A 72,089-nucleotide genomic window follows, 5' to 3' on the forward strand; every position below is an offset into this window, starting at 1 on the left:
TAGAGATTGTTTCATATTGCCTGTCTCCCTTTGGGGAGCCCTGCCCCTCCTTATATATGTTGAAGGGGTGGTTTACATGACTAGTCCTAGTTGGATTAGGATTACTCTATTACAAGTGGAGCCCTAGTCTTGCTTCCTTTGTAAGAGAATATTCCTTGTGCTTTCCTCATAAACCGGCCCACCATAACATGATCCGGCCTTCCATAAACCGCCTTCTGGGCCACCGGGTCTTGTCGTTCCTCTGACCCACTTGCCGGGTCACCCATGAGTTGCGAGGCTCGGGTGGGTCACTTAGTGAGTCATCCTGTCAGGGCAGGTCATTAGTGAGTTGCCAAGTCCAGCCGGTTTACACCGCGGGGTATTTCCCCGATAATCGGGCCTGCCCGAAAGATCATTTTATGCTCCCTCGCATCGATCAGATAGTCGACTCGACTGCGGGGTGTGAACATTTGTCTTTTCTTGATGTGTATTCTGGATACCATTAAATCCATCTGTTTGGGCCAGATGAAATATAAATGGCCTTCATCGCCCCATTCAGGTGCTTTTGCTATGTCGCCATGCCTTTCAGTCTCAAGAACGCCGGAGCCACATTCATGCGCATGATCTAGAAGTGCCTGCTCACTTAGATCAGCCGGAATGTGGAGGCGTATATGGATGATATTGTAGTGGAGTCACGCAAGAGTTCCGACCTGCTGACTGATCTCGCTGAAACTTTCGTCAATCTAAGAAGATATGATATCAAGTTGAATCCATCCAAGTGAACATTCGGAGTACTCGGAGGAAAGTTACTTGGTTTCCTCGTTTCCTAACAAGGGATAGATGCTAATACTGAGAAAATTGGTGCAATTCTCCGAATGAAACGCCCTATGCGTGTGCATGATGTTCAGAAGCTTTTAGGTTGTCTTGCTGTGTTGAGTCTATTCATTTCACATCTCAGTGAGAAGGCACTGCCCCTCTACCAACTGTTGAAGAAGTCTGTTATGTTCGAGTGGACTCCCAAAGCTGAAGCAACGTTTGTGGAGCTCAAAGCCGTGCTTTCCACCCAGCTGGTGCTTGCTACCTCGATCAGCAAAGAGCCCTTACTCTTGTATATTGCAGCCACTGGTCAGGTTGTTAGCATAGTGCTCACATTCGAGCAAGAGGAAGAAGTTAAGGCCTATAAAGTTCAACGACCAGTGTATTATATTTCTGAAGTCTTGGCTCCATCCAAGCAGAGGTACCCACATTATCAGAAGCTTGTCTATGAAATTTACTTAACTGCGAAGAAAGTTTCACATTATTCCCAAGACCACTCGGTTTCAGTCATCAGTGATGCTCTGTTGTCTGAGATCATGAACAATCAAGATGCAACTGGTCGAGTGGCTAAGTAGGCAAGGGAACTTCTCCCTCTGGATATCAAGTTTGAAGCGAAGAAGGTGATCATATCTCAACCACTCGCTATTTCTTAGCTGAGTGGATTGAATAGCAACAACCAACTCAAGTTCACTCGAAACACTGGACTATGTTCTTCGATGGGTCCAAGATGTTGAATGGTTCTGGTGTTGGAGCGGTTCTGGTGTCCCCAAGAGGTGATAAACTCAAATATGTCCCCCAGATTCATTTTGATTCCTCCAATAACGAAGCTGAGTACGAAGCACTTACCTATGGGCCGGGTTGTGTATGGGCATCTCCCTCGGCGTCCGTCACCTAATTGTCTACGGCGACTCAGATTTCATGGTCAACCAAGTGATGAAGGAGTGGGATGTCAGAAACCCTGCCTTGACCGGATACTGCAACATAGTGAGGAAGTTGGAGAAAAAGTTTGATGGATTGGAGCTTCACCACATTTCCCGAATCAAGAATCAAGCAGCTGACGACTTGGCAAAAATAGGTTCCAAGTGGGAAACTGATACGTCTCCAACATATCTCTATTTTTTTATTGTTCCATGCTATTATATTATCTGTTTTGGATGTTTAATGGGCTTTAATATGCTATTTTATATTATTTTTTGGGACTAACCTATTAATCGAAGGCCCAGTGCCGGTTTCTGTTTTTTTACCTATTTTAGAGTTTTGCAGAAAAGGAATACCAAATGGAGTCCAAAAGGAATGAAACCTTCGCGGTGATCTTTCTTGGACCGAAAGCAAACCAGAAGACTTGGACATGAAGTCGGAGACGTAATGAGGCATCCACGAGGCAGGAGGGCACGCCCAGGGTGGTAGGCACGCCCCCACCCTCATGGGCCCCTCATAGCTCCACCGGCCTAGTTCTTTCACCTATATATACTCTTATACCCTGAAAACATCAGGGGGAGGCACGAAACCACTTTTCCGCCGCCGCAACCTACTGTACCCATGAGATCCCATCTTGGGGCCTTTTTCGATAATTTGCCGGAGGGGGAAGCGATCATGGAGGGCTTCTACATCAACACCATTACCTCTCCGATGAAGCATGAGTAGTTTACCACAGATCTTCGGGTCCATAGTTTTTAGCTAGATGGTTCTTCTCTCTGTTTGATTCTCAATACAAAGTTCTCCTCGATGTTCTTGCAGATCTATTTGATGTAATACTCTTTTGTGGTGTGTTTGCCGAGATTCGAAGAACTGTGGATTCATGATCAAGATTATCTATGAATATTATTTAGTTCTTCTTTAAATTCTTATATGCATGATTTGATATCTTTTCAAGTCTCTTTGAATTATCGGTTTAGTTTGGCCTACTAGATTGATCTTTCTTGCCATGGGAGCAGTGCTTAGCTTTGGGTTCAATCTTGAGGTGTCCTTTCCCAGTGACAATAGGGGCAGCAACGCACGTATTGTATTGTTGCCATCGAGGTTAAAAAGATGGGGTTTATATCAAATTGCTTGAGTTTATCCCTCTACATCATGTCATCTTGCTTAATGCGTTACTCCGTTCTAACTAAATACTCTAGATGCATGCTGAATAGCGGTCGATGTGTGGAGTAATAGTAGTAGATGCAAGCAGGAGTTGGTCTACTTGAAACGGACGTGATGCCTATGTTCATGATCATTGCCTTAGATGTCGTCATAATTATGAGCTTTTCTATCAATTGCTCGGCAATAATTTGTTCACCCACCGTAATACATGCTATCTCGAGTGAAGCCACTAGTGAAACCTATGGCCCCTGGGTCTCTTTTCCATTATATTAAGTTTCTTTTCCATATTATTGAATCTCGTTTACTATTTTGCAATCTTTACTTTCCAATCTGTACATAAAAAATACCAAAAATATTTACTTTACTATCTCTATTAGATTTCACTTTTGCGAGTGATCGTGAAGGGATTGACAACCCCTTTATCGCGTTGGTTGCAAATTCTTGATTGTTTGTGCAGGTATTTGGTGGCTTGTGCGTCTCCTACTGGATTGATACCTTGGTTCTCAAAACTAAGTGAAATACTTACGCTACTTTGCTGCATCACCCTTTCCTCTTCAAGGGAAAACGAACGCAAGCTCAAGAGGTAGCAGAACCCATCCCCAGTAATGTGTTTCTTGAGCATCTCCATTCCCCATCAGTGCAAGAGAATCCTTTCACTGAAGAACCTCCCCAGGCGATAAGTCCTACCAATCCGACTGAGATCGAAGTACCAACAGTGATTGATTTGGTTATGGAGATCCTGGTGATTACTCCCGACTAGACAATACCATACATTGCATATCTGCTCAAGAAGGAGCTTCCAGAAGATGAACTTGAGGCACGTGAGATGTCCGCATGTCTAAGGCTTTCACAGTTATGGATGGACAACTCTACAGAGAGAGTGTTACTGGCGTAGCCCAATGATGTATTTCTCCTCAAGAAGGTCAGCTGATATTGGCAGAAATCCACTCGGGGACCTGTGGTCACCATGTGTCCTCTCGGACCATCATAGCCAAAGCATATCGAGCAGGATTCTACTAGCCATGGGCCAATGAGGCTGCAAAAGAGATCATGGAAAAGTGTGCAGGTTGCCAGTTCTATGCAAAAATGTCTCACAAGCCAGCATTTGCGCTGAAGACTATTCCACTTGTCTGGCCGTTTTCCGTGTGGGGATTGAACATGATTGGCCCGCTTAGGACCGGCAGAAGTGGTTTCACTCATCTTTTTGTAGCAGTCGACAAGTTCACCAAGTGGATTGAGGCCAAGCCTATCAAAAGTTTAGACTCAAGCACAACCATCGGTTTCATAAGAAAGCTGACATTCCGATTCGAAGTTCCCCACAGCATCATCAAAGACAACGGCTCAAATTTTGACTTGAAAGAATTCAGAGCGTACTGCACCTCCAAAGGGATTCGGGTGGGATGTGCATCCGTTGTGCACCTGCAGTCGAATGGCCATGCTGAAAGGGTAAACGGTCTGATCCTCTAGTGTTTGAAACCTCGGCTCATGCGCGACCTCAAGAACGCAGATGGGGCTTGGGTAACCGAGTTGCCATCACTTCTATGGGGATTGAGGACCACTCCCAATAGATCCACCAACCGAACTCCTTTCTTCATGGTGTATGGAGCCGAAGTTGTACTGTCGAGTGATCTGCTTCACAATGCGTCCCGAGTGGAACATTATTCAGAAGCTGAGGTAGAGAAAGCATGTCAGGATGCAGTAGACCTCCTACAAGAAGAATGGGAGATGGCTTTGATCCGATCGGCTATCTATCAACAAGATCTTTGTCGATTCCATGCAAGGAATGTCAAGGGTCAAGCATTTCAAGAAGGAGACCTTGTGCTTCGAGTGGATCAGCAATGACTGCACAAGCTCGCCCCTACATGGGAATGCCCCTTCATCATTACCAAGGTGCTTCACAATGGAGCGTACCACCTTTACAACCTAGATCAGAAGAAACATGAACCGCGCTCCTAGAACGCAGATCTTCTTCGTGTTTTTATACTTGATAGTCGGATTGTCGAGATGTAATAAAGGTACTTGGTTGACTGTTTATCAAGAAGTGATTCCCGCAGTCTCGTAATGATTTTTTTTCACATAAGCATGTGTTGAAATCCCCCAGTGGGTGACTTAGCCGTGAACCAGCTTCACCTAAGTTAAAAAAACAACTTTGAGTGGAGGGAAATCCTCCCACTCGGGGGCTTAGCCGCAAATCAGCTTTGCCTAAGTTGAAAAACAACTCTGAGTGGAGAGCAATCCTCCCACTCGGGGGCTTTGCCGCTAATCAGCTTCACCTAAGTTAAAAAACAACTCCGAGTGGAGAGCAATCCTCCCACTCGGGGGCTTAGCCGCGAATCAGCTTCGCCTAAGTTAAAAAAAACAACTCCAAGTGGAGAGCAATCCTCCCACTCGGGGGCTTAGCCGCAAATCAGCTTCACCTAAGTTAAAAAACAACTATGAGTGGAGAGCAATCCTCCCACTCGGGGGCTTAGCCGCGAATCAGCTTCGCCTAAGTTAAAAAATGACTCTGAGTGGAGAGCAGTCCTCCCACTCGGGGGCTTAGCAGCGAATTGATGACCCACAAGTATATGTGATCAACTGTAGACTTTTTGATAAGTTAAGGTCGAACCCAACGAGGAGCAGAAGAAAATGACAAGTGGTTTTCAGCAAGGTAATGTATGCAAGTGCTGAAATTGCAAGTAACAGAGTAGTTTGATAGCAAGATAATTTGTAACGAGCAAGTAACGGTAGTAGTAACAAAAGCGCAGCAAGATAGCCCAATCCTTTTGAGGCAAAAAACAGTCCAGAATGGTCTCTTATGATAAGCAAAGTGTTCTTGAGGGTACACGGGAATTTCATCTAGTCACTTTCATCATGTTGGCTCGATTCTTGTTCGCTACTTTGATAATTTGGTATGCGGGTGGACCAGTTCTTAGGTGTTTTTCTTACTTGAACAAGCCTCCTACTTATGATTAACCCCCTCGCAAGCATCCGCAACTACAAGTAAAGTATTAAGAATAAATTCTAACCATAGCATTAGACTTTTGGATCCAATCGGTACCGAATAGCGCATAAACTAGGGTTTAAGCTTTGGTCACTCTCGCAAACCATCATCTAATATCTACTCCACAATGCATTCCCTTAGGCCCAAATATGGTTAAGTGTCATGTAGTCGACGTTCACATGACACCACTAAGGGAATCACAACATACATATCATCAAAGTATTGAACACATATCAAGTTCACATGATTACTTGCAACATGATTTCTCCCGTGACCTCAAGAACAAAAGTTACTACTCATAAATGATAATCATGCTCAAGATCAGAGGGGTATTAAATAGTATAATGGATATAAATATATGATCTTCCACCAAATAAACCATATAGTAATCAACTAAAAGATGTAATCACAACTACTAGTCACCTGCAAGTACCAATCTATAGTTCCGGTACAAAGATTGAACCCAAGAGATGAACTAGGGTTTGAAAGGAGTTGGTATTGTTGAAGATGTTGATGGAGATAGCTCTCCCCAAGATGGGAGAGTTGTTGGTGATGATGATTTCCCCTTCTGGGAGGGAAGTTCCGCCGGCGGAGTCACTCCGCCAGAGGGCAAAAGTGATCCTGCCCAGGTTCCGCCTCGAGATGGCGGCGCTTCATCCCAAAAGTGATAAAGACCAAACCTCGATGGCGAGATCTGATCCGTTGTTGCGGCCCGACCTTTCATGACACTCCACCTTCAGCAGTAGTAGCCTCTCGCCCGCGCATGCAATGTACGTGAAATAGAGGGATTGAACCTTACGGTCTAGCACGAGAAAACCAATCTCGACGATGGTACTCACGCACAGAACAATTTCCACGAAGAGAAATCGCAACAGAGGTTTTCTAAAGCTTCCTCCAAAACTTAGGGATTTTTAGATAGCTTCCCCCAAAACTCGATACGGGTATTTACCCTAAAAACACATCGTGTCTATTTATAAAAATATATCCTCCCTTTACATGACTCACGGGCTAGACTTTATAGTAGTATAGCGAACTCCTTCTAACTTGATCGTCAAGGGAAAAACTAACTCACGTAAAAAAAACTCCTGCTTATTTAAACTACCTTTTACATCTTGGTAGATCCTAAACTTGCAACCGAATAATATTAGAGGTGGACCCCAGCCCGTGTCTTTTAATGACAATAAATCACGTACTAGTCTCTGACTCTTGCAACGTTGTGAAACTTCGTCTTTACGTGGAGGTGGCAAAAACAGAAACAAATCCCTCTCATTTATCTTGTTGACCGAACCAAATAAATGGCATCCCTCATGCCCCCTTCCATCAGCGTAGGTTTCCTCTTCTTTCCAAGTATTAATGCACTTTGAATTTTCCTTGCCAAAACATGCGTGACCAATGTTGCATGCACATGTCACGCCTTGATTTAGCTCTTCAATTTGCACGTAATTATCATCCTTTAATACATGCACGTCCAGGGACTTCTCTTCCCTCTTGTTGGCGCAAAGCTCAAACAAAACAATGTCTTGTTTTATTGTAACAGAAAATAATTCCTCTAACATGCTGACATGCGGTAATATTATGCGATCATCAACGCTAACATCAGTCGCGGACTTATCAAAAAGTCCTCTCCTTATTTTTTCTAGGTCAATATCACTTATGTACTAGAAGAGGGGCACCAGAGGTGGGCCGAGGTGAGGATAACCCACCAGGGGGCGCTTGGGATCCCTGGCGTGAGTTTCAACTCATTTCGAGTTGTGCAGAATAGGTAGCCTGACATAGTTTTTTTAGGTCCAGATTTCCAGCTGCCAGAATTCTCTCCTTTTGTGTGTACCTTGCATATTATGAGACAAAAGGCATTAGAATTACTCCAAAAAGTGTTATTATGCAATAAAACAACATAAATAACAGTAGGTAAACATGATGCAAAATGGACGTATCAACTCCCCCAAGCTTAGACCATGCTTGTCCCCAAGTGAAAACCGAAATCGAAAAACATGTCCACATGCTTAGGGAGAGAGGTGTCGATAAAAACAAAATAAGGACATAGAAGCATCATGTAACTTATTGTAACAACAACAAACTTTAACATAAAACTTTTGTCATAGAACTTTTACCATAGACTTCTCATGAACAAGTAACAATTCATCACAACATCGAGGTATAAAGTATAAACTCTATTGGAGACGAACAAACTATGTTCTCAGTCAACTTTGCAACTACAATTCATCATATTTTTAGGAAGGGTCTGAAAGCACAAGTGCTCCCTGGGTGATTTTGGTAATTAATGTCAACATATCTCTTGTTGGACTAATACTTTTATCTAGTATATTTCAGATAAGTCCAACAGTGGAGTGGCATGGACAAGAGGATGTGGAACCCCTTCAAGATGCTAAGGACAAAGGATTGTCTCAAGCTTCAAAGTTGAAGACTAAATATTTTCTATTTTAGTGATCCGAGATCACTTGAGTCTATTAGAAAGCCAATACTATTAAAAGGGGATGAGGTGTTGCTTAATGGCTTGCTTGCTCAAAGTGCTTAGTGATATGCTCCAAAGCCCTCATCCACTTTCTCATATCCACATATGTCCCAAACCAAAAGTCAAACTCAGCCCCACTGATTTGATCCATCCGGCGCCACCGAGTTTATTTGAAATAGCCACTGCCAGAAACCCTAGTCACTTCGGTCCAACCGATAGGGATCTTGGTCTCACCGAGATGGGATTGCAAACTCTCTGTTTCCCTTCGTAATGTTTCGGTCAAACCGAGATGATCGATCGGTCCCACTGGGACTGCAATGCAAACTCTCTGTTTCCTTTTCGTAACACTTCGGTCCCACCAAGACAAGCGAATCGGTCCCATCGAGTTTGCCTGACCAACTCTCTGGTTAGCTTATTAACAAAGTAGGTCCCACCGAGTTTGTGTAATCGGTCAAACCGAGATTATGTTATACCCTAATCCTAATGATATCGGTCACACCGAGTTGACATGTCGGTCCCACCGAAATGCCTAACGGTCACATTATGAACTAAATCGGTTCGACCGAGTTTTCTGATTCGGTCCCACCGAGTTTGGTGAATTGTGTGTAATGGTTAGATTTTGTGTGGAGGCTATATATACCCCTCCTCCCTCTCCTCATTCATGAGGGAAGCCATCAGAATGTTCCTACACTTCCACTACTCATTTTCTGAGAGAGAGCCACCTACTCATGTGTTGAGACCAAGATATTCCATTCCTACCATATGAATCTTGATCTCTAGCCTTCCCCAAGTTGCTTTCTACTCAAATCATCTTTCCACCAAATCCAATCCTATGAGAGAGAGAGTTGAGTGTAGGGGAGACTATCATTTGAAGCACAAGATCAAGGAGTTCATCATCAACACACCATCTATTACCTTTTGGAGAGTGGTGTCTCCTAGATTGGTTAGGTGTCACATGGGAGCCTCCGACAAGATTGTGGAGTTGAACCAAAAAGTTTGTAAGGGAAAGGAGATCGCCTACTTCATGAAGAACTACCCTAGTGAGGCAAGTCCTTCGTGGGCGATGGCCATGGTGGGATATACAAGGTTGCTTCTTCGTGGACCCTTCGTGGGTGGACCCTCCATGGACTCGCGCAACCGTTACCCTTCGTGGGTTGAAGTCTCCATCAACGTGGATTTACGGTAGAAACACCTATCGGAACCACGCCAAAAATATCCGTGTCTCCAATTGCGTTTGCATACTCCAATCCCATCCCTTTACTTTCTTGCAAGTTGCATGCTTACTTTCCGCTGCTTATATACTCTTTGCATGCATGCTTGAATTGTAATGTGTTTGATTGAAATTGAGCTAATCTATTGCCTCAACTTGAAAAACTTAAAAACTGCAAACTTTGTTTGTTGAGTGTCTAATCACCCCCCTCTATACACCTCTTCTCGATCCTTTCAATTGGTATCAGAGCTTTGGTCTCCATTGCTGTGGTTTAAACACCATTGGAGGAAGATGGATGAGTCTACTTTGGGGAGTCTTAGACATAGAGTGCCTATACTTGATGGAGAGTACTTTCATGAGTGGAAAAATGAGATGCTTGTGATTTTCCATAAATATCATTTGAGCAAGTACATTACTAGCCCTTGTGCACCTCATGTTGATCCTATGCATCCTACCCTTGATGAGTCCATTGAGATGATTCGCAATCTTAGAACTGTTGATCTTATCACTAGAAGTTTGCCTAGAAACTTGATTGGTTGCTTGCCTACTCTTGATTGTGCCTACACTATATGGAGATTTCTCGAGGAATGTTTTCCAAACTATTCCTTGCAAAACTTAGATGAAATCCTTCATAAGTCTATTGCCTTGAATAAGATGAATTCCAATGATCCCATGTTTGGTGATTGTCTATTTGAGCTTACAAATCTTATGCATGCCAAAGGAGATGTAGGAATTATTAGTGATATTATTTCCGAAGCTATTAGAATTCATAAAGAAGATCATTTATCTAATGAGTCACCCTCTCTAGGAATTAATCCACCACATGATGATGTTGAACATGGATACTATGATGAGGATGATGATGACTATGATCTTGATGATGCAATGAGACACTTTGGTCTTATGGCAAATCTTCGGGGATACATGGCAGGAGGAAAGGAATGGGTCCTTGATAGTGGATGTACCGATCACATGACCGGAGATAAATATATGTTTCATGAGCTTGCTGAAAACAACGGCCCTCGAAAGTATGTCACTTTTGGTGATAACTCAAAGGGTAAGGTGGTTGGCCTCGGTAAGGTGGCCATCTCACATGATAGCTCCATACAAAATGTTATGCTCGTTGAATCTCTTGGCTATAATCTGATTTCTACTTCTAGACTAGCTGACTTTGGCTTCAATGTCCTATTTACCAAAGTAGATTGCCAAGTGTTTCATAGAGATAATTATAAATGGTCTTTACCGGTATACGTAAAGGTGATCTATACATTGTGGATTTCACTAAAAAGGCTCAATCTAGAACTTGCTTAATTGCTAACTCTTCTAAAGGCTGGTTGTGGCATAGGCGGTTAGGTCATGTGGGCATGCGAAACCTTGATAAGCTTTTTAAAGGTGATCATATCCTTGGCGTTAAAGATGTCATATTTGATAAGGATAGACTTTGTAGCGCTTGCCAAGCAGGAAAGCAGGTTGGAGGAAGCCACCCCGTGAAGAACATCATGACCACAAGGAGACCGCTCGAGCTACTTCACATGGATCTTTTTGGTCCCAACGCTTACAAAAGTCTCGGTTGAAACTCATTTGGTCTTGTTATAGTTGATGATTTTTCAAGATTTACATGGGTGTTATTTCTTGATGATAAATCACAGGTTCAAAAGATCTTCAAAACTACGCTAGGAAGGCCCAAAATCAATTTGAAGTGAATATCAAGAAGGTTCACAGCGACAATGGAATGGAGTTCAAGAATGCAAATGTGGACACCTTTCTTGATGAAGAAGGGATTTCACATGAGTTCTCGGCTACGTACATACCTCAACAAAATGGAGTTGTTGAGAGAAAGAACCGGACGCTCATCAAAATGGCAAGAACGATGCTTGATGAGTACAAGACACCAAAGCACTTTTGGGCAGAAGCGGTTGATACAGCTTGTCATGCAACAATTCGCTTGTACCTTCAAAAGCTACTCGGCAAGACGGCATATGAGCTCCTCACCAGTAACAAACCCCAAGTTGGATACTTTTGAGTATTCGGCTCAAAGTGCTACATTCTTGATAAGCATCGTCGTTCTAAATTTGCTCCTAAATCCCATGAAGGTTTCCTACTTGGTTACGGATCAAACTCTCACACTTACCGTGTCTACAACAATTTCACCCGAAAGGTTGAAGAGATGGTAGATGCGAAGTTTGATTAATCTAACGTCTCGCAAGTAGAGTAATTGCCAATTGATGTAGGAGATAAAGATCCTTCGGAAGCAATCCAAGACTTGTCTATTGGCAAGGTTCATCCAACGGAGGTCAAGGAGAGTACCTCGTCCGTCCAAGTGGAAGCTTCTACCTCATGACAAGGTGAACCAAGAGTTGATATGGAAGCATCCACAAGCGGGACACACCAAGATGAATAAAACGAGGAAGTGCACCAAGATGAACCGCATCAACCTCCTTCTCCACCACGACGAGAGAATGACAATGTCAACAATGAAGAAGGCCAAGAAGAAGAACGAGATGATGAAGATGATGTTCTACCCCGATCAAAGCAAAAGCTCTCATGAGTTCGAGCAAGAGTTGCTAGAGACCACCCCGTCGAGCAAATCTACAATGATTTCCAAACTAGGAGAATCACTCGTTCTAAATCTCGTTTGGCTAACTTTTGTGAACATTATTCATTCATCTCTAGCATTGAACCTATGAAGGTTGAAGAAGCATTGGAAGATCCGGATTGGATAAACGCCATGCATGAAGAACTATATGACTTTGAGAGAATCCAAGTGTGGACATTGGTTGAGAAGCCCGACAACAACCACAACATCATCGGTACCAAATGGGTGTTTCACAACAAGCAAGATGAAGATGGACAAGTAGTTCGCAACAAAGCACGTCTCGTCGCCCAAGGCTACACTCAAGTCAAATGTATGGACTATCATGAGACATACACCCCCGTTGCTAGACTTGAGTCCATTCGCATCTTACTTGCCTATGCTAATCCCCATGATATCACTTTATACCAAATGAACATTAAAAGTGCTTTTCTAAATGGTGAAATTGAGGAGGAAGTTTATGCTAAACAACCTGCCGGCTTTGTTAATCCTAAGAAACCATGGTTACAAACTTAACAAAGCTCTTTATGGTCTTAAACAAGCTCCTAGAGCATGGTATAAATGCTTGACCAAGTTCCTTATTGAAAAAGGCTTTGAGATTGGAAAAATTGATTCTACTCTTTTCACTAAAAGGGTTAATGGAGAATTATTTGTGTGCCAAATCTATGTTGATGATATTATATTTGGATCTACTAACCTTCATTTTAGTGAGAAGTTTGGGAAGCTTATGTCAGAGAAGTTTGAGATGTCTATGATGAGTGAACTCAAGTTCTTTCTTGGTTTTCAAATCAAGCAAACTAAGGAAGCTATCTTTGTCTCTCAAACGAAGTATACCAAGGACTTGTTCAAGAAGTTCAATATGCAAGAATGCAAAGGTATGAGTACACCAATGCCTACTAGTGGACATCTTGACTTGACCAAAGATGGTGAACCCGTTGTGTCGGTGTCAAAAACGGCGGATCTTGGGTAGGGGGTCCCGAACTGTGCGTCTAAGGCTAATGGTAACAAGAGACTGGGGACACGATGTTTACCCAGGTTCGGGCCCTCTCGATGGAGGTAATACCCTACTTCCTGCTTGATTGATCTTGATGATATGAGTATTACAAGAGTTAATCTACCATGAGATCAAAGAGGCTAAACCCTAGGAGCTAGCCTATGATTATGATTGTTTTTTGTCCTACGGACTAAACCCTCCAGTTTATATAGACACCTGAGGGGGCAAGGGTTACACAGAGTCGGTTACAGAGAAGGAGATCTAACATCTGAATCGCTAAGCTTGCCTTCCACACAAAGGAGAGTCCCATCCGGACATGGGGCGAAGTCTTCAATCTTGTATCTTCATAGTCCAACAGTCCAGCCAAAGTATATAGTCCGGCTGTCTGGATACCCCCTAATCCAGGACTCCCTCAGTAGCCCCTGAACCAGGCTTCAATGACGATGAGTCCGGCGCGCAGATTGTCTTTAGCATTGCAAGGCGGGTTCCATCTCCGAATATTCCAAGATAAATTCTAAACACAAAGAACGTGTCCGGCTCTGCAAGACAAATTTCACATACCACCGTAGAGAGCACAATACTTTACAAATCTAATCTGCTGACAATTTACCATAGCGCGTCCTCATGTCGTGGCCTGGTCTAATATGAACCGTTTTTCTCAGCCTGCCACGACACACGCTGCAAGGCGGTTTTATAGGCACGCCTTGTCGAAGCAGAGACCGTGTCCCCCTTATCGCGAGATTCTCATCAATACGGGTGCGGGTAACCTAACCACGCCCGTTGGCATGACTCCGTGTTTTTAGGAAAGTCCCAAACAGTTATGTTGAGGACGCTTGATATTCACACCCTTTATAGAGGGGTCGAGGCCTACTCCTTTCTTACGACGCTTGTGCCTTTTTTCATCTCGAGTTCCAACACCCAGAGCTCAAGCTTAGGCACTTCAGATCTCCAATCATTTCCGGATCCAACCTTCAAGGTCGGTGGATGGCCTCCTCTATCATAGAGGAGGACATTGCGAAGCTTAGGCAGGCCAGATATCTGACCGCCGATGTCAAGCACAGGCTTCCTGCTCCAGGGCAGGTCATCCCCACTCCCAAACCCAACGAGAGTGTTGTATTCGTTTCTCACTTCCTCCTAGGCTTGGGATTTACCCTAGATCCCTTCGTGAGAGGGCTCATGTTCTATTATGGGCTAGATTTTCATGATCTAGCTCCAGATTCCATCCTTCACATCTCGTCATTTATCGTGGTGTGTGAAGCCTTCCTCCATATCACCCCACACTTCGGCTTATGGCTCAAGACCTTCAATGTGAAGCCGAAGGTGATCGAGGGGAGACACGCGGAGTGCGGAGGCGCTGCAATAAGCAGAAACGCCGATGCCCCATGGCTAGAGGATTCCTTCCCGGAGGTGTCCAATTTGTGGCAACGGAGGTGGTTCTATGTCACAGCTCCCCGAGGCACAAAGTGGGCGGCTACCCCCGCCTTCCGCTCGGGCCCTCCGCCTCAACTGGCATCGTGGGCCAACGTGGGACTAGACTGGGGGACTGCTAATGACGTGCCGACATTGTAGAGCTGCATTCGGGAGCTTCTTGAGAGGGATATCAGTCTTGTCAAAATCATTCAGGTAATGCTAGTTCGAGGGCCATGCCGTGCAAACGTCGACCTCTCCGGATGTGGGAGTTCAATCCAGAAGGTCCACGGACCATTTAGGACTTCTTCGGCATGATGCTTGACGGGATGTATAAGTTGTTCTTCGGACCGCGAGTAAAGTGTCCGGACACCACCGAGGATGCGGGCCTGAGCTGCAACTGCCCAAATACCCAAGTAAATAACCCTGTAACCGAACACTTTGTTTATATTTATCAACATTATTCTGAAAACTGGCTGTGACCAGGATTGGCTCAACAAGGCGGAGAGGATCAGGTGTCCGGCCCCCTCCATCGAGCTGTAAGTTAATCGTGAATAAAAAGATATTGCTTCTTCTTGCGAGAACAATAACCAAGATCTATTTTTTGCAGACCGGCTAGTATCTCTTCTCAACAGAGTTCGTCTTCAGGGGATCTTCTTTCGGAGATGATGGAGAGTGAAACACCACCTGCCTCTCCGCCCCATGGGCGGGCGACCCTGAGGTGTCGTCACGAAGGAGTCCAGATCCGCCGAGGCCGGAAGCTAACACTTCGGCCACCCCGAGCCCGGCATGTTCGGCTCCCACCGAGGGCAATAGGAAGGGTCCGGGACAGTCCGACGCCCGGCCGGACACACTGAAGGGTCTTCTGGAGTGAGCTGCTCTCTCAGAGGATCACCGTACGTTGATGGGTACGGTGTTGGAGAAGATTTCATCCGCCACAAGTGGGTTGAATGAAGCTTTTACAAGCCTGCTCAAAGGCTTTGAGGTACGCACGTAATTTTTTGGTTGTATCGCACGCGCTAGGTGTGCTCCGTATAGATAGTAGCCCCCGAGACTCTGGTTGCTAGCCATAGGCGGCAAACGGAGGATCATACTCCCAGGTAATGATCGGGCTGCACTTGTGCGCAGGTGGACAAGGGTCTGGTGATAGACCGGACCGCTGAATTCGTCGAACTGAGGCAACAGATTGATGCTGTCGATGCCGACATCACGCTTTGTAAATGAGCGGTTTGATGAGTCACAGAGTATGTGCTCTTTTCTCCTCATTTGTTTAGAAGATATTAAGAGGAGTGTAATGTTAATATGATATGCTTTGGCTGCAGGTGGAGCTGCTGCCGTGGAGGCCCTGAGTGCGGAACTTGCCCTAGCCAAGGAACAAGCTCGGGCTAGCAATGCGGCTGCCCTAAAGGCGGCTGAAGAATTGAGAGCCGAACAGGCTGCTCATCACTGAAGCGAAGATAAAATAGCCGAGATTGCTGTGGAGCTGAGGGACGCCACCGGCCGATATGAGCTTCTTGAGAAGGAGAATCAGGCAAAATCGGCTGACCTGAAGAAGGCCCTGGATGCGGCCAAGGAGACGCGCTCTGAGATTAGAGCTGCATGGGAGGAGCTTCGGCAAGTCGGAGATATCGCGGCTGGAAGCCCCTATCTATTGTGGATGAAGTTCGGAGACCCAAAGTACGCTCCCCTGGATCAGCTTTGGAGTGCTGAAGATGCGTATGCGAATCTCGCAAAACATGCGGCTGATGCGGCCAAGTTCTTCAAAGATCAGAAAGATAATGACATAGAAAGGCTGTTCTAGTCGTAATTCAATGCTCCGACTTGCCCGCGGCCATTGAGTGAGAGGATGGCCGCTATGGCCGAGCTCCATAGGTTGTCCGGTCTTGCAATGAGGTCTGTAATAGACCATCTATGGCCAAAGGACCGAGGTCGGGCAGTTATTTTGGTTTAGTGCAACAATTACTTGGAGCCATATCACGAATCGATGCCATGAAGAGATCGGCGTGCATAGAGGGTGCACGGATGGATCTTGCCCGTGTTAAAGCATACTGGGCGGATATGGAGGCTACCAGCATTGCAACCTAGAGTCCGGTAGGAGGCCAGGACCCAGCCGAGCACTATTTTGAGCAGGTCATAGAAGGTGCCCGTATAATAGAGGCTCAGTGCTCGAAGAGTTTCATGTTCGAGTGACAAGTCGTTCAATTGTAAAAACAATTCTATTCTAATTGTAAAGGTTGTGTTTATACTTTCGCCTAAAAGTATTATAGTGCCTCCTCTGCGGCCATTTATGTATGTATATAACGTGAAAGTTAGCAGTCATTGGCTTCAGCCCCCACGCATATAATGCGGGGGTGTTCGAGAAAATGTGTGTGATCACACTTGATCCAACGTCTTGGTCCATTAAAGAGGTGATCGCACATCAAACTAGGCAACCGGACTATATAGCTGTAACACTTTCACTTAGCAATAGGAGTTTGACGGTGGGTCTACTATGTAGCCCCTAGTACCTCGGCGTGCATCCGGATAGGGGCACGTATGTACATGACCGAGAAACGGTCCTTCGTTAATGCGGAGGAATCCTAAAGATTCCAATGAGTCCTCGAGTGGTTGACCAGACTCTCGCTATATCATGACGGTCAGTTTTCGGCTTTCTCTACTGAGGTGCTTATCCAGAATAACCAAGGCACAATCGCAGTAGTTCTCCTTTGGCCGCCTTAGCCGATAGAACGGAACGTAAGGCAGCAAACTCTGGAGCCGGGCAAACCCAACATTTGACCAAAGACATGATTCGGAGCTGATGCATATAAGGCCAAACTCGTGACACCGAACACTCCTGAAGGTATTCGGACTTTATAAAATATACTGAGCTGAGCAACACCCTCGACTATGAACCTTGTATTTCCAGGTACGTGCATTGATCTGTCGTGGCGAGATGCCTATAACGCCAGTATCCCTTGTGGGTGTATTGAATACCAGTGAGATCTCAAGCAACAAGAGACAGTAAAGAAGGTTTACACAGGGGCTTAATCTAAAGAGAAACCTTTGAGCGGGGCCCGGCTGCATGTCTGCGCCTTTGTCTCTGTTGTGCCGTATCCTGGAAGGGCATCACATGAATAGTGTCTGTAAAAATGAGAAACTCCTGCAAAATAGTACGGAGTAAGTCGTGCGAAAAGATCTTTATTCTCAATGAATGTTAGAAATGTAATATATTGGCATATTAATAAGGTCAAGCCGAATTGTGGGCCTTGTTACATAGTTGCAGCCCCTGGTACCATTTATGGGGGTATATGTGTAGCACCCAGCTCAGGTTTATCTGGGCTATTGCCGACGGTGGTGCACCGGACTCGTCCAACCGTGTCCGTGGTCTTAACGACCGATCATGCATTCTAATAGGAGGGCCGCTTATTGTCCGGCTGCTGGAGCCGCCGCATATTTTCTGCATGCAAGGAACACTCTGAGATTCCGCTAATAGTGATGATGCCACATGGACTGGGCATCTTGAGTTTAAGGTAGGCGTAGTTCGGTACTGCATTGAAGCGGGCGAAGGCCGTTCTTCCGAGTAATACATGATAACCGCTGCTGAAGGGAGCGATGTTGAAGAGTAATTCTTCGCTTCTGAAGTTGTCGGGAAAACCGGATGTCACCTCTAATACGAGGGAGCCCCTGCAGCGGGCCTCAATGCCTGATATCACTCCTTTAAAGGTGGTGTTACTTTGGCTGATTCTGGATGGGTCTATCCCCATCTTGCGGATGGTGTCCTGATATATCAGATTAAGACTATTGCCGCCGTCCATGAGGACTCGAGTGAGATGGTATCCATCGATTATTGTGTCAAGCACCAAGGCAGCCGATCCTCCATGCCGGATAGTAGTCGGGTGGTCCCTGTGATCAAAGGTGATCAGACAGGCCGACCAGGGGTTGACTTCAGGGGCAACAGGCTCTACAGCGTATGCGTCTCTGAGCGCGCGTTTGCGCCTTCTCTTTGGTATGTGAGTCGCATAGATCATGTTTAATGTTTTGACTTCTGGTGGGAATTTTTTCTGTCCCCCAGTGTTCGGCTGGCGAGGCTCATCCTTGTCTTCACTTGGTGTTTCCCTTCCCTTGTGTTTGACATTTAACTTGCCGGCCTGCTTGAAGACCCAGCATTCTCTGTGAGTGTGATTCGCAGGTTTTTCGGGGGTGCCATGAATTTGGCACAACCTGTCCAGGACTTTGTTCAGGCCAGATGGTCCCTCTTTGCTGCCTTTAAATGGCTCCTTTCTTTGATCGGGTCTGGAGCCTCTGAATCCGGCGTTGACCGCCGTGTTGTCCGGACTTTCGTTGTTGTTTCGACGCTTGTTCTTATTGCACCGTGGCTTCCCGTTGCCATCCCTGGTTTCGGATGTGCCTTGTCGCTGGTGCCTTTACGGTCCAACCAGTTGTCCTCACCCACGCAAAAGCGGGTCATGAGGTTTATTAAGGCCGCCATTGTCATCGGCTTTTCTTGGCCGAGGTGTCTGGCAAGCCACTCGTCCCGGATACTGTGCTTGAAGGCTGCTAGGGCTTCGGCATCCGGACATTCAACAATTTGATTCTTCTTAGTGAGAAATCTGTTCCAAAGCTTGCGGGCTGACTCTCCGGGCTATTGTATGATGTGACTTAAAACGTCTACATCCGGAGGTCGGATGTAGGTCCCTTAAAATTGGCCCTGAAAGCGTCCTCAAGTTCCTCCCAACTTCCGATTGAATTTTCGGGGAGGCTTTTCAACCAGTGCCGAGCTGGCCCTTTCAACTTGAGGGGAAGGTATGTGATGGCATGGAGGTCATCCCCATGAGCCATGTGGATATGAAGGATAAAGTCCTCAATCCAGACCCTAGGGTCTGTCATTCCGTCGTATGCCTCTATGTTCACAGGTTTGAATCCCTGTGGAAATTCATGATCCAGCACCTCATCGGTGAAGCACGGAGGGTGCATAGCCCCTCTATATCTGGACATGTCGTGGCATGCTATCGACTGTTGTTGTGTCCGGGTTTGATTCTACACTGGTATTCGATCAGCGTGATCATAGTCCTGCGTCAGAGCATGTCCTCTGGATCCATAGATGGACCTGCTAGCACTGGCCTTTTTATCCAGGAGCTCACATAAATCATGTGCGGTGTCAGTGGCTGCTCTATCACGGCCATGAAGTGGTTGGTCTGGCCAATTGGCTGTATTGTTCTTCGGCGGAATGGGCTCTACGGCCTCATCGTCAAATTCGGGCAGCAGTTTGCATTTTGGGTAGCTCTTTGTGTGGCGATCGTCGCCATATTTTCCTTCAGTGTCCAACACCTTATTCCATCGGCGGTTGAGCGTATCCTGCGCGGCTTTAAGCCTTTGCTTCTGCTTCTTTAGGCTCCTCGCAGTGGCCATAAGCCTTCTGCGGAGGTTGTTTTGTTCCAAACGTTTTTCCGGGATGATGAATGCATCGTCGACGGGACTGTCCTCCTCTTCGGACGCAAGTTGATGAGTTCGGCCCTCGGGATCGCTGTGATCGGGTGTCTGCTCTGGGCTGTGTTCAGTGTGGCCTGGCTCATCCTGCTCCATCGTTGGGTCCATATGGTCATTGTTGCTGTTGGAGTCGACCGGAGTGTCAACTTTTCTTGCGCTGTTATCGCTATTTTTACTATGGCTGGACTTGGAGCGGTGCCTGCGCCGTTGTTTTGACTTTTGTCTGGGGGGTTTATCCTTCGTTGTGTCCTTTTTGTCGCCGTTGTCCTCCTTAGGCGTGTCCACCATGTATATGTCATATGATGAGGTGGCAGTCTAGCGCCCCGTGGGCGGTGGTTCCAGTTCCTCCCCTGGATCGACGTCCATACCGTCAATGTCTTCGGAATCGAAGTCAAGCATGTATGTTATATCGTCGACAGTGGCTATGAAGTGGGTGGTGGGCGGGCTGTGATTTTCCTTGTCATCTGTATCCCACTCGAGCCGGACATAGTTCGGCCAAGAGTCTTCTGACAAAGAGAGAGACCTTAAATATTTTAGCATGTCGCCAAAGGGCGAGCACCGAAAGATATCCGCGGCAGTGAATTCCATGATTGGTGCCCAATCGGCTTTGATGGGCACGGATGCGCGCGGTCCAGGGCCCGCGGCCGAAAACTAGTCCGGGGGTCCCGCGACATAGATTGCCTTGGAGGTGGAGTCCGTGTTCGGCCCCAACGCTGATGAGTATGCGGTCTCCGTGGAAGGGTCCATCCACCCGTCCTCGGACGACGCGATATGCCCCGGATTTAGGTCCGGAGCTGCTGTTGGTGCGGTATCCTGAATATTGTCTGACAGCCGATCTAAGTCGCGCTTGTCGTGAGCGTTCGGTGCTCCCGGCGTAGAGATCAAGTCTCCGTGGATGTCGGCCGTGTAATTCATGTTTCTGAACCCGACCTGATGAACGGGGGCGTAGCTGTCGACCTGCTCCAGATGGCCAAGCGAGTTGGCCCGTAGTGCGATGCCGCCGAATATGAAGATCTGTCCGGGGAGAAAGGTCTCACCCTGGAGTGCATCGCTGTTGATGATTGAAGGAGCCATCGAGCCTTATGGTGACGACACAGAGGAACTCTCAGTGAAAGCACCAATGTCGGTGTCAAAACCGGCGAATCTTGGGTAGGGGGTCCCGAACTGTGCGTCTAAGGCTAATGGTAACAGGAGACTGGGGACACGATGTTTACCCAGGTCCGGGCCCTCTCAATGGAGGTAATACCCTACTTCCTGCTTGATTGATCTTGATGATATGAGTATTACAAGAGTTGATCTACCATGAGATCGAAGAGGCTAAACCCTAGGAGCTAGCCTATGATTATGATTGTTTTTTGTCCTACGGACTAAACCCTTCGGTTTATATAGACACCGTAGGGGGCAAGGGTTACACAGAGTCGGTTACAGAGAAGGAGATCTAACATCCAAATCGCCAAGCTTGCCTTCCACGCAAAGGAGAGTCCCATCCGGACACGGGACGAAGTCTTCAATCTTGTATCTTCATAGTCCAATAGTCCGGCCAAAGTATATAGTCCGGCTGTCCAGATACCCCCTAATATAGGACTCCCTCACGTTGATCAAAAGGTTTACCGCTCTATGATTGGTTCATTATTCTATCTATGTGCATCTCGTCCCGATATTATGCTAAGTGTGTGCATGTGTGCACGATATTAAGCGGCCCCTAAAGAATGTCACCTTAAGGCCGTGAAAAGGATAGTGAGATACTTAATACATGCACCAAATTTTGGCATTTGGTATCCAAAGAGGGCCTCTTTTAATCTTGTTGGCTACTCCGACTCGGACTATGCTAATGACAAGGTTGATTGAAAGTCCACTTCGGTTACTTGTCAATTTCTTGGTAGATCTCTATTGTCTTGGTCCTCCAAGAAACAAAACTCGGTATCCTTATCCACCGCCGAAGCGGAATACATTGCCGCCGGTTCATGTTGTGCTCAATTACTTTGGATGACCCAAACTCTTAAATATTATGGGATATATGTGAAACATGTTCCTTTGCTTTGTGACAATGAAAGTGCTATTAAGATTGCTCACAATCCCGTGCAACATTCTCGAACTAAGCACATCGAAGTTTGTCATCATTTCATTCGAGATCATGTTGCTAAGGGTGATATTAACCTTAAGCATGTTCGCACCGACAAGCAATTGGCGGATATATTCACTAAACCATTTGATGAGAAAGTGTTTTGCAGGTTGAGAGGTGAATTGAACATCATTGATGCTTCAAACTTGGAGTAGGAACTCCATTTGGATACATGCAAGATCTGAGCCTATGACTAATCCTTGATATTTCTCTTATGATGATAATCACATATTTCGGATACATTTGCACCCTTGCATGTCATCTAACTCTAGTAGGTACTTGGATGAATCTAAATATATGAGATTGCAAATCTCTCGCATTTTGAGCAATCTCTACATCACCAAGTCTCTACTTATCGGTGGTTGAAGACAAGGAAGCATGAAACCCTTCAAATGTATCCTTTGACAAATTCCTAAGTCAAAATTCATGATTGTCATTTTGGATACACAAGTGCTATTCCTTGCAAGGCTAACTCATGTAGGTAGATGAACTCCAATTACAAGTGGTGCTCCAAATGAACTACATCACCATTGAGCATCCCACAAGTTCAACTACATGATCAAGATCAACACCACCATCCAAGGTATGTTATTCCATCTTAGAGAAGCTTTACCCGAAGTCATGGGTCAAAGTAGCTCAACAAGATGTGAATACATCAAAATGCTTAAATGAAAAATGGCAACCCCTTTTTGAGCTTAAACGATTAGTATGACCTATGATCAAGTGACTTCACTTGACTCCTAAGTCAATATACTCTAACATAGGTGACTTTGTCGCCGACCAATCCTAGATGAAGTTCTCTAGTGTTTCGCCTTGTTTTTTTGCATTTGTCCCATGCATGTTTGTTTAAAAAAAACTTCATCTAGGTTTCTTTTCTTCTTTTATTTATGTTCTGCATTTCCCTGCATTTAATTCATTGCAAATCCTTTAGTTCATTCCTTGCAGATCCTTATGAGATCTTATTTTCTTAGTGAGCTGAGGTGACTAGTGCTTTCTCTCTGTGATGAACTCGGATAAACCTATTTACTTCTTTCGGTCAAACCAAAACTCACTACTAGGGAAAAGCCTAGCAGCAGCGTGAGTTTTAGGCCTACCAGTAGCGCCGGACTGTGCGCTGCTGATAAGGCGCTACAGCTAACGTGTAGCAGTAGCGCCTGCCAGCCCACGCTACTGCTATACAAGGATAGCTGCAGCGTGCTTCTATGGACAGCGCTACTGATATTATCCGCAGAGCTTTTTGAGGGCCAGCGCTACTGGTAAGGAGGCGCTACTGCTAACTTTTGCCCATCGCTACTACTAGTTTTATTAGTTTTTTTCCCTGCATATTTATTTTGTATTTGAATAGGCTTTATACAAATGTAATCATAGCATATACATACAACTAGTCTCATCAAATCATGTCATCATCATAATCATCATCCAACACAAAGTGGTCTCTTGTCATCATCTCGAAAATAGCGATACAAGTCTCGATTACTTGCAAATACATCGTCATCCATCTAAACAATGATATACGCGAGAAGAGCTATCACTTTGAGTGAGAGCGGAACTACGCAGTACATGAGTTCGTATCCCTCTCTCGCATTAGCGTGAACCTAAACTAACTACTGCCTGTTGCTCAGAAACCGGAAACCGGTACACCTGGGCCTAACACTCCGGCCACTCGTCATATATATACTCCTGGAGTAGCACTTCTTCGCCATCGATGATCTATGCACCTGCATCATCACATGAGTCGATGATATGCAACATATATAGTTGAGCAACAGAAAGAGACAGACTTGGAAAAAATAGAAACAACATATCATAAGCATAAATAACAAAGTTCATCGTACCCAAAATGCCCTAACTAGAGTGATCTTCGCTAGTCGAGGAGGAGGACAGTTTAATTACATCACAAATAAAGTTTCACCGCACATAACTCAAAGTTTTGTCATACAAAAAGTATGGACTAAACGGACACATTGTCATATATCGACAATCACTCCGACATGTCATGCCATCCATCCATGTCAGGGAGATAGTCCCCGAGCTTAGTGAAAGGCTTCATGTCGAGACGCTAAGAGGCTAACCATGTTCGGACATCTCCCCACAACATTTGTCCTTCTTCGTAGAACATCCCTGTTTTTCAACGACCTCCTTCATGATGATTTGGGCAAGTTCGCGCTGGATGTGATAGAACTCAGCTCGAAGTCGATGATCCTCGACATCTCCTACTTTCTTTGCCCATTGCAGAATATGGGCATCGCCGGATCTAGGTGACATGCGAAGGTTTTGGTGATCCCGTCTGTACTCCAGCATGTGGTGTAGGACATAGAATTCATCATTAAGAGAATCACTCGGTTGTTGGATGCAGCAGAAGTCGGTCTTATGGCTGAAGGCGAGCCTGCCGCCCCTTTTCTTCTTGTCCCTAACCTCTCCACCCAGTGATTGGTAGTAAAACATAGCACTGTCGACAACATCCTTGATGTGGGTGTAATCCTTTTTGTGAATGTTCTTTGACGAGTCCAAGTAAAGAGCGTGGGAGTATCGGGGGTAGGGGATGATGAGGGCGGCGTGCCCGCCGCTGCGCAAAATAAGTACACCTCAAATTAATTAGCCTCCATCGTGCAAATGAATGATTGAAATCGAAGGAAGGATATCCGCGCGGATGACTTACACGGGATGATAAGGCACGAGAATCGCCTCCTTGTCCTTATTGGCGAGCATGAAACTGACGATGTATTCCCTAGCATATTCACGGTGCTTTGTGCAGACTCCCAAGAAGGCCTCATGCATGTAGTACGGGTCAGTGACACATATATAAGATATCTGCTCAAGCCCAATGATGTAGTTCATGTGCAAGGCATAAAGGCAGACAAACGTAAAATCCAGCTTCTTCACGTGAAACATGTCGAATATGTAATTGAACCGAAGGAAGAACTTATCCGCGGGGAAGCAGTCGATCTACGACAATTGCCGCGGAATTTTAACCACGTAGAGTGGGTATCCTGGATCTTTCGAGGCAATGAGGCCTTTCTCTATCCGCAGCACATCGTCATGAAGTCTCCTTAGATCGCCGTATCTAGCCCCTAGCGCTCTTGCAGGTAGGATTGGTTGACCGGGGATATGCCATTTATCCGCATCGGGGATATCTATACGGTCCTGAAGCCGAGGCTGCTGAGGCAGCTGGATCATAGAATCAGCTTTTTTGCCTTTCCTCGCTCTCTTCCTAGACTTCTTTACTACCGGAAGGTCGTCCATAATACATTGAGATGGCAATTCAGGCACCAACTCATGATGCTCAAACCCTGAGGAGGCGCCGGTATAGACATACTGTTCAGCGCCATCGTCATCCTCATCCTCATCCATGGCGACATAATCAGTGACTAATGGAGCCTCCTCCTTACCCCGTCCGCTATCACCCAACCCGACACCCGACGCTAATTGGGTAGGTGGGGTGTTGATGTTCATACCTTGCTGAACCTGCGTGCTCGTGGGTGTGCTCCCGGCCGCCTCTAGACGAAGCAGACTCTTTGGCCACAATAGGACCCACCCATTGCAACAATCACCAAGCTGCCGCGGGGTCTCGTCGTCATCCCCCACTAGTATTAGAGGAGGCAAATTCTCGTGGCCCGGTTTGACACTGGCCACGGAAACCTTGAAGACATTTGGGGGGATCGGCCAGCTGTGGAACAATGGTTCCTTCGGCTCCATTATCTTCGCCTTCCCCACGTCCACCTTCTGGTTGCCGATGGTGTACAATATGGTGCACGGGGTTTCGTCGGCCTGCAAAGAAAAGTCTGCGACGTGAGGCATCCGAAAGGCAATGAAAACGGTAGATTATACATTTATGTTGAAGGGGGCCGGTGTGACTGATACCGTGAGGGCGTCGAGCCCAGCCAAAGATGAAGCACCACCGAGCACGTCCGGTGCGGGAGCCGGTGCGGGAGCAGGTGAGGGAGCCGGTGTGGGAATAGGCGCGGGAGCCGGTGTGGGAGCAGGTGCGGGAGCCGGTGCGGGAGCAGGTGCTGGTGCAACGCTAGTCGAGCTGCTCCCCAAGAAGTCAGCAAGGGGAAATTCCTTTGCATTTTTTTCTAGATTTTGCCTTGACCAAGTGAAAACGGCTGGAACCAAGGAAGTAGACAAATCTGCAACCACCTGTTTTGCGGCAGCTACCACTGTTGCGACTGTCCGAGATGATTTCTTCTCAACCGCAATATCAACCTTCTCATCGATGTTTCCTTCTGTTAACCTCCGTGTTTCCTTTCTCTCCTCCGTGGTCTCACGGTAGTACTTCTTCCACGTGGCGCCGTCTCCGACACCGTGCACGCGCGCATACGACAGTCGAGTATCCACCGGTTGTCGTTTCAATATGTTCAACGCCCGGTTGAATGGAGTGTCCCACTTGGGCCTCACCAATGCCTCAGACAGCGAGTCACTTTTGGCCGCAATCCTCTGCTGCTCTCTCTGCAAAAGGCACAAGGATCGTTTACAAATATGACTAACGTTTGTAGTCGAATTGATCAGAAACTAAAATTACCAGCAGTCTCATGAACTCCATAATGAACGGTTTTGTCTCGTAAACCTTCTTCACTGCGTCCCAACGGTGCCCGGCCCTGAGGACGTCACGCTCCTGCGGGACGGTGAACTCCGCCAAGGGGTCTGGGATGCCCACACTCGCGGCTTCCACGTCCTCCTTGGCCCATTTGGACCTCTTTCCGCCGTAACCACGGCTTCTGAGGTGGTGGCTCCCAATGTTCCTCTCTTGAAGCCCCTTCATGTACTTAGACTTTTTGGCATCTTCGGCCTCGCAAGCCTCCTTGAATATTTGAAGCTGATCTTCCGTGATTGTCGGATTATCCTTTACAATCTCGGAGTAGGGTTCCTTCTTGTCGATGATCTTTGCTTTCACTCGATTTTTCCAGGCAGCCAATGCGTCGCTAAACTTGGTCATGGTGTGTTTGTTTATCTTCTTCATTGCTGGGTCCTCATCTGGATCTTCATAATCCTTCTCATTCCTCCCCAGGAACAAGAATATCTCGTGAAACTTCTTTAGGAGGGAGGGCCTCATATTATCTATCTTCTGTAGTTTCTCATCGTTGATGGTGGCGGTTGTCCATACGATGGAGCCTATTTGATTGCCGTAGCACGAGCGCGCTTCCTCGGGCGCCTTTGGCTCAAAATTGCCATCGTCCACCTCCGTGACCTCCAGTCTAGTAGTCCTGAGTTTGTTAGGAAGTCGTTGCCTCTTTGCTTTTGGTTCTACACCGGCTCCGCTCCCTGAGGCAGCGCCGGTCTCAATCTCAGTGCCGGTCTCAATGCCAGTCTGAGTCTCGGCACCGGTCTCAGTCTCAGCACCGGTCTGCGTGTCGGTCTCAGTCCCCGATGCCACTGGTGGGCCCAGCAACAAATCAGTTGATCGTCAGCAAGGCTAAAAAATTCGTCTGCCGCCAGGTAGATGTCGTCACAATCACTAGAACCCTGTCCTTCATCATTGCTAGCCATGTTTCCTATGATTAAATCTAGTTCATTAATTCTAGACCTAATAAAATGAATAATGACATAAAAAGGCATATTGTTTTGCAGGAACGTTGACTCCTTCCTGGTGCGGCAAATCCCGTGCACTCGATATGTCCTAGTTTGTAGCACAAGTCATGCCGAAATTCACGGAAAATTTCGGCATGACCTTTGCTAAAAAGTGGACAAATCGAGAACCTGAAATTTGTCGGAACAGAAATGAATCAACATTCCGGCAAAACATAGGACACTCAGCATCATTCCCTGGAAACAATAAAGCCACTTGGGCACAATCGAACCACTTCAATGAAAAGATATAACATGAGCAAACACTATTGAGGAATTTGCATATGACTTGGCCACTTCAATGAAAAAATATAATCAACAATAATGGAATATGCAAATGAACATCAATGACATATATCATATAAAAACAATCTTGTTTTTTGTTTACATAACAACAATTAGTTTGACCAAGTTTTTGAAAAGAAAAACAATTCTGTTTTTTGTTTATAGCTAAATGCCATAGCTACTGTTTTTTTATTTATAGCTAAATACTTTTGTTTTTTGTCTAAAGCTAAAAGTCTAGGAACTCCATTTTCTCTAACCCTTCTGACCTCACCAAAATTTCCACAACAAGACCTTAGTACCTACACCCTATTTCTTCAAAAATATTCAGGTCCATAGTCCAAATAATTCGAATTTCATTTGAATGAAATTTGGAGCAAATTCAGGTCCGTAGTCCAAATATTTTTATAGCTAAGTGTTTTTTGTTTATAGCCTCTGTTAATTTAAATCTAAATGCTACTATTATTTATATACCCTCGATTAGTTTAAAGCTAAATGGAATTACTATTTAGGCATTTTCATAAAAATTGCCCTAGCTAATTTCCTAGAAAAATTGCTAATCATTTTCCTAAATGCTATAAAATGCCTACTGCCCTAAAAAATCTAGGGTTCATATGAACATCAACACAGTATCAACATATATATGAATTGCCTTAGCAGAGAGAGAGAGAGAGGAGGGTAGGGGACAGGAGAGGCAGAGCCTTATGGTCGATGGCGAGGGCAAGCTCTGTCATGGGCGGCGGCGGTGAGGTCAAGGGCGGCGGCTGTGAGCTCGCGAGGGAGGTGACGGTGAGGTCGAGGACGGCCTCGGGCGGCGACTGTGAGGTCGAGGGCGGTCGGCCTCGGGCGGGGGCGGTGTGGTCGAAGGCGGCAGGCGGCGGCGGTGTGGTCCAAGGCGGCCTCGACCAGTGGCAGTGTGGTCGAAGGCGGCAGGGCGACGACGGCGATGGAGCAGTTGGGGGACACGGGGGAGTAGAGAGGGGGGGAAGGACTTAGCGAAATTTTGAGCCCGGGCTGCCGGGATTTGAGTCAAACTAGCAGTAGCGTGTTTTTCCAAAATGCGCTATAGCTAAGATAGCTATAGCTTGTTCTAGAGAAACGCGCTACAGCTATTCCTTTCTGTTTTATTTTTATTTTTCTTTTGTTTTCTTTTCATTTTCTTTTTTTCATTTCTCCTTTTTCTATTTCTTTCATTTTCATTTACTTTTCTATTTATTTTCTTTTTCATAGCAGTAGCGCTCTACAACATAAATGCGTTGCTACAAAGTTTTTAGCAGTAGCGTGCTTCCAGTAGAACCGCTACTACTATTCCTAGCCTACAGGCACTAGTGAGGGAATTTTAGTAGTAGCGCTTTTCTGTGCAGACGCGCTACTCCTAAAACAATGGTTGTAGCGTGGTTTTGCAACAAGCGCTACTACTAAGTAGCGCTAGCGCCGAGTTTTGACCAGCGCTACTGCTATACCTCTGTGTATAAGATTTTCCCTAGTAGTGACTTTTCAGTGCCACCGAAGGAATCAACTCCGTGTAGCCAATTTCAAAGCTGAGAAACCACTCTATCACTTGCTTCCTGCACATTCTGTTCCAATTCCACTCGATGATTCTTATCCTCTACCAGCATCACATTCTATATGCAGCTTTGCTCTATGACTCAAGGACCAAAACTATTTGCATCACCGTTCAGAAGAACCCTTCTTGGAAATTGATGTCAAAGGGGGAGAGAGAGTTCACATCAAAGTTTAATCACTCCAACAGGGGGAGAGAGAAATTCTTTTCAAAAGAAAGACCCCATTAGCTTGGTATTCGAAGAGGAGAGAATTTACATGTCTTTAGAGGGGAAAGACATGTTCATGTTGTTTCTATGTTTACTTTGCTTTGCTCTGATTTTCTTTTCCCTATCTTCTCCCAATATCCATTACAAGTTTCAAGGGGAGCAAGACATCTAAGGGAAGGAATCTCCGAATTCATTATCTTCACCTTTGGGGACATGTCTACACTCAAATAGAGTACCTAGTACTCACTCTATACATGTCATCCCAATCTTGGTACACTTATGGTTTACTGGTCTTGCTCTGTTTGGTAGATGTTTCTGTGTTGTCTAACCTTGTTCACTCAGGTTCATCTCTTCCAAATCTATCTCAAGACCACAAGGTAAGTATATGCATCGCATTCATGTACACGAGGATCTCTTGCGGATGTACATATTGTTTGCAAGGATGACTCATGAACATGAAGATACATTTCTCATATTCACACCATTCACTCTGATGCATATAGCCAAGATACATGTAACACATTGCTTGCTTCATCATGATTATGCACTCACATGATCTTATGTTCCATATTTGCATGATTGCATACATGTAGGGGGGAGCCTATGCATGTTACATGTCCTTCCAAAGCTTTACTTGTCTTTCTCTATATCTTTATCTAAAGCTTTGATGTATATTGTCATCAATTACCAAAAAGGGGGAGATTGAAAGCACAAGTGCTCCCTAGGTGATTTTGGTAATTAATGTCAATATATCTCTTGTTGGACTAATACTTTTATCTAGTATATTTCAAATAAGTCCAACAGTGGAGTGGCATGGACAAGAGGATGTGGAACCCCTTCAAGATGCTCAGGACAAATGATTGGCTCAAGCTTCAAAGTTCAAGACTCTACATTTTCTATTTTAGTGATCCAAGATCACATTGAGTCTATAGGAAAGCCAATACTATTAAAAGGGGATGAGGTGTTGCTTAATGGCTTGGTTGCTCAAAGTGCTTAGTGATATGCTCCAAAGCCCTCAGCCACTTTCTCATATCCACATATGTCCCAAACCAAAAGTCAAACTCGGCCCCACCGATTTGATCCATTCGGTGCCACCGAGTTTATTTGACATAGCCACTGCCAGAAACCCTAGTCACTTCGGTCCAACCAACAGGGATCTCGGTCTCACCAAGATGGGATTGCAAACTCTTTGTTTCCCTTTGTAACGCTTCGGTCAAACCGAGATGAGAGTTCGGTCCCACCGGTCTGCAATGAAAACTCTCTGTTTCTTTTTCGTAAGGCTTCGGTCCCATCAAGACGAGCGAATCGGTCCCACCAAGTTTGCCTGACCAACTCTCTGGTTAGCTTATTACCAAAGTCGGTCCCACCGAGTTTGTGTAATCGGTCAAACCGAGATTATGTTATGCCCTAACCCTAATGATGTCGGTCACACCGAGTTGACATGTCGGTCCCACCGAAATGCCTAACGGTCACATTATGAACTAAATCGGTTCGACTGAGTTTTCTAATTCGGTCCCACCGAGTTTGGTGAATTGTGCGTAACGGTTATATTTTGTGTGGAGGCTATATATACCCCTCAACCCTCTCCTCATTCGTGAGGGAAGCCATCCGAACGTGCCTACACTTCCTCTACTCATTTTCTGAGAGAGAGCCACCTACTCATGTGTTGAGACCAAGATATTCCATTCCTACCATATGAATCTTGATCTCTAGCCTTCCCCAAGTTGCTTTCCACTCAAATCATCTTTTCACCAGATCCAATCCTATGAGAGAGAGTTGAGTGTTGGGAGACTATCATTTGAAGCACAAGAGCAAGAAGTTCATCATCAACACACCATCTATTACCTTTTGGAGAGTGGTGTCTCCTAGATTGGTTAGGTGTCAATTGGGAGCCTCCGACAAGATTGTGGAGTTGAACCAAGGAGTTTGTAAGGGCAAGGAGATCGCCTACTTCGTGAAGATCTACCCTAGTGAGGCAAGTCCTTCATGGGCGATGGCCATGGTGGGATAGAAAAGGTTGCTTCTTTGTGGACCCTTCATGGGTCGAGCCCTCCGTGGACTCGCGCAGCCGTTACCCTTCGTGGGTTGAAGTCTCCATCAACGTGGATGTACGATAGCACCACCTATCGGAACCACGCCAAAAACATCCATGTCTCCAATTGCATTTGCATACTCCAATCCCATCCCTTTACTTTCTTGCAAGTTGCATGCTTTACTTTCCGTTGCTCATATACTCTTTGCATGCTTGCTTAATTGTAATGTGTTTGCTTGAAATTGAGCTAATCTATTAACTCAACTTGGAAAACTTAAAAACTGCGAACTTTGTTTGTTGAGTGTCTAATCACCCCCCTCTAGACACCTCTTCTCGATCCTTTCAGGGTCACGTATTGGAGCCTTCAGGCAAGTCCACATACTCAACCATCATTTAGTCTTCTATGATTGCTAACACTCACTGCGTACACATGAGCAAAACGTTTCAACCGGACACATAGAAAGATAGGGGCTTATAGTTTTGCCTCCCAACGTATTCACCTCAATGGTGATGTCAACAATAATATCATGCTACCCATATTGAACTGGATATATGTGCCTAGATCTTTCCTCACCACATGATGTTTGCTAAGGGAGAAAATAAAAAGGAATAGAGAGAAGAACTTTGACTCTTGCATGAATGTAAATACATAAAAGTAAAAGATAGGCCCTTCGCAGAGGGAAGCAAAGGTTGCCATGCACTTTTTGTTTGTATTCTCAACCCCTTAGTGCAAGAGAACGTCACGTTATATTTCCCCTTATGACGGCAACCTTTATTATGCAGTCTGTCGCTTTTATTCTTCGTCATTACAAGTTCGTACAACGCTCAATTTTCTCTTAAACTAAATGATCTAACACTTTTAGAAGCAATTTTTATTGCCTTATTGCACCGATGAAAACTTACTTGGAGGGTCTTACTCAATCCATAGGTAGGTATGTTGGACTCTTGAAACAATATTTGGGTTTAAGGGTTTTCGATGCACAGGTAGTATCTCTACTTAATGCGGAGTTTTTGGCTAGCAAAGATAGGGGTCAAACACCACATGTTGAAGGATCTATGACAATATAGCTTGTATGTGAATATGAACAAACATAAATCATTACGTTGTCTTCCTTGTCCAACATCAACAATTTTGGCATATAATATTTTTATGGGTGCTCACAATCACAAAAGATTTCCAGGATAGTGTATTTGCATGTCAATCTTCTCTTCCCTTATTAATTATTTCATGAGTTGCATCATTGACCAATGCTATGTTTGTCAATCTACAATATACTTTTCTATTTATACTTTTCCTTGTGTAATGTCATCACTTACCATAAGATTAGCATATGATCTTTTTCATTTATTTCTTTTTTATTGAAACATGAAAGTAAAAGAAGAAAAACTCAAACTAAACTTTATTATATATCTCTCACATAATTACAAAGATAGATCACTAAGCAAACTTTCGAAAAGAAAGGATCGAACTAAACTTTTATTCATCTATAGCAAAAGATAACTATGGATCAAACTAGGAAAAGTAAAGGCAAAAGATAGTGAAGGTGATACGATACCGGGGCACCTCCCCTAAGCTTGGAGAGATCTAAGGGGAGTGCCCATACCCGATACTCAATTTTATTTTGGGGATGAAGAAGGAGGTGGCGGTGATGAAGTAGTGAGGACCCTGTCCTTAAGGATCAAGAGATTCTCCAATCTACAAATTATGCTCCATAGGAAGGTGATGTGCTCTTGATGCAGAATATTTTCACGAGTGAGATACTTATTTTGCACACAAACTGTTTCAATGATCCTAAAGGTTGCATTCTTAGTGGGGGTAAGATGAGCATAGTAAAGTTTAAGGATATCTTCCTCTTCCTCCTCGGCAGACAGTGCTTGCTCGATCACCAGCACTTGATCTCCAGTGGCCTCCTTGCTCTTGTCCTCCTTGGCTGCTCCAACGGGATCTTCCCTCTTCACTTCGATCTTCATCGATCAAGCATCCTCTTCCACATTGTTAGAGGAAGAAGAAGACATGATGCCTGGCTCACTAGATCTGACAGAAAACAGTGAGAAAAGAAAACAGCAGATTTCTCCGTGATACGGAGGTCAACACGTTCGGGGGGTATATACAGATTTTTTTTTATCTTGGGAAACAAGCAAATGGAAGAAAAACGGAGTCCGGGCGCGCCCTGGTGTCTTATGCCCTTCAGGGTCACCTTCCTCATAGTTTCTTATTTTCCTAATTTCTTAAATATTCCAAAACTGACAAAAAATATTTTTGTGGATTTTTTGGAGTCCGTTTATTTATCATATCATGTACATCCTCTTTTCACGATTTTGGAGTGTTCCAGAAGGTTTCTTTTATGTGTTCTTCTAGTGTCATAGTTTGGATAATATTGCTTTCAACATTAGTGGGTGTACGTGAGATATAATGTTTTATTCGTTGCCCATTAACAACTTTCGGGTTAGTGCCTTCGGCATTATTTGTTTTTATAGGTCCAGATCGATAAACCTCCTCGATAACATAGGGTCCTTCCCATTTGGAGAGGAGTTTTCCTGCAAAGAATCTGAAATGAGAGTTGTACAAAAGAACATATTCTCCCACTTTGAACTCATGCTTTTGGATTCTTTTATCATGCCATCTTTTAACTTTTTCTTTAAATAACTTTGCACTTTCATAAGCTTGGGTTCTCCATTCATCTAATGATTTAATATCAAATAACCTCTTTTCACCAACAAATTTGAAATCATAGTTGAGTTCTTTAATTGGCGAGTATGCTTTATGTTCTAACTCAAGAGGCAAATGACAAGCTTTTCCATAAACCATTTTATAAGGAGACACACCCATAGGATTTTGTATGATGTTCTATAAGCCCAAAGTGCATCATCTAGTTTCTTAGACCAATTCTTCCGGGGCCTATTGACAGTCTTTTGTAGGATTAGTTTTATTTCTCTATTGCTAAGTTCAAATTTACCACTAGACTGACGATGATAGGGTAATGCAATTACATGGTTAACATCATACTTGGCAAGCATTTTACGGAAAGCACCATGAATAAAGTGTGAACCACCATCAGTCATTAAATATCTAGGGACCCCAAACCTTGGGAAAATAACTTCCTTAAGCATTTTAATAGAGGTATTGTGATCGGCACTACTACTTGGAATAGCTTCTACCCACTTAGTAACATAATCAACAGCAACCAAAATATGAGTATACCCATTAGAGGAAGGAAAAGGTCCCATGAAATCAAATCCCAAAACATCAAATGGTTCAATAGCAAGTGAATAATTCATAGGCATTTATTGACCCTTATCGATATTACCTGTTCTTTGACATTCATCACAAGATAAGACGAACTTACGGGCGTCCTTTAAGAGAGTAGGCCAATAAAATCCAGATTGCAATACCTTATGAGTGGTTCTGTCTCCCGCATGATGTCCTCCATAAGCTTCGGAGTGAAATTTCTGTAGGATTTGTAATTGTTCATGCTTAGGTACACAACGTTTAATAATACCATCTACTCCTTTATAAAGATGTGGGTCATCCCAAAAGTAATGTCTTAAATCATAGAAGAATGTTTTCTTTTGTTGGTATGTAAAGCTAGGTGGTATGTATTTAGCAACAATATAATTAGCATAGTCATCATAACAAGATGTGCTATTAGAAACATTTATTGCAGCTAACTGTTCATCAGGAAAGCTATCATTAATAGGTTGTGGTCATCAAGAATATTTTCAAGCCTAGACAAGTTATCACCTACAGGGTTCTCTACTCCTTTTCTATCAGTGATATGCAGATCAAATTCTTGTAGTAGAAGAACCCACCTAATGAGTCTAGGTTTAGCATCTTTATTTTCCATAAGATATTTTATAGCATCATGATCGGTGTGAACGGTCACATTGGAATCAACAATGTAGGATCTAAATTTTTCACAACCAAACACCACTGCTAAGAATTCCTTTTCGATAGTAGCATAATTTCGTTGAGCATTGTCTAGAGTTTTACTAGCATAATGGATAACATTTAATTTCTTATCGACTCTTTGTCCTAGATCAGCACCAACAGCATAATCACTAGCATCACACATAATCTCAAAAGGCAAACTCCAATCAGGTGGTTGAACAATAGATGCAGAAATGAAGGCTCTCTTGAGTGTTTCAAAGGCTTCCAAACAATCATCATCAAAACCAAAAGGAATATCCTTTTGCAAAAGGTTTGTAAGAGGCCTAGAAATTTTAGAAAAGTCTTTGATAAATCTCCTATAGAAACCAGCATGACCAAGGAAACTACGAATAACTTTGATACTTTAGAACATGTCATTTTCTCAATTGCATCAACCTTGCTTTGTCCACCTCAATACCTCTTTCAGAAATTTTATGGCCCAAGACAATAACTTTGTTAACCATAAAGTGGCACTTCTCCCAATTCAAGACAAGATTTGTATGCTCGCATCTCTGCAAAACTTGATCAAGATTGCTTAAACAATCATCAAAAGACTTCCCATAAACAAAAAAGTCATTCATGAAAACTTCAACAATCTTTTCACAAAATTCAGAGAATATAGCAGTCATACATCTTTGAAAGGTAGCAGGTGCATTACATAGACCAAAAGGCATATGTCTATAAGCATAAGTTCTGAAAGGGCAACTAAAAGTGGTCTTTTCTTGATCAGGTTGAGAAACATGTATATGTGAGAAGCCAAAACATCCATCAAGGAAGCAAAAATGTGTGTGCTTAGATAATCTTTCTAGCATTTGATCAATAAAAGGCCAAGGGTAGTGATCTTTTCTAGTTGCTTTGTTTAATTTTCTAAAATTAATTACCATTCTATAGCCTGTGACAATTCTTTATGGAATGAGTTCATTCTTATCATTAGGAACAACAGTTATACCTCCCTTATTTGGGACACAATGAACAGGACTTATCCATCTACTATCATCTATAGGATAGATTATACCTTCTTCTAGAAGTTTCAATATTTCCGCTCTTACCACTTCTTTCATCTTCAGATTTAACCGACGTTGGTGATCAACAACGGGTTTAGCATCAGGTTCCATATTAATCTTCTGCTGACATAGAGTGGGACTAATGCTCTTAAGATCATCAAGAGTATATCCAATAGTAGCTCGATGCCTCCTTAGAACTTTCAATAATCTTTCTTCTTTATGTTCTGGAAGGTTAACACTAATAATAACATGATATATCTTTTTCTCATCAAGATAAGCATATTTGAAAGTGTATGGCAATTGTTTTAATTCAAACACAGGATCACCTTTAGGTGGAGGAGGACCTCCTAGAGTTTCAATAGGCAGATTGTGTTTAAGTAGAGGTTGTTGTTTGAACAAGATTCTATCGATTTCATTTCTTTCACGCATATGCAACTCATTTTCGTGATCTAGCAAATATTGTTCTAAAGGATCAGTGGGAGGTACAACAATAGAAGCAAGACCAATAATCTCATCCTTACTAGGAAAATCTTTCTTATGTAGTTTCCTACTAAACTTAGAAAAATTAAAGTCATGAGATTCATCACCAAAGCTAACACTGACAGTTTGTTTCTCACAATCTATTTTAGCATTAACGGTGTTCAAGAAAGGTCTACAAAAGATAATGGGACAAAAGTCATCTTGTGGGGAACCAAGAACAAGAAAATCGGTAGGGTATTTTATTTTCCCATACAATACTTCAACATCTCTAACAATCCCAATTGGTGATATAGTATTTCTGTTGGCAAGCTTAATAGTAACATCTATGTCTTCTATTTCAGCGGGTGCTATATCATTCATAATTTCTTGATATAAGGAAAAAGGAATAGCACTCATGCTAGCACCTAAGTCACATAAACCATGATAACATTGATCTCCTATCTTAACTGAGACATCAGGCATGCCAACAACTCATCTATGTTTATCTTTTTCATCGGGTTTGGCAATGCTAGCAGCTTCGGCACAGAAGTAAATAACATGCCCATCAATATTATCAACTAGGAGATCCTTAACTATAACAACACTAGGTTCAACTTTGATTTGTTCAGCTGGTTTAGGTGTTCTAATATAACTTTTGTTGACCACAGTTGAAACTTTAGCATGTTCCTTCATCATAACAGGGAAAGGTGGTTTTTCAATATAAGAAGTAGGAACAGCTGGATCAACATTGTAAATGATAGTTTCTTCTTTAGCTTTTACCGGTTCTTTAATTTCTTCTTTAATTGGTGGGTGATATTTCAACCACTTCTCTGTAGGAAGATCAATATGAGTAGCAAAGGATTCACAAAAGGAAGCTACTATCTGAGAGTCAAGTCCATATTTAGCGATAAACTTTTGAAAAGCATTGGTATTCATAAAAGATTTAACACAATCAAACTTAGGCTCAATACCTGACTCTGTACCTTCGTCAGGTTCCCAATCTTTAGAGTTGCATTTAATTCTTTCTAAAATATCCCATCGGAATTCAATAGTCTTCTTCATAAAAGAACCAGTACAAGAAGTATCAAGCATGGATTGATCATTACGAGAAAGATGAGCATAAAAGTTCTGAATAATAATTTCTCTCGAGAGCTCATGATTGGGGCATAAATATAACATTGACTTAAGCCTCCCCCAAGCTAGAGCGATACTCTCTCCTTCACGAGGCCAAAAATTATATTTATAATTCCGATCACGATGAACTAGATGCATAGGATAATTTTTTTGATGGAATTCCAATTTCAACAGATTCCAGTTCCAATAGCCAATATCATCGCATAGCCTATACCATGTCAACACCTTTCCCTTCAAAGATAAAGGGAAAACCTTCTTCTTAGCTTCATCTCCGGGTAAGCCTGCAAGCTTAAACAATCCACAAATTTCATCCACATATACCAAGTGCATATCGGGATATTCGGTTCCATCTCCTGCATAAGGATTAGCTAGCAGTTGTTCTACCATACCCGAAGGAATTTCATATTCAATATTTTCAGTAGGTGAAGTAGGTTGAGGGGCAACTAATTGTGGTTCAGGTCGAGGTGAAGATACCCCGAACAAACCCCACAAAGGATTATTTTCCATAGTAACAAGTGGCAATAAATTTCAGCACGTAGTAATACTTTTTCCTTGCCAATTTCCACTTACCAAGAGAGCTTCACTCCCCGGCAACGGTGCCATAATATAGCCTTGATGACCCACAAGTATATGGGATCAATTTTAGCCTTTTTGATAAGTAAGAGTGTCGAACCCAACGATGAGCAGAAGGAAATGACAAGTGGTTTTCAGCAAGGTAATGTCTGCAAGTGCTGAAATTGTAAGTAACAGAGTAGTTTGATAGCAAGAAATTTGTAATGAGCAAGTAATGGTAGTAGTAACAAAAGTGCAGCAAGGTAGACCAATCCTTTCGAGGAAAAGGACAGGCCAAAACGGTCTCTTATGATAAGCAAAGTGTTCTTGAGGGTACACGGGAATTTCATCTAGTCACTTTCATCATGTTAGTTCGATTCGTGTTCGCTACTTTGATAATTTGGTATGTGGGTGGACCGGTGCTAAGGTGCTGTTCTTACTTGAACAAACCTCCTACTTATGATTAACCCCCTCGCAATCATCCGCAACTACGAGAAAAATATTAAGAATAGATCCTAACCATAGGATTAAACTTTTGGATCCAATCGGTCCCTTACGGAATAGCGCATAAACTAGGGTTTAAGCTTCTATCACACTTGCAACCCATCATCTAATAAGTACTCCACAATTCATTCCCTTAGGCCCAAATATGGTGAAGTTTCATGTAGCCAACATTCACATGACACCACTAAGGGAATCACAACATACATATCATCAAAATATCAAACACATATCAAGTTCACATGATTACTTGCAACATGATTTCTCCCACCTCAAGAACAAAAGTAACTACTCACAAATGATAATCATGCTCAAGATCAGAGGGGTATTAAATAGCATAATGGATCTGAACATATGATCTTCCAACAAATAAACCATATAGTAATCAACTAAAGATGTAATGAACACTACTAGTCACCCACCAGCACCAATCTATAGTTGTGGTACAAAGATTGAATACAAGAGATGAACTAGGGTTTGAGAGGAGTTGGTGTTGTTGAAGATGTTGATGGAGATATCTCTCCCCAAGATGGGAGAGTTGTTGGTGATGATGATGACGATGATTTCCCCCTCCAGGAGGGAAGTTCCCCCGGCGGAATCGCTCCGCCGGAGGGCCAAAGCGCTCCTACCCAGGTTCCGCCTCGAGACGGCGGTGCTTCGTACAGAAAGTCCCATCCTTATTTTTTCTAGGTCAAAATCACTTATGTACCAGAAGAGGGGCACCAGAGGTGGGCGGAGGTGAGTATAATCCACCAGGGCGCGCCTGGGCTCCCTAGCGCACCCAGGTGGGTTGTGCCCACCTAGTGGTCCCCCTCTAGTACTATTGACTCAAAAAATTCTCATTTATTCCATAAAAAATCCTCATGAAGTTTCACCTCATTTGAAGCTCTGTGGAATAGGTAGCGTGACGTAGCTTTTTCAGGTCCGGATTTCCAGCTGCTAGAATTCTCCCATTTTGTGTGTACCTTGCATATTATGAGAGAAATGGCATTAGAATTACTCCAAAAAGCATTATTATGCAATAAAACAACATAAATAACAGTAGGTAAACATGATGCAAAATGGGCGTATCACGAATCAGCTTTGCCTATGTTAAAAAATGACTCGGAGTGGAGAGCAGTCCTCCCACTTGAGGGCTTAGCCGTGAATCAGCTTCGCCTAAGTTAAAAAATGACTCCAAGTGGAGAGCAATCCTCCCACTCGAGGGCTTAGCCGCGAATCAGCTTTGCCTAAGTTAAAAAACAACTTCGAGTGGAGAGCAATCCCCCCACTCGGGGGCTTAGCCGCGAATCAGCTTCGCCTAAATTAAAAAACGACTCCGAGTGGAGAGCAATCCTCCCACTTGAGGACTTAGCCGTGAATCAGCTTCGCCTAAGTTAAAAAACAACTCTGAGTGGAGAGCAATCCTCCCACTCGGGGGCTTAACCACGAATCAACTTCACCTAAGTTAAAAAACAACTCCGAGTGGAGAGCAATGCTCCCACTCAGGGGCTTAGCTGGGAATCAGCTTCGCCTAAGTTCAAAAACGACTCCGAATGGAGAGAAACCCTCCCACTCGGGGGCTTAGCTACGAACTAGCTTCGCCTAAGTTCAAAAACTACTCTGAGTGAAAGAAATCCTCCAACTCGGTGGGCTTAACTGCGAACCAGCTTCGCCTGAGTTTAAAAATCTACTCCGAGTGAAAGCGATCCTATCACTCGGAAGCTTAGCTGTGAATCAGTTTAGCATTCTGCAAATAGAAAGGCAGTGTTTGGATAAAACCACCAAGTTCAAATAATACCGTCAAGTAAGGAACCGCAAATCAAAAGTATTTAGATGTCAAGCCCGAAGTAGTTTAATGATTACATAATCACTCGAAATTCCGAGGCAAATAGATCAAATGTTTTTGTTCACTCGATAGGAGGAGGGCTCGCTGGCTCGACGAAAGTGTTCCGGTCGATGTCGTCAGCTATGCGACTGGCCGCCTCAAATGACAGTCTCCAAGAATGATTGAAATTGGAGGTTCTTCGTGTTCGCCACTTGGAGAGCCTTCAGCTTCTCTTCTTTGGCATCCTTGCAATGGACTCTGACGAGTGAGAGGGACACGTCGTCTCCATATCGAACAACTGATTTCTTCAATGCCAGCTCTCGACTTGGGATATCATTGAGCCGCGTCATCAGAGACTCAAGGTCATTCTAAAGATTGTCCTCTGGCCACAACTCTTTATCTATCTTTGATAGTGCCACCTTCAGTCGAGCAATATAATCCAAGACACTCTGGAGTCAAGCTTCGAGTCACAGTACGTTCATGGCAGCTTCATCCTTGATGAGTGACTTCGTGGGGTCTAGGTCTGTTTAAACCCGGTCGGTCTCTTGTTCAAAATTCTTGTAGAATTCTGTGCAAGAAGGGAAAGTATGACTCAGCAGCATCGTATGAGTCGGCAAAGTAACAGAATTCACTCGAGTGAGAAAGGTTACCTTTGAGCATGATGTACAGTTTCTTTGCGAGACTTCCCATGTAAGCCTCCAGGCTATCTCTCTTCCGAGTGAGCTGGTCCACCTTCTCCATCAAGACGACCTTCTCCTCCTTTAGTTGGGCAGCTTCTTTCTTCACCTCCACAACAACAACCTTCAGAGTTTCATTCTCCTATTCCAATTTGCCGACTGAAGCAAGCTTCTTCTCATCTGCTTCAGTTTTCTCTCGCACCACCTTCTGCGCTCCGGGGAGTTTAGTGTCTTTCCTCTCCAACGCCTGCTTCATGGTGTCTAAAGAAATAACATTCTTTAGTCATGCTTGTAGTTCACGATTTTCACTATGCACATCTGTTCGTGTGGAATTACTTGGTCCAAAGGACGGAGAAGAAGAAATTACAAAGCTTATAGTCAGCAGAATATTACCTCCCATGGTCTTCACTTCAGCATGTGCGTCCTTCAGGCTCTTCTTGGCATGCTCCAGTTCGAGATGGAGTTGGATCTTCTCCTTCTCCAAACAACATACTGGGTTCCAAGTTCACAAGATTTCTGGAATCAAGGAAAAGAGAATTCAGTCGACAAAATGCAAAGACCCCCCCCCCCACTTCCGAGTGGAGAGTGTCAAATTCAGACTATTCTTAAGAAAAAGAAGTGTTCTTAGACCCCCGCCAATTGCCCGCAGTTGACAGCGGTCTCGGGGACTACACCCAGTGGGTGCACTCAACGTGCCCCCACTGGACCAATTAACCACTTGGTACGGCCCGACTCAACCGAGTGGAAAAGTCAAAAAAAATCTCCTTGCTCTCAGACCCCTGCCGACTGCCCGCAGTTGACAGCGGTCTCGGGGACTACACCCAGTGGGTGCACTCAGCGTGCCCCCACTGGTTTAGTTACCCACTCGGCAGCCTGGCCGCATCGAGTGAAAAGCAGCAAACAAACACATTTCGAGACCCCCGCCGAATCATCCATTTGACATGGGTATCAGGGACTACACCCAACGGGTGCACTCAACGTTCCCCCGCTGGACCAAAGACCCACTTGACACAGCCTGACCGACATGAGTGGAACAGAAACTACACCGCAAATGGAAACACCCAGTGGGTGTACAGATCCAAGGCACAGACCCATGATAGATGCACATTAAAGGTTCCAAAACGCTCATCTACAGATATTTTGTAAGTAATAAAGCAACAGTTCCAGATAGCATATCCTAACAGAGCAAGGTTCAAGGCAAAGACAAACCAATCCGAAATCAACTTACAATCATACTTACTCACACATTGGCTTGCACAGTAGAACTGGCGTCGTATGCGGCCTTTCTAGACTCATACACCACCTTCAGCCGCTCCATCATCAGGCCATCTTGGATCATTGCTTCCTTAGAAGCTCCTGTTTGATCCTCCGGGACATGATGCAGAGTGAACTGACTCGGCGCTGGAGTCAGTGACGCACCAGTTGGATTGGAAGTTGGAACAGTCGACGCTGAAGGCTGAGTAGTTGACAAGGGGACAACAAAGGTTACGACAGTCCGTGACAAACCACCAAGATCTTGGACCACAGGTTGAGTCAGCGGGTGAGACGTCCGGCTTGAAGGCACTCTCTTGGTAAGATTCCGCGAGCTGGTAGAGATCTTGCCTCTTCCTCGTGTGTTCTTTGGAATTTTCTCCCCATCGTCATCTAGGAGCTGAATAACATCCATCGGCGCTGCAGTCACTCGACAATGAGATCCCAATCGACCACCAATACAATTAACAAGGCATAAGCATATTCGCAAAGTCATACCTGCTCGATAAGTGCCCATATCCGCAGTATCCGCGTTAGCTTGCTCATCGTCAACCTCCATGTGGGACGCCCTAGAAGTTGCACCCTTGGAAGTCCAATATCTCACTTGGTCAAAAACAAAGAAAAGTCCACAACAACGATGAAGAAAAGAAAGAAACACTTACCTGAAGCAACATGCACGACAAATTTGATTCTGGGCAGAGCCTTCGAAGGTTTAGGAGGAAGGACCTTTGTCTGCCTGGCAACTTTCTCACTCGACTCAGGAGTGGTCGTCCGAGTGCGCTTCTGGGTCTTCACACTCGACGTCGCGGCCTTTGCCATGATTAGCCGCGGGGTCTTGTGTCTGCTTGGATCGATGCTCGGAGCGTGGTGGTGACTCGACCTCATCATCATCATCAGAGTCATCACCGACATCGTCACTGTTGTCGTATGCATACTTAGTGCCGTCACTACCCTTGCTCTCCGCTCCCCTGTGGTGTGGTTCTCCGTTCGGCACTGGCGAGTACAAGTTTGTGAACACCTAAAAGACATAAAGTACACAGTTTAGTCAGATCCCAGTACAGGTACATATTGAAAGGCAAAAAGGAAAAAACACTCGACAAGTTAGGCCAGACCTCTCCTGGAGGATGTTTAGCGTCGAATGGCAAGATCCATTTTGCTCCACGTGGGTTGTCCTTATTCCCAGTGATGGTCCGAAGCCACTGCACCATCGTATCCTCTCCGACCTCCTCTGAGTGGGTTCGAGTGGTGTCTTCTGGGCCTGAGTACATCCACATGGGTGGGTCGCGGGCTTGCAAAGTCTGGATGCATCGACTGAGAAACGTCTCCAATAGATCCATGCCAGTCACTCTGCCCCGGATCAGCTCCACAACTGCTTCAACCAAGATGGCCACCTCACCCTTCTCATGTTCTTCTACAGTCATCGAGCAAGGGGCACGGAGCCTCTCCAGAGAAAAAGGAGGAAGACCAGTCGACTGACCAGGAGTCGGGACATCTTTAAGAACCATGTCGACTGCCACCCTCTAACAGATTCAGGAAAAGTGATAGCAGGGAAAGAGATCCTACCCCTCATCTGGATTCCTAACCCCCCGCACAATTGGATCACGTGCGTCCTTTCGTCAATCGGATTATCTTTCTTCACCGACTGAGATCGACAAGTGAAAATATGCTTGAACAATCCCCGGTGTGGTTGGCGCCCCAAGAAATTCTCGCACATCGAAACATAGGCAGAAAGATAAGGGATGGTGTTCGGATGAAAATGATGGCTCTGAGAACCAAAGAAGTTCAGGAAACCTCGGAAGAATGGGTGATGAGGCAGAGAGAAACCTCGGTCGAGTGTGTTGTGAGGAGAACGCGCTCGCCATCAAGTGGCGCGGGCTCGATCTCCCCCTCTGGCTACCTCCAAGACCCCTCCGCAATCAGGCCGTCGGAGGTGAGATTCTCTAGATCCTCCCCCGAGGCGGTGGAGGGGATCCAATCCCCCTGGATCCAACCAGGTGGAAGAGCGGACCGCGAGGTCGACCCCTTTGCTGCCTTCTTGCCTTTAGCCGTCGACTTCTTGGCATGCTCCAAAGCCGCAGTCTTGTCCTTCGCCATTGATGCGGAGCTCGAGAGGAGATGGTTGCAAGGCGAGGCGCTTGGGAGAGACGAGGCAGAGAAGTAGAGAGGCAAGAGGCAAATGGGGAAGCATTGTACCATGCATCAGCTGCGGCACCTTTTATGGCTGCACACCCGAGTGACTGCCCCGTGGGTCCGCGCAATCCTAGCGCATCCCGCAACCGGCGCAGCCCTGGTACGTGGCGAAAAAGGAGGCACGAGGATCGAGGAGTCCCTATCCACCAGCCCCGCTTACTGCGTCGTGTCCCGTCCCATGCGCTTCCCAAAATTTTGAATCCCATGAAATCCGGACCCGGCGAATCAGTCGATCGCGTCGAAGACATCCAAAACCATTCTTCTCAGATCCATGCTACATACTTCACTCGAAAATTTCAGAACCCAGAATCGATCAAGGGGACCGACGAAGGATTGAATATCAAGCTCATTGTCCAGTACTCCTGAGAAAGAGTCTCCAAGACATTCAATCGGGCCAAAGACAACTTCAACCCTTCTTCACTCGACCCCCGATCCATTCGGGGGCTAATGATGAGGACATGTACCGAGGGTAGGGTATTAGGCCCCTCCTAAGAACATCGCACCAGAGGCCAAGGCCTGCAAAGCTAAACAGAAGATACCCACTGAAATCCTCGTGAGGTTCAATCCACTCGACAGACATTTCCACTCGGATACCCCAATTCCACTCAACAAGTATTATCTCACTCGTAAGACAGGAATCCACTCGGAGGACAGAATACCTAGTGTCACCCCAGGATGGCAACGGTCAGGCATTCACTCCGTCTTCATAAAGACCATTTATTATGGGCGTTACCAGTAACGTTCAGGATTTAACTCTCATTGAACCCATGTGTAATTGAGGGCAGCAAAGGGTCGGTGCACTCTATATAAGCCACCCTTCCCCTCTGGCACAAGGGTTCGCACCCCTGTAACTATTTCCACACTCCAGTCGACAAGCCTCCATGACACCGAGACATAGGGCTATTACCTCCTCCGATAGGGGCCTAAACTAATAAACTTGTGTGTGCAACCTCGTCGTAGCTAGGGCCTGACCCTTCTCCTACGTACCCCGTACTTCTACTTTCAGACTCATTCCCCCGACAGGGGGCGTGAGGCTTGCCTTTGCCGGCGCTGGTCATGATGTCGGACGAGGCGAGGCAGGTGAGTCTGGCGGCGGCATTGAGGTCGTCATCCATGGCGAGCGGCGGGAGCGCACGCGGGCGGGAGGGTTTTGGGGAAAGTTGAGGGAAATGGTGGAGGCTGCCACGGACTAGCGGGCCAGGGGGAGTAGTTGGTGTGCATCGCGCCCGTCTGCCTTGTGCCTGCATGGACGCAAATGAGGCTAAAAAATGGGCTGGGAATGGCTCATCACTCGACGTCCTATTCACCACACAAGATTAGTTTTGCCACATGTGATATCTACAAGATTTCATGGCTGAGCTGAAGCACAAAGCATTATATTTCGTCTATCCAAAACTCAAAGCACCATGTTTCTCCTCGGTTCTAGAATCTTCGGTATTTTCATTTTACGAATTCTTTTGGTAGTGTTCTTGTTTTATTACTCTTTTTCATTATCAATGCAAAATATTCACAGACCTCCTCGCTTTATCAAAGAAAAACACAAATAAAAACTTATTGCTACAATAGCATATCAATGTGCACATGCCTTCAAAAGAATTGTCATTCACTTTTTCTTTATTTTATTTTTCGTATCGAAATCCTTTGACGGTATCTTCATAAAAAGAGCTACATTCATTTTTTAATGGGATGAACTATGATAATAAAATATACATCTCGTGCATCATGCATATATGACTCTAAATTTACATACTTTTCTTACAATAATGTGATATATTAATTTGTACTTTGGTTAGGTAAGTTCTCATCTTCAATCCGCATGTTCCTTAGACAGTTAATGTCTACCAGTATATGTTGCTAGCCATAATCCTACAGCCACGAAACATTTGTTATGGGAGGAACTTACGGGCATACGTGTCACCCCCACCAATCTCTACCCTACTTGATTTTTAATGTGAGCCCTTCCTTATTCCCGACCACTACATGCCAAGGCGATGTCCGTAAGTCTAGTCTGTAAAACACAACCATCCTCGCTTGCACCATAGCCCCAATTAAAGCATCATTTATCAAGTTTTCATTTAGCTAATGCATTAGCCAAATCCTCGAAGGTAAATATCTTATCACAGTCACCCCGATAGTAAGAGACCTTGTGGCCGATGATCTACAACAACCGGAAGCGCCGAGAGTACCGGGGTCCCATCTGAGTTCATCTTTGTCTAGGGCGGTTAGGACTCTCCAACACCGACCCTCAAATTGTAAGGGAATCAAAGCATGATTGACTGTTAAGAGGAGCTTGGAGGCTGGAGTGCATCGCATTATCGAGAATCGCTTTGAGAAAATCAGCAGCCATAGGAAACAACAGAGGAGATAAAGGATCTCCCTCCCTCACTCCCCTTCTGCACTTAATTAAATTGGGATGCAAATACATCATTCAAAAGAACATATGATGTGTATAAGGACAAAATACCTTTCAGCCAAGAACACCTTTTAGTCCCAAAACCCTTTTGTTATGATGTGAGCAGTCATCTGATGCCCAAGCTTGTCAAAGGCCTTCTCAAAGTTCAATTTTAGAACCACAAGATAAGCCTTGGACCTATACCAATTGATGCAGGTATTCATAAGCCAAAGCAACATAATCCTAAATGGTTCTAGACTTGATGAAGCCACATTAACTAGTATGAAACCCATTCAAGAATAATCACACCTCCGAGCCCAACTGAAACTCTCCATAGTAGCTAGCCAACGGAATCGATCCCACTCTCCCCACTCATCCCTACCCAAAGACGAGTTGTATGAATCGATTTTCGTTTAAATTAGTTCAAATTAGTTGTGTATTTTTTATTTGGAGTCGTGTATATGACATTGGAATTTGACTCTATTATTGTAGATGAGCTCGATTAGCATTATAACCTCAATATGCTCAATGGTAGAGTTCTTGGATTGTTTGTTCTCCTCAGATGAGACACTAAAGCTCTCCAAGACAATGACGATGAGAGATTATATAGTTGTGCAGTGGGAGATGGAGGGCAGAAAAAAGAGGAGCCAAGTAGGGACGCAACACGACTGTTTGTGACTTCACCTGAACACGACTGTTTGTGACTTCACCGAAACACGATTGTTTGCCAAGCAGAGCCAAGCAGGAACATTTTTTGCCAATGTGCTTGTACATTCCGTATCACTTTTTGCGATGCTTTCAAATGTATAAGTGGTTGTTCGAGCGCATTGCCCATGGCATTCATGGTTTGCTACACAGGTGTTAAATTTGTTAAAATTTATTTATTCACAAACAGTTTGGCTTATTTGTTGCATTCGGACCCTGATGTTCTTTGCATTTAGACCCTATTTCTTTTTTCAAAAATAAAGTTGATATTTTTTAAATTTATTTATTTGAAATGGTGTTGAATTGTGTGGTGTTGAAACATGACATCGTTGATTTATACTGATGCAAAATCGTACTTAAAATGGAGTTTACATGTAAAATGGTAGAAGAGGTCAAATAATAAAAGTCGCTATTTCTGTCAATCTGAGTTTGCATATTTATGTTGTGGTCTTTTAAAAGTTCTGAAGGACGTTGAAAACAGGTTTTAAAAACATCGGATTTCGAGAGAGTTGCTCTATTTTGGCAGATGGACCTAACTCGGAAGCTCAAAGTATGATCAAAGTCATGCATGCTCCTGCTACCTGCACTTGTGCAACATGGGAAGACACAAACCTCTGCACATGCAATTTTGCAACACTAGTCTAGAATCACGCTTTAGTCCCGGCTCGTAAGGGCCTTTAGTCCCCGTTCACCAACCGGCACTAAAGGGTGGGGACTAAAGCTCCCCCCTTTAGTCTTGGTTCGTCATGGCCCGGGACCAAAGGCCCACCACATGGCACGAGCCCGCGCAGGGGGTTGGGGGACCTTTAGTCCCGGTTGGTGAGACCAACTGGGACTAGAGATTTAGGGGTTTAGGATTTTAGGATTTATGAATTATGGTTTATTTTTCCTTTTCATTTTGTGTTTTCCATTTAATTGTTTTACATTTCAAACATATTTTGCGCTACTGCAGTTGTCAAGTGTCACTGCTACTACATACTGTACACATCATATATAATAGAATTTCTCGTACGACCAACCATATATCATATATAGAATTTCTCGTACGACCATGCATACACACACACACACACACACACACACACACACACATATATATATATATATATATATATATATATATATATATATAATCTGGTACATACAATTTCTCCTACAATTTACAGATTATTACATGCAGGAATTAGGTGTAATGGTATTCTCCTTTGGGATCTATGACCTGGTCAAGCAAAATCCCGCAATCTCCTCTTGAATTGCTCGTATGTGGTCCTCTGGTAGTCGCTAATCCCGCATCTTTTGCATCTTTATTAAAAAGGAGATCAATATGAATATATTAGTTGTGTGTATATATATTAGATCATGATGAAAAGAATTGTGAATTGTGTTTACGTACCCAAAGATTTCTTGCATCTTTGCTCCTGCTTTCGGTCATAAAGCGAATGTTCTTGCAAATGTAGTATGCACATAAATTATTCCCCGATGCCTACCTCATGCACTTTACGAGAATAGAATTCATTCAGATAATAATTAATCAAGCATGATAATGGTATTGAAACTATAATTAAAGAGATACGCGGACGTAGCTAGTACTACTTAATTACCTTGGGTCACGACCATTTCACGTCTTGTTTCCATTAGCCTTCAACCTGTTTCATGAACTTTTGCCAAATCCTGCCTGCCATCAAAGAAAATGAATAAAGGAGTTATTAATTAGTTGATGTCAGAAAATGAACTAAAGAGGCCGACATAGTGCGATGATGATTGAAATTACCTGTCGAGCATCCCCTTCACAATTGAGTATTCTATAGTTTCTTTAAGTAGTGAGTCCACTATGTGCACTTTTACCTCATCAACTTCAATGATTAACATGATCCAGTGGAAACTGCATGCACACACGTTTATATAATTAAGCGGGCATATGCATAACTCATCAACTACACTTATTAACATCTAGTATGCAAAACAGAATTTGTAGTACAAGACTGTAACACTTACCCGAAGTTGTTAGGAAGTAGTATTTCTGGGTATTTAGTCGCAGCAAAAACTGTAGCAAGGTTTTCTCTGTTTCTTTTTTGTGACGTGACCATGTCTCTTCATTAACGGTATTTGGGTCAATGAACCCAATGCCATAGCATCCATCTCTTTTCATTTCATACATTTTGATTCTGCATAATACCACATAAAAGAATATAGCAAGGATAATTACAAGTAATGAACGAGCAAAACTAGCTGGAGACTTAAATTACAGAAAGAAATCACTTATAGACAATAGCAACCGACGAGAGATTTGTCGAGTGCGTCCTGATTGAATAACTAAAACATTTCTTCAAACTCAACCCACAAATCTTTTTCATGGAAGTAAGGCTCTCGCTTGAATTTCACCATGAGGGACTGTCACCCGTTCTTTACTTCTCTCAGATACCACTCATGTAATGTGTACATTCTCATTGATAGAAGCGGGATCACCTCAGGCTTGACCAGAGGTTGGTCGCGGACATATTTACATGCTACTTCGTCATCTTGAATCCCGGGGATAGGCTCGATCCCCAGGACTTGATAAATAGTGACACCGGCCTCTTTAGCCATCCTTCTATGATCGTCGGTTATTACCAGCTGGTCGCGGTACTCACATGTGGTTGTATAATGAGCGGGGGGATCGACTACACTGCCTGTTCTGCCAGCTGGGGAACAGTTTTGCCGCATTTTGCTCCTACTTGGCTCGAGCTCGAGCTCGACTCCTTCTCTTTTTGTGCACGATATAACTTCTTAATAGAGCACTCATAGTCTGAGTCCCTTCTCTTCACAGCCGGTTGAGCATTATCAATAAAGTGTTGCATGACTTTCTCAGGTATTTTGTCCTTTGGCGGCAGGGGCGGTTTTGGTGCAAAATGGGCCTGAACTTCGGCATCCACTACGGCCTTCTTTTCCTCGTCAGTCAAGTCGTAAGGCAACTTTGGGGGATCCCTGAGGCTTGGAGCATATCTGAATTTCTTGCCTGTTGTACCGCTAGTCGCCGTAGCTGCGGCGCCTCTCTTCCGCTATTGCTGAGGTGGCAAAGCCTGCTGAGGCGCCCTTTCCTGGCTAGGTGAGTCGATCTGCTCCTACTGCCTTATGAAAGCGCATTCCAACTCCGCATGCTTTGATTCTACCTGTTCAAGGCGGTCTGCTTCCTAATTCCTCTTCTCCTCCTCCTGCTTCTTATTTCTCGCACGGGTTCAAGTGTTGTTCCAATCCGCAAACCCCTCAAACCACGGAACAACCCCTGAGGCTTGGAGCATATCTGAATTTCTTGCATGTAGTACCGCTAGCCGCTGTAGCTGCGGCGCCTCTCTTCTGCTGTTGCTGAGGCGGCAAAGCCTGCTGAGGCGGCAGAGACGGCTAACGCGGTGCCAGACTTGGAGGAGGAGTTAGTTGACGGGGTGGCGGACTTGTTGGAGCAGGAGTTGGTGGCCTTGGAAAGACGATGCAATCCTTTCTCCATAGAATGAAATGATGTATGGCCTCTCCCAGTGTGCGCTCCTCGTCACCTCCAAGAATGTCAAGCTCTAACTTATAATATCCTGACATCACTTCATCAACCCCGACACGAGCATAGCCAGCTGGAATCGGATTGCAATGGAAGGTTGCTTCAGGGGGATTTGTTAAAGCATAGCCACCCGCCACCTTCATGGATATGTTCTTCACTTTCATGTGTAGCTCACAAGGTGTCATAGCTTTGATATCATCTACAAGTATATAACCAGCAGTGCATCATCAGCCAGCGTGGAACCCACGCTGCTTCTCGGCATAGATGGGACGATGCTATCCAATGCTGGATCTACTTGCTGATGCTGCTGAGACGCCATTTCCTAGCTAGGTGAGTCGATCTGCTCCTACTGCCTTATGAAAGCGCGTTCGAACTCCGCGTGCTTTGATTCTACCTGTTCAAGGCGGTCTGCTTCCTAATTCCTCTTCTCCTCCTCCTGCTTCTTCTTACTCGCATGGGTTCAAGTGTTGTTCCAATCCGCAAACCCCACAAACCACGGAACAACGCCTTTGCCTCGTGTTCGTCCCGGGTGTTTAGGATTCTTCAGGGCGCGTGTAAGCTCGCCGTTATCTCTCTCGGGCTTGAACGCCCCCGTTCGAGCATCTTGTATTGCACCAAGTAAAGCGTCATAGGCTTCTTTAAGCCTTGCCGCTCCATAACCATCCCAGTCTCTTGGTCCAACTTCCCCCCATGCGCATAAAACCAAGTCATGCACCTGTCGGGCCAACTCAATGTAACTGGAGTGACCCCCGCAGCAATCATTTCTTGCTCAGCGAGATCCCACTTAGGCCGTCCGACCTGGTAACCACCTGGTCCAGAGTATGGTGCCACTTTCTTTTGATGCATTAATCTTGTTTTGTCTCGACTGTCCCGAGCTGCTTCCGATTCTTGAAATGCACAAAAGCGTCCCAGTGATCTCTTGCCTTCTCCCGTATTCCCTTGAATGTTAGAGTCTTCTTTCCGTCTTTGATGTACCTGTCCCATAATTCTTTCTTGTTGTTGTTGAATGCTGCCATCTTCTTAAGAGCACTCTTCTGGACTTTCTCCTGTTCTGCATCTGTCAAATGATCTGGTAGGGTGAAATGTGACATGAGCGATTCCCAAAGAAGATATTTTGCTCTTACGTCGATAAAACTAACTCCTTGATCTCCCTTTGCTGGCTTATTCCATTCTTGAAAGGAGATTAGGATTTGGTCCCTGATAATAACTCCGCATTGACGAGTAAACTTGTGCGCATTCTTCTTAGGTTCAAGCGGTTCGCCATTTGATTTGATGGCATCAATGTTGTACTTTACGCCAGCCTGCAACCTTTTGCCAGAGCCTCATACTGCCCTGCTTGTAGAAGATTTGCTCGATCCAGAGGGCTAAAATAAGAAAGATTGATTCGTTAATATATATATATACATATATATACATATATTATATACATATATATATATACACATACATACATATATAATGATAACCTGGTCGGTCTCTGTTATTTGAAGAACATTTCCTTCGTCATCATTGTTGTGGCCTTCATCTATTCGTTCGTCTTCATCAAATATCATACCCTCATCGGAATTGTTCAGATATTGCGAGCCGTCATCTTCAGGTTCATTCTCATCTAGGCTTGGGGAGCGTATGATGTCGAACATGGTCTCTTCTCCGTCTCTGCCGGTATTGGCCATAGCTTATATTAACTAATTCAGAAGAAAGATAAAACAATTTAGTATTCAAATTAGAATGCAATCAATAAGGAAAAACTGAATCATAGTAGATAATATGCATCTCAAATAATATCACTAATACATCTCGAATAATCCATATAATATGCATCATCGAATATAATCTCGAATACATCGTCTCGAATATTATCGAATAAAATCTCAAATACATCGTCTTGAAAATTATCGAATATAATCGGAATACATCGTCTCAAATATTATCGAATATAATCTCGAGTATTATCATAAATATAACATCACTAGCTAATATTGATCGAATATTGTCAAAGAATCTAGTTCACTCGTGGTTCTTGAGGTGCGGGCGGTGGACACCCAAAGAGAAGGAACCATCACAGGATCATAGCTCGGGTGAGATCCCTGAAGAACCTGCCAGGTATTGGAGAACCAGACGTCCGACGCAACCATGTAGTAACGGACGTGCTCGTCCTCCTCCCTGACACGGCGACATACCACATCCGCAGGGGCCGGCTGCCTCCGCACCGAAAATGTCACATGCGACCGCCACCAAAGAAGCTTCGGGTTGATGATGGGAGCCGGGTTCCTCACCAAGCTGCGCACCCTTGAAGGTAGCACCTCCCAGTGCTCGCCCGGCGGAGTCCAGTTCCGAACATGGCGCAAGCAGGTCCTCGCCACCGATCCGACGACGAGGATGCGGGCTGGGCATCGTAGACGTCGACAACAAATTCTATGCAAATTTAACATTTTTCAAATGCTTGATTGTGATTTTTGTAATTCTTTTTCACTTGATTTTGCAAGTACATGGCAAACTTTTGCAAATGCAACATTAGGATATATATTAACATTAAAATATTATTAATACATGGTCAACTTTTGCAACTATATTAACATCAAAAACTGAAAAACAGAAAAACTATGCAAATTTCACAATTCATCTACATATACATATATACATACATTGTATAAAAAACTAGTGGGAAAAAACTAAAACATACATACATATAGTGAAAAAATAATCATCTAAAATATCAAAACATACATATATATACATCTAAAACATCAAAACATATATACATATACATAGTCAAAATAAATCGCCGGAGGGGGAGGCGCGAGCTCACAGCGGACGGATGACGGCGTTGAGGTGCGGCAGGGGCGCAGACGGACGGGGACGTCGAGGGGCAGGGGCACGGACGAACTGCGACGGTGACAGCAAGGTGCAGGGGTGCGGACAGACGTCGGCGCGGGCGTCCTCGAGGTGGAGCAGGGGCGCGGAAGGACGGCGGCGTCGAGGTGCGGCAGGGGCGCGGACGGATGGACGGTGACACCGAGGGGCAGGGGTGCGGACGGACGACTCCGGCGAGCTCCGGCAGCCTGGCGGTGTTGGTGGTGTTCGGCGTCGGGGGAACGAGAGAAAACTGGTGTTAATCTAAAAAAATTCTAGTGTGAACATATATATGTGGGGACCTTTAGGCCGCTTGGCCTGGTGAACACTCACCTTTAGTCCCGGTTGTTTGCTCCAACCGCGACTAAAGAGGGGCCTTCAGTCGCGGTTAGAGCCACCAACCAGGACTAAAGTCCTGGTCCTCGCGCAGGCGCCCTGCGGTGGATGTTTAGTCCAACCTCGCCAAGCGAAGAGCGCCCGGACCTGTTTATAAGCCCCGCCACGGCTGCAACGTCAAGCTCCTCTCTAAAGCAGGCATGTGGGCCTAACAAACTTGTGGTGCCTTGTGGGGCCTATCGGGCCATGCGGGCCTACATCCTGGCCCAAGTAGAGGTTGGGTTTCTAGTCGTATGCATGTCGTGGCGACCGAGTAGGCGGGGATTTTTCCCCAGCTTGTTTTGCTTTATTTATACTTGTTTTGCTTTTACTTATAGCCAAATATTTAGAGTTTCTGAGTGAATATTTTTGGTTTAGGTCACAAAAATTATAAACTTGAATCATTGAATTTTGAATTATTTGAAATTTGTGTGAATCACTAGTTTGTGAATACCTTTACTTTAAAATAGATTTTTTAGTGATTATTTTTTTGCTGTTTATATTAGTGTGTTTATCATTTTATTCATAATTCTTAGTTTATTTAAAAAATGAAATGCCTTTGTAACAGATGAGTTTTCGTCCGAAACCCTGATACTTCGAAAGAGATTGTCCATTTTGTACATGAAGTGCATCTAGTTTTTGCCATAACCCTCTCAACTCTTTAGCACATGCTATGTGGGTGAAATGATGATACCATGCTAACTTTCAACCTTTTCAGAGTTCATTTGTGGTGCTTTTCAATTTTAGGGTCATTTAGCTCAAAAAAATAGTAAATGCATGAAAAATAGCAAATGAAGGCAGAAAGGGTTGAAAATTGACGACGTGGCTTTGGGTGGTGCATACTGAATGCACAAAAAGTCTGGAGTTTAAATAAGTTTAAAAAAGTGAAATGCTTTCTCACAAATGAGTTTTCGTCCAAAACCTTGATACTTCGAAAGAGATTGTCCACGAAGTGTATTCAGTTTTTGTCGTAACCCTTTCAACTCTTTAGCACATGCTATGTGGGTGAAATGATCATACCATGCCAACTTTCAACCTTTTCAGAGTTCATCTGTAGTGCTTTTCAATTTCAGGGTCATTTAGCTCAAAAAATCAGTAAATGCATGAAAAATAGCAAATGAAGTCAAAAAGGGTTGAAAACTGATGATGTGGCTTTGAGTGATGCATACTAAACGCACAAAAAGTTTGTAGTTGAAATAAGTTTTAAAAAATAAAATGCCTTTGTAACAGATGAGATTTCATCGAAAACCCTCATACTTCGAAAGAGATTGTCCATTTTGTACATGAAGTGCATCCAGTTTTTGCCGTAACCCTCTCAACTTTTTAGCACATGCTATGTGAGTGAAATGATGATACCATGCCAACTTTCAACCTTTTCAGAGTTCATTTGTAGTGCTTTCCAATTTCAGGGTCATTTAGCTCAAAAATCAGCAAATGCATGAAAAATAGCAAATGAAGTCAGAAAGGATGGAAAATTGATGACGTGGCTTTGAGTGGTGCATACTAAAAGCACAGAAAGTCTGGAGTTAAAATAAGTTTAAAACAAATGAAATGCCTTTGTAACAGATGAGTTTTCGATCGAAACCCTCATACTTTGAAAGAGATTGTCCATTTTGTACACGAAGTGCATACAGTTTTGGTCCTAACCCTCTCAACTTTTTAGCACATGCTATGTGGGTAAAATGATGATACCATGCAAACTTTCAACCTTTTTAGAGTTCATTTGTAGTGATTTTCAATTTCAGGGTCATTTAGCTCAAAAAATTAGAAAGTGCATGAAAAGTAAATGAAGTCAGAAAGGGTTGAAAATTGATGACGTTGCTTTGAGTGTTGCATACTAAACACACAAAAAGACTGGAGTTGAAATAACTTTAAAAAATGAAATGCCTTTGCAACAGATGAGTTTATTTCGTCCAGAACTTTGAAACGTTGATACTCTGAAAAAGGTTGTCCATTTTGTACATGAAGTGCATTCAATTTTTGCGGTAACTTTCTCAGCTTTTTGCACATGCTATGTGGGTGAAATGATGATACCGTGCCAACTTTCAACCTTTTCAGAGTTCATTTGTAGTACTTTTCAATTTCAGGGTCATTTAGCTCAAAAAATTAGTAAATGCATGAAAAATAGCAAATGAAGTCAGAAAGGGTTGAAAATTGATGAAATGCCTTTGCAACAGATGAGTTTATTTCGTCCAGAACTTTGATACTTCGAAAGAGATTGTCCATTTTGTACACGAAGTGCCTCCAGTTTTTGCCGTAACCCTCTCAAGTTTTTAGCACATGCTATGTGGGTGAAATGATGATACCATGCCAACTTTCAACCTTTTCAGAGTTTATTTGTAGTGCTTTTCAATTTCAGGTTTATTTAGCTCAAAAAAAGTAAATGCATAAAAAATAGCAAATGTAGTCAGGAAGGGTTGAAAATTGGTGACGTGGCTTTGAGTGGTGCATACTAAACGCACAAAAAGTCTAGAGTTGAAATAAGTTTAAAAAAATTAAATGTCTTTATAATAGATGAGTTTTCGTCCGAAACCTTGATATTTCGAAAGAGATTGTCCATTTTGTACATGAAGTGTCATTTTTTGTCGTAACCCTCTCAACTTTTTAGCACATGCTATGTGGGTGAAATTATGATACCATGCCAACTTTCAACGTTTTCAGAGCTCATTTGTAGTGCTTTTTAATTCCAGGCTCATTTAGCTCAAAAAATCGGTAAATGCATGAAAAATAGCAAATGAAGTCAGTAAGGGTTGAAAATTAATGACGTGGCTTTGAGTGGTGCATACTGAACGCGCAAAAAGTCTGGAGTTGTAATAAGTTTTAAAAATGCAATGCCTTTGTAACAGATGAGTTTTCGTCCGAAACCCTAATACTTGGAAAGAGATTGTCCATTTTGTACACGAAATGCATCCAGTTTTTGCCGTAACCCTCTCAACTTTATAGGGCATGCTATATGGGTGAAATGATGATACCATGCCAACTTTCAACCTTTTCAGAGTTCATTTGTAGTGCTTTTCAATTTCAGGGTCATTTAGCTCAAAAAATCAACAAATGAAGTCCTACATAATGCATGAAATAATTTGTTTGGACATAATATTTCTCCGTGTTTCAAATGCCAAAACACATAAGTACCCTAACTATTTCAAAGATTCCCTCCGGTTTGTCTGAAGTGGGACTTTCCAGATATATATAAGTCTGGAAACTCACTAGAGAAGAAAGTGATGACGGTGAAGCTAGTCACATCCGAGAGTGGGATCTTGGGGTATAAAACTTTTCTTTGTGTATGTCCCTATGCGTCGTAACCATGGGCAATCTTCATCATTTAACTGGATGCTTGGGTAAATATTCACTGTGAAGGGAGCAATTTCATGAAACTTTTCATAATCTTCTGACATGTCTGTCTTGTCCTCAACTCACATGATGTTTCTTCTCCCTAAAAGAACTATCTGGTTCTTTGGCTCATCATATGATGTATTCGTTTCCTTATCTTTTCTTTTTCTCGGCTTGGTAGACATGTCCTTCACATAGAAAACTTGTGTCACATCATTGCTAGGACAAATGGTTCGTCTGCGTATGCAAGATTGTTGAGATCCACTGTTGTCATTCCATACTACGGGCCTTCCTTTACCCTGCCTCCTGTCAGATTGACCCATTTGCACCGAAATAAAGGGACCTTCAAACCACGTCCATAGTCAAGTTCCCATATCTCCTCTATGTAACCATAATATGTGTCCTTTGGCCTATTGGTGTTTGCTGCATCAAAGTGGACACCACTGTTTTGGTTGGTGCTCTTTTCATGTTAGCGATCATGTAAAATGTATTCTCATTTATCTTGTACCCTTTGAAATTCAAAACAGAGGGCTTCGGCTTGGGCTGGACAAAGCACTATATAGAGTGATCTCTTTAGTCCCAGTTGGTTACACAAACCAAGACTAAAGTTGCACCTCTAGTCCGGTTCAAGTCACAAACCGGGACTAAATGTGCCCGTGGGGGCCCAAGCCTAACACAGCCATCCACCACCCCTTTAGTCCCGGTTTGTGACACAAACCAGGACTAGAGGCACGCCATGAACCGGGACTAATGATGCACGTCTGATGACCCACAAGTGTAGGGGATCTATCATAGTCCTTTCGATAAGTAAGAGTGTGGAACCCAACGAGGAGCAGAAGGAAATGATAAGCGGTTTTCAGTAAGGTTTTCTCTGCAAGCACTGAAATAGTAGGTGATAGATAGTTTTGTGATAAGATAAATAGTAACGAGTAACAAGTAAACAAAGTAAAATAAGGTGCAGCAAGGTGGCCCAATCCTTTATGTAGCAAAGGATAAGCCTGGACAAATTCTAATAATAATAAAGGAGCTCCCGAGGACACATTGGGAATTATCATCAATCTAGTTTTCATCACGCTCATATGATTCGCGTTCGGTACTTTGATAATTTGGTATGTGGGTGGACCGGCACTTGGGTACTGCCCTAACTTGGACAAGCATCCCACTTATGATTAACCCCTATTGCAAGCGTCCTCAACTACAAAAAGGAGTATTAAGGAAAACCTAATCACATCATTAAACATATGGGCGCATATGAACCCCTAATGAAGCAACGCATAAACTAGGGTTTAAGCTTGTGTCACTCTAGCAACCCATTATCTACTTATTACTTCCCTATGCCTTCCTCTAGGCCCAAGTACTGGTGAAGTGTCATGTAGTCGACGTTCACATAACGCCACTAGAGGAAAGACAACATACATCTCATCAAAATATCGAACGAATACCAAATTCACATGACTACTAATAGCAAGACTTCACCCATGTCCTCAGGAACTAAAGTAACTACTCACAAAGCGTAATCATGTTCATAATCAGAGGTGTAATAATATGCATTAAGGATCTGAACATATAATCTTCCACCAAGTAAACCAATAAGTATCAATTACAAGGAGTAATCAACACTACTAGCAACCCACAGGTACCAATTTGTGCTTTTGGATACAAGATTGGATACAAGAGATGAACTAGGGTTTGAGAGGAGATGGTGCTGGTGAAGATGTTGATGGAGATTGACCCCCTCCAGATGAGAGGATCGTTGGTGATGACGTTGGCGATGATTTCCCCCTTCTGGAGGGAAGTGTCCCCGGCAGAACAGCTCCGCCAGAGCCCTAGATTGATTCCGCCAAGGTTCCGCCTCGTGGCGGCGGAGTTTCGTCCCGTAAGCTTGCCCACGATTTTTTTCCAGGGTAAAAGTGATGATATAGCAGAGGATGGACGTCGGAGGCCCACCAGGGGGCCCAAGAGATAGGGGCGCCCCTGTCTCTTGGACAGGGTGTGGGCCCCCTGGCCTATTTCTTTCGCTCATAAATTCTTAATAAATCCAAAAGGTGGTTTCGTGGAGTTTCAGGACTTTTGGAGTTGTGCAGAATAGGTTTCCAACGTTTGCTCCTTTTCCAGCCAGAATTCCAGCTGCCGGCATTCCCCCTTTTCATGGTAAACCTTGTAAAATAAGAGAGAATAGCCATAAATATTGAGATATAAAGCGTAATGACAGCCCATAATGCAATAAATAATGATATAAAAGCATGATGCAAAATGGACGTATCAACGTCCTCTAGCCGTTGGAACCGGGACTAAGGCCAACTCCAGTGCGTGACCCATCTGGTCTGCATTTGTCCGTATGGGGAAAAATCTGACCCAACAGGCATACCCAAATGGACAACCACGTTTGTTCGCGTCCGCTTTTGTCCAGTTCAACACCAAATCTAGACCAACTTTGAGCCAGGGATGCTTCCGAATAGACAGAAAATGGACGCTCACCTCGTCCCTCTCGTCCGCTCTTGTCCGCCCGTGCCTTCCCTCTGGCCCATTAATCAGTGAGAACGGGATCCACCATGCCGCTACAGCACATCTCATGCACCGCAGGTCGCCGTCCCTTTGCCTTCGGCTGCGCCTGCGAGGCCACAGGCGTAGGACGCTGTTGCAGCACGCGCGGGGCGAGGCAAGGGAGCGGCTCGGGTGACAGCGCAGGCACGGGGCATGCTGCGGGCGGGGCAGGGCACGGCGAGCTCGGGCGCGGGTGGGGGCGCAGCGCGGGTGGGCGACGGACGGGGCAGGGCGCGGCAAGCTCGGGCACGGGCGAGGGAGGCAGCGCGGGCGGGGCAGGGCGCGACGAGCTCGGGAGCGGGCAGGGCAGTGCGCGGCGAGCTCGGTGATACATCTCCATCGTATCTACTTTTCCAAACACTTTTGCCCTTGTTTTGGACTCTAACTTGCATGATTTGAATGAAGCTAACCCGAACTGACGCTGTTTTCAGCAGAACTGCCATGGTGTTATTTTTGTGCAAAATAAAAGTTCTTGGAATGACGTGAAACTCCACGCATATTATTTTTGGAATTAATAAAAAATACTGGCAAAAGAATCAAGGTTAGGGGGCCCACACCCTGTCCACAAGGGTGGGGGCGCGCCTCCTTACCTCATGGGCCCCCTGGTGCTCCACCGACTTCAACTCCAACTCTATATATTCACGTTCGGAGAGAAAAAAATCAAAGAGAAGGATTCATCGCGTTTTTACGATACAAAGCCGCCGCCAAGCCCTAATCTCTCTCAGGAGGGCTGATCTGGAGTCCATTCGAGGCTCCGAAGAGGGAAATCCGTCGCCATCGTCATCATCGACCATCCTCCATCACCAATTTCATGATGCTCACCGCCGTGCATGAGTAATTCCATCGTAGGCTTGCTGGACGGTGATGGGTTGGATGAGATTTACCATGTAAATTGAGTTTGTTTTGTTAGGGTTTGATCCCTAGTGTCCACTTTGTTCTGAGATTGATGTTGTTATGACTTTGCTATGCTTAATGCTTGTCACTAGGGCCCGAGTGCCATGATTTCAGATTTGAACCTATTATGTTTTCATGAATATATGTGAGTTCTTGATCCTATCTTGCAAGTCTATAGTCACCTACTATGTGTTATGATTCGGCAACCCCGAAGTGACAATAATCGGGACCACTCTCGGTGATGACCGTAGTTTGAGGAGTTTATGTATTCACTAAGTTTTAATGCTTTGGTCCGGTACTCTATTAAAAAGAGGCCTTAATATCCCTTAGTTTCCATTAGGATGTTGGGGAACGTAGCAATAATTCAAAATTTTCCTACGAGTCACCAAGATCAATCTAGGAGATTCTAGCAACAAGAGAGAGGGAGTGCATCTTCATACCCTTGAAGATCGCAAAGCGGAAGCGTTACAAGAACGCAGTTGGTGGAGTCGTACACGCAGCGATTCAGATCACGGTCAATTCCGATCTAAGCGCCGAACAGACGGCGCCTCCACGTTCAACACACGTACAGCCCGGGGACGTCTCCACCTTCTTGATCCAGCAAGGGGAGAGGAGAAGTTGAGGGAGAACTCCGACAGCACGACGGCGTGGTGGTGATGGAGCTCGTGGTTCTCCAGCAGGGCTTCGCCAAGCACTATGGAGGAGGAGGAGGTGTTGGAGGAGGGAGAGGGCTGCGCCAAGGGAAGGGTCCGGCTGCCCTCTCTCTCCCTCACTATATATAGGGGGAAGGGAGGAGGAGGAGGCGCCCTAGGGTTCCCTAGGGGAGGGGCGGCGGCCACAGTGGAAATCCTAGATGGGTTTGGGCGCCCCCACCCCCTAGGAAACTTGCCCCCCAAGCCGAGAGGGGCGGCAGCCCTAGGGGTGGCGCCCCCACCTCTCCTGGTTACGTGAGATGGGGTGGGAGGGGCGCTCAGCCCCTTAGTGGGCTGATGTGCCCCCTCCCCTTGGCCCATAAGGCCCCCCAACGCTTGTCGGGGCCTCCGAAACCCCTTTCGGACACGCTGGTCATCACCTGGTACCCCCGGAACAATTCTGAACTCCAATACCCTTCATACAATATACCAATCTTCACCTCCAGACCATTCCAGAGCTCCTCGTAATGTCTGGGATCTCATCCGAGCATCTGAACAACCTTCGGTAACCACATACTATTTCCCATAACAACTCTAGCGTCACCGAACTTTAAGTGTGTAGACCCTACGGGTTCGGGAACCATGCAGACATGACCGAGACGTTCTCCGGCCAATAACCAACATCGGGATCTGGATACCCATGTTGTCTCCCACATGTTCCACGATGATCTCATCAGATGAACCACGATGTCGGGGATTCAATCAATCCCGTATACAATTTCCTTTGTCAATCGGTATGTTACTTGCCCGAGATCCGATCGTCGGTATCCCAATACCTCGTTCAATCTCGTTACCGGCAAGTCACTTTACTCGTTCCGTAATGCATGATCCCATGACTAACTACTTAGTCACATTGAGCTCATTATGATGATGCATTACCGAGTGGGCCCAGAGATACCTCTCCGTCATACGGAGTGACAAATCCCAGTCTTGATTCGTGCCAACCAAACAGACACTTTCAGAGCTACCTGTAGTGCACCTTTATAGCCACCCAGTTACGTTTGGTACACCGAAAGCATTCCTATGGTATTCGGGAGTTGCACAATCTCATGGTCTAAGGAAATGATACTTGACATTAGAAAAGCTCTTAGCAAGCGAACTACACGATCTTGTGCTATGCTTATGATTGGGACTTGTCCATCACGTCATTCTCCTAATGATGTGATCCCGTTATCAATGACATCCAATGTCCATGGTCAGAAAACCATAACCATCTATTGAAAAACGAGCTAGTCAACTAGTGGCTCACTAGGGACATGTTGTGGTCTATGTATTCACACATGTATTACGGTTTCCAGTTAATACAATTATAGCATGAACAATAGACAATTATCATGAACTAGGAAATATAATAATAACCATTTTATTATTGCCTCTAGGGAATATTTACAATAGTCTCCCACTTGCACTAGAGTCAATAATCTAGTTCACATCACTATGTGATTGTAACGATTCCAACACCCATGGTGTCGGTGTCAAAACCGGCGGATCTCGGGTAGCGGGTCCCGAACTGTGCATCTAGGCGGATGGTAACAGGAGACAAGGGACACGATGTTTTACCCAGGTTTGGGCCCTCTCGGTGGAGGTAAAACCTGTTGGAAATATAACCTAGAGGCAATAATAAAAGTGTTATTATTATATTTCTTTGTTCATGATAATAGTCTTTTATTCATGCTATAACTGTATTATCCGGAAATCGTAATACACGTGTGAATACATAGACCACAAGATGTCCCTAGTGAGCCTCTAGTTGACTAGCTCGTTGTGATCAACAATAGTCATGGTTTCCTGGCTATGGACATTGGATGTCGTTGATAACGGGATCACATCATTAGGAGAATGATGTGATGGACAAGACCCAATCCTAAGCATAGCACAAAGGTCGGTTAGTTCGTTTGCTAGAGCTTTTCCAATGTCAAGTATCTCTTCCTTAGACCATGAGATCGTGCAACTCCCGGATACCGTAGGAGTGCTTTGGGTGTACCAAACGTCACAACGTAACTGGGTGACTATAAAGGTGCATTACAGGTATCTCCGAAAGTGTCTGTTGGGTTGACACGGATCGAGACTGGGATTTGTCACTCCGTATGACGGAGAGGTATCTCTGGGCCCACTCGGTAATGCATCATCATAATGAGCTCAAGGTGACCAAGTGTTTGGTCACGGGATCATGCATTACGGTACAAGTAAAGTGACTTGCCGATAACAAGACTGAACGAGGTATTGGGATACTGACGATCGAGTCTCGGGCATGTAACGTACCGATTGACAAAGGGAATTGCATACGGGGTTGATTGAATCCTCGACATCGTGGTTCATCCGATGACATCATCGAGGAGCATGTGGGAGCCAACATGGGTATCCAGATCCCGCTGTTGGTTATTGCCCGAGAGCCGTCTCGGTCATGTCTACGTGTCTCCCGAACCCGTAGGGTCTACACACTTAAGGTTCGGTGACGCTAGGGTTATTAGGAAGACTTGTATGTGACTACCGAATGTTGTTTGGAGTCCCGGATGAGATCCCGGACGTCACGAGGAGTTCCGGAAGGGTCCGGAGGTAAAGATTTATATATGGGAAGTTGTCAAACGGACACCGGAAAGTTTCGGGGTCATACCGGTATTGTACCGGGACCACCGGAGGGGTTCCGAGGGTCCACCGGGAGGGGCCACCCCTCCCGGGGGGGCCACATGGGCTGCATGGGATAGTAGCCAGCCCCTGGTGGGCTGGGCGCCCCCCCCTTGGGCCCATGCGCCTAGGGTTGGGGGGGAAACCCTAAAGGGGGCGCACCCCCCTTGCTTGGGGGCAAGTCACCCCTCCCTGGCCGCCGCCCCCCCTCTAGATCCCATCTGGAGGGGCCGGCCCCCCTTGCCCCTTCCCCTATAAATAGAGGGGTGAGGGGAGGGCAGCCGCACGACAAGCCAAGGCACAGCCCCTCCCCTCCCCAACACCTCTCCTCCTCCGTACGTGCTTGGCGAAGCCCTGTCGGAGTACTGCTGCACCAACAACACCACGCCGTCGTGCTGCCATTGGAGCTGTCTTCCTCAACCTCTCCTTCCTCCTTGCTGGATCAAGACGGAGGAGACGTCGCCCGTACCATACGTGTGTTGAACGCGGAGGTGCTGTCCGTTCAGCACTTGGTCATCGGTGATTCGAATCACGTCGAGTACGACTCCATCATCACCATCCCCTTGAACGCTTCCGCACGTGATCTACAAGTGGTATGTAGATGCAAACTCACTCCCTTGACTCGTTGCTTAGATGAACTCATAGATGGATCTTGGTGAAACCGTAGGAAAAAATTTAATTTTCTGCAACGTTCCCCAACAGTGGTATCAGAGCCAGGTTTATGCGTAGTTCTCTTTGCACGAGTAGAACACAATTTTGTTGTGGGCATAGATCTTGTCAACTTGCTTGCCGCTACTAGTCTTATCTTGCTTCAGCGGTATTGAGGAATGAAGCGGCCCGGACCAACCTTACACGTACCTTACGTGAGACCAGTTCCGCCGACTAACATGCACTAGTTGCATAAGGTGGCTGGCGGGTGTCTGTCTCTCCCACTTTAGTTGAAGTGGATTCGATGAAAAGGGTCCTTATGAAGGGTAAATAGAAGTTGACAAGATCATGTTGTGGTTATTCGTAGGTAAGAAAACGTTCTTGCTAGAACCCAATTGCAGCCACGTAAAAGATGCAACAACAATTAGAGGATGTCTAACTTGTTTTTGCAGCAATTGTCATGTGATGTGATATGGCCAGAAGTTGTGATGAATGATGAATGATATATTGTGATGTATGAGATCATGTTCTTGTAATAGGAATCACGACTTGCATGTCGATGAGTATGACAACCGGCAGGAGCCATAGGAGTTGTCTTTATTTTTTGTATGACCTGCGTGTCATTGAAGAACGCCATGTAAACTACTTTACTTCATTGCTAAACGTGTTAGTCATAGAAGTAGAAGTAGTCGTTGGCGTGACAACTTCATGAAGACACGATGATGGAGATCATGGTGTCATGCCGGTGACAAGATGATCATGGAGCCCCGAAGATGAAGATCAAAGGAGCTATATGATATTGGCCATATCATGTCACTACTTTATATAATTGCATGTGATGTTTATTATGTTTTATGCATCTTGTTTACTTAGGACGACGGTAGTAAATAAGATGATCCCTTACAACAATTTCAAGAAGTGTTCTCCCCTAACTGTGCACCGTTGCTAAAGTTCGTCGTTTTGAAGCACCACGTGATGATCGGGTGTGATAGATCCTTACATTCACATACAACGGGTGTAAGACAGTTTTACACATGCAAAACACTTAGGGTTAACTTGATGAGCCTAGCATGTACAGACATGGCCTCGGAACACGAAGACCGAAAGGTCGAACACGAGTCGTATGGAAGATACGATCAACATGAGAATGTTCACCGACGATGACTAGTCCGTCTCACGTGATGATCGGACACGGCCTAGTCGACTCGGATCATGTAACACTTAGATGACTAGAGGGATGTCAAATCTGAGTGGGAGTTCATTCAATAATTTGATTAGATGAACTTAATTATCATGAACTTAGTCTAAAACCTTTTGCAAATATGTATTGTAGATCAAATGGCCAACGCTCATGTCAACATGAACTTCAACGCGTTCCTAGAGAAAACCAAGCTGAAAGATGATGGCAGCAACTATACGGACTAGGTCCGGAACCTGAGGATCATCCTCATAGCTGCCAAGAAACAATATGTCCTAGAAGGACCGCTAGGTGACGCTCCCGTCCCAGAGAACCAAGACATTATGAATGCTTGGCAGTCTCATGCTGATGATTACTCCCTCGTTCAGTGCGGCATGCTTTACAGCTTAGAACCGGGGCTCCAAAAGCGTTTTGAGCATCACGGAGCATATGAGATGTTCGAGGAGCTGAAACTAGTTTTCCAAGCTCACGCCCGGGTCGAGAGATATGACATCTCCGACAAGTTCTATAGTTGTAAGATGGAGGAAAATTGTTCTGTCAGTGAGCACATACTCAAGATGTCTGGGTTGCACAACCGTATGACCCAGCTGAATATTAACCTCCCTGATGAGGCAGTCATTGACAGAATCCTTCAGTCGCTCCCACCAAGCTACAAGAGCTTTGTGATGAACTACAATATGCAGGGGATGGTAAAGACCATTCCTGAAGTATTTTCTATGCTGAAGTCAGCAGAGGTTGAAATCAAGAAAGAACATCAAGTGTTGATGGTCAATAAGACCACTAAGTTCAAGAAGGGCAAGGGTAAGAAGAACTTCAAGAAGGACGGCAAAGAGGTTGCCGCGCCCGGTAAACCAGTTGCCTGGAAGAAGTCAAAGAATGGACCCAAGCCTGAGACTGAGTGCTTTTATTGCAAGGGGAAGGGTCACTGGAAGCGGAACTGCCCCAAATACTTAGCGGATAAGAAGGCCGGCAACACTAAAGGTATATTTGATATACATGTAATTGATGTGTACCTTACCAATACTCGTAGTAACTCCTGGGTATTTGATACCGGTGCCATTGCTCATATTTGTAACTCACAGCAGGAGCTGCGGAATAAGCGGAGACTGGCGAAGGACGAGGTGACGATGCACGTCGGGAACGGTTCCAAGGTCGATGTGATCGCCGTCGGCATGCTACCTCTACATTTACCTACGGGATTAGTTATAAACCTTAATAATTGTTATTTTGTGCCAAGTTTGAGCATGAACATTGTATCTGGATCTCGTTTGATACAAGATGGCTACTCATTTAAATCCGAGAATAATGGTTGTTCTATTTATATGAGAGATATGTTTTATGGTCATGCCCCTATGGTCAATGGTTTATTCATAATGAATCTCGAGCGTAATGTTACACATATTCATAGTGTGAATACCAAAAGATGTAAAGTTGATAACGATAGTCCCACATACTTGTGGCACTGCCGCCTTGGTCACATTGGTGTCAAGCGCATGAAGAAACTCCATGCTGATGGACTTTTGGAGTCTCTCGATTATGAATCGTTTGACACATGCGAACCATGCCTCATAGGCAAGATGACCAAGACTCCGTTCTCCGGAACAATGGAGCGAGCAACCAACTTGTTGGAAATCATACATACCGATGTGTGCGGTCCAATGAGCGTTGAGGCTCGCGGAGGATATCGTTATGTTCTCTCTCTCACTGATGACTTGAGTAGATATGGGTATGTCTACTTAATGAAACACAAGTCTTAGACCTTTGAAAAGTTCAAGGAATTTCAGAATGAGGTAGGGAATCAACGTGACCGAAAGATAAAATTCCTACGATCAGATCGTGGAGGAGAATACTTAAGTCATGAATTTGGTACACACTTAAGGAAATGTGCAATCGTTTCACAACTCACGCCAACTGGAACACCTCAGTGTAACGGTGTGTCCGAACGTCGTAATCGCACTCTATTAGATATGGTGCGGTCTATGATGTCTCTTACCGATTTACCACTAGCATTTTGGGGATACGCTCTAGAGACAGCTACATTCACTTTAAATAGGGCACCGTCTAAATCCGTTGAGACGACACCGTATGAATTATGGTTTGGGAAGAAACCTAAGCTATCGTTTCTGAAAGTTTGGGGATGCGATGCTTATGTCAAGAAACTTCAACCTGAAAAGCTCTAACCCAAGTCGGAAAAATGTGTCTTCATAGGATGCCCTAAGGAAACCATTGGGTATACCTTCTACTTAAGATCCGAGGGCAAGATCTTTGTCGCTAAGAACGGATCCTTTCTGGAAAAAGAGTTTCTCTCGAAAGAAGTAAGTGGGAGGAAAGTAGAACTCGATGAAGTACTACCTCTTGAGCGGGACAGTAGTGCAGCTCAGGAAGATGTTCCTGTGATGCCTACACCAACTGAAGAGGAAAATAATGATGATGATCAAGGTACTTCGGATCAAGTTGCTACTGAACTTCGTAGGTCCACAAGGACACGTTCCGCACCAGATTGGTACGGCAACCCTGTCCTGGAAATCATGTTGTTAGACAACGGTGAACCTTCGAACTATGAAGAAGCGATGGCGGGCCCAGATTCCAACAAATGGCTTGGAGCCATGAAATCCGAGATAGAATCCATGTATGAAAACAAAGTATGGACTTTGACTGACTTGCCCAATGATCGGCGAGCGATAGAAAACAAATGGATCTTTAAGAAGAAGACGGACGCGGATGGTAATGTCACCATCTATAAAGCTCGACTTGTCGCTAAGGGTTATCGGCAAGTTCAAGGGATTGACTACGATGAGACTTTCTCTCCCGTAGCGAAGATTAAGTCCGTCCGAATCATGTTAGCAATTGCCGCATACTATGATTATGAGATATGGCAGATGGACGTCAAAACAGCATTCCTTAACGGTTATCTTAAGGAAGAGCTGTATATGATGCAGCCAGAAGGTTTCGTCGATCCTAAGAACGCTAACAAAGTATGCAAGCTCCAGCGATCCATTTATGGGCTGGTGCAAGCATCTCGGAGTTGGAACATTCGCTTTGATGAGATGATCAAAGCATTTGGGTTTATGCAGACTTATGGAGAAGCCTGCGTTTACAAGAAAGTGAGTGGGAGCTCTGTAGCATTTCTCATATTATATGTAGATGAAATACTTTTGATGGGAAATGATATAGAATTCTTGGACAACATTAAGGCCTACTTGAATAAGTGTTTTTCAATGAAGGGCCTTGGAGAAGCTGCTTATATATTAGGCATCAAGATCTATAGAAATAGATCGAGACGCCTCATAGGTCTTTCACAAAGCACATACCTTGATAAAATTTTGAAGAAGTTCAAAATGGATCAGTCCAAGAAGGGGTTCTTGCCTGTATTGCAAGGTGTGAGACTGAGGTCGGCTCAATGCCCGACCACGGCAAAAGATAAAGAAGAGATGAGTGTCATCCCCTATGCTTCAGCCATAGGATCTATTATGTATGCCATGCTGTGTACCAGACCTGATGTAAACCTTGACGTAAGTTTGGTAGGAAGGTACCAAAGTAATCCTGGCAAGGAACACTGGACAGCGGTCAAGAATATCCTGAAGTACTTGAAAAGGACAAAGGACATGTTTCTCGTTTATGGAGGTGACGAAGAGCTCGTCGTATAGGGTTATGTCGACGCTAGCTTCGACACAGATCTGGATGACTCTAAGTCACAAACCGGATACGTGTATATGTTGAATGGTGGAGCAGTAAGCTGGTGCAGCTGCAAGCAGAGCATCGTGGCGGGATCTACATGTGAAGCGGAGTACATGGCAGCCTAGGAGGCAGCGCATGAAGCTATTTGGGTGAAGGAGTTCATCACCGACCTAGGAGTCATACCCAATGCGTCGGGGCCGATCAAACTTTTCTGTGACAATACTGGAGCTATTGCCCTTGCGAAGGAGCCCAGATTTCACAAGAAGACCAGGCACATCAAGCGTAGTTTCAACTCCATCCGTGAAAATGTTCAAGATGGAGACATAGAAATTTGCAAAGTACATACGGATCTGAATGTCGCAGATCCGTTGACTAAACCTCTCTCGTGAGCGAAACATGATCAACACCAGAACTCTATGGGTGTTCCATTCATCACAATGTAACTAGATTATTGACTCTAGTGCAAGTGGGAGACTGTTGGAAATATGCCCTAGAGGCAATAATAAAAGTGTTATTATTATATTTCTTTGTTCATGATAATAGTCTTTTATTCATGTTGTAACTGTATTATCCGGAAATCGTAATACACGTGTGAATACATAGACCACAAGATGTCCCTAGTGAGCCTCTAGTTGACTAGCTCGTTGTGATCAACAGATAGTCATGGTTTCCTGGCTATGGACATTGGATGTCATTGATAACGGGATCACATCATTAGGAGAATGATGTGATGGACAAGACCCAATCCTAAGCATAGCACAAAGGTCGGTTAGTTCGTTTGCTAGAGCTTTTCCAATGTCAAGTATCTCTTCCTTAGACCATGAGATCGTGTAACTCCCGGATATCGTAGGAGTGCTTTGGGTGTACCAAACATCACAACGTAACTGGGTGACTATAAAGGTGCATTACAGGTATCTCCGAAAGTGTCTGTTGGGTTGACACGGATCGAGGCTGGGATTTGTCACTCCGTATGACGGAGAGGTATCTCTGGGCCCACTCGGTAATGCATCATCATAATGAGCTCAAGGTGACCAAGTGTTTGGTAACGGGATCATGCATTACGGTACGAGTAAAGTGAATTGCCGGTAACGAGACTGAACGAGGTATTGGGATACTGACGATCGAGTCTCGGGCATGTAACGTACCGATTGACAAAGGGAATTGCATACGGGGTTGATTGAATCCTCGACATCGTGGTTCATCCAATGACATCATCGAGGAGCATGTGGGAGCCAACATGGGTATCCAGATCCTGCTGTTGGTTATTGCCCGAGAGCCATCTCGGTCATGTCTACGTGTCTCCCGAACCCGTAGGGTCTACACACTTAAGGTTCGGTGACGCTAGGGTTA

Source organism: Triticum dicoccoides, chromosome 6B (genome assembly GCF_002162155.2).
Source record: "Triticum dicoccoides isolate Atlit2015 ecotype Zavitan chromosome 6B, WEW_v2.0, whole genome shotgun sequence".
In the NCBI taxonomy this organism is placed as follows: domain Eukaryota; kingdom Viridiplantae; phylum Streptophyta; class Magnoliopsida; order Poales; family Poaceae; genus Triticum; species Triticum dicoccoides.